The sequence below is a fragment of the Octodon degus genome, unplaced genomic scaffold (assembly GCF_000260255.1).
Source record: "Octodon degus isolate 3935 unplaced genomic scaffold, OctDeg1.0 scaffold00206, whole genome shotgun sequence".
NCBI classification, from domain to species: Eukaryota; Metazoa; Chordata; class Mammalia; order Rodentia; family Octodontidae; genus Octodon; species Octodon degus.
In genome coordinates, this window is record NW_004524782.1 from 3,271,632 (window position 1) to 3,343,720 (window position 72,089).

The 72,089-nt window shown below is 39.6% G+C and overlaps 1 protein-coding gene and 1 pseudogene across 6 annotated transcripts; one reads left to right on the forward strand and one right to left on the reverse strand.

The window, feature by feature from the left end:
* Positions 1–13,778: 13,778 nt before the first annotated feature.
* On the reverse strand, positions 13,779–17,479 carry LOC101583864 (annotated as a pseudogene).
* Positions 17,480–18,383: 904 nt separating this feature from the next.
* On the forward strand, positions 18,384–55,310 carry LOC101584240 (zinc finger protein 83). Of its 6 annotated transcripts, XR_002818825.1 has the most exons (7): positions 18,384–18,727; positions 19,547–19,690; positions 27,021–27,228; positions 35,643–35,769; positions 36,189–36,317; positions 46,794–49,696; positions 55,193–55,310. XR_002818825.1 is itself a non-coding variant. In XM_023704851.1 (6 exons), the coding sequence occupies exons 3-6, from the start codon at positions 27,214–27,216 to the stop codon at positions 48,983–48,985; spliced, it is 2,463 nt and encodes an 820-aa protein (XP_023560619.1). In that variant the 5' UTR covers positions 18,384–18,727; positions 19,547–19,690; positions 27,021–27,213; the 3' UTR covers positions 48,986–50,568. The 6 variants fall into 6 exon arrangements, 5 of the variants coding, with proteins under 5 accessions (XP_023560619.1, XP_023560621.1, XP_023560624.1 ...); XM_023704851.1 differs by lacking the exon at positions 55,193–55,310 and having other exon boundaries at positions 46,794–50,568; XM_023704853.1 differs by lacking the exon at positions 55,193–55,310 and having other exon boundaries at positions 18,384–18,712; positions 46,794–50,568.
* The last annotated feature ends 16,779 nt before the right edge of the window (positions 55,311–72,089 follow it).

The window sequence follows — 72,089 nt, forward strand, 5'->3', positions numbered from 1 at the left end:
CATGGTGTCTCAAAAGCATCAGTAAAATGAAAGGCCTTACCTTTCATGACTGAACACTTCTGTCCATGTTACTTTAGAACAAGGACATTGCCTTTCAAAACTAAGAGTTCACATTGAAGAGTAACTTAGGGTCAGGAATATAGTTCCCCAGTCCAGTGCATGCCTGCTAAGTGCAGCATCTTGAGTTTGAGTCCCAATACAAAAAAAAAAAAAAAAAAAAAAAAAAAAAAAGTATGGCGTTGTACTCAATGATAAGGATAAACTTGAGGCTTTTATAGGTAAATGAATGCAACTTGAGACCATGCTCATAAATCAGACACATGTAAACCTTATAGCTCTCTAGTGTGAGAAATTATAAGAGTAAAGTCTAAAATGTACAATAAGTATTGTGAGAAGGGGAGAAATTGTTAAAAAGTAAAAAGAAACTAGAATGGAAAAAAAGGGAAAGGAAGGAAGGGAAATGGGTAAAAAATCAAGTTAGTCATACCGTCCGTGTCTCTCAGTTCACAGTAAAGGAAAGTTTGCACTAATACCAATTGGAGAAATTTTCCTGCCCATCTGATTACTTCAAAGATAATAACTTGCAGTATATTAGCTATTATTGTCCTATCATCTTGTTAGAAAATTTTGTTTTATATTTTTTCATAAAATTTTTAAGAAGCCCTTAGTTGTTTAACCAGGAGCTGTTTATTTTTATGGCCCAAACTACTTGAGAAACCTGAAAATCTACAATAATCACAGCTCAGAATACCTGAGTCACCTACCACACCGACTGGACAGAAGCTGGCTAGACAGACAGCAATGTGGAGTGTCTGACAAACTCCAGGAGAGGTTTACACAGCAGAGCGTTCCGGATGTGTTGGGGACAGGGAGAGGCACAGCAGTCAGCAGTTCCACCTGCCACGTTGAGAGACGGCACCCTTGCTGGCAGGTCACAGAGGGCTTCACCTGAAAACACTGGGAATGAGGCTAAGAAATCGTTCAGCCCGTGACTTCTCTGCCACCACAGAACTTCATTTGATTTCTCCCCACCATGTCCCAAGGCTGCCTTTGTTCAGAGACAGGCTGAGGCTTGGGCCTTCGCTGCACTCGTGCAGATTAGAACCCTCCAGGCTGAGCATAGGCCCACCTGCCACAGCCCACACACTGCTGAATTTGGGCCACTGACAAGGGCTGGCTTCACTTTGGCCACTGACAAAGGCTGGCTTCACTTTGGTTTTTGTTTTTTGTTTTTTTGTTTTGTTTGTTTGTTTTTCACTTTGACCACAACTTTAGTGCCAGAGAGTGAAAATTTAGAAGTGCTATCCACCAATACATTGCAGTCCACAATCTGCGAGTTCTCAGGCAGCCAGAGGGTTGGCCACAGCGTTGACTATCACCATGTCCCCAGATGTCTACAGAGCTCGAGAGAGAATACAGCCCTAGTAACATCAACACACCCTTAACCTTCCCGTAACATATCTGGAGTGAAATGCAGGCTACAGCCTTCTTTACACTCCAGTCTTTTTTTTTTTTTTTCGCCTTGAGCATCATGGGATCGCTACAAGCTGTGCCGCACATTGCCCTTGCCCGTCAAAGATTCAGAAGATACACATGATATACATAGCTAAGTTTAGCATTTTTAAAAGTATTTTTCACACAAATTGGAGCCTGGAAACTAGTCTCTGGAGTTCCTGGCTAGACTTCTAGGGCTGCAGCAGAGGGGACACTATTATAGTCAGTGCCTCTTCAGAGGACAAAACATGGTACCTTCGTAACTTGGAGGACAGAGATCATGCTTTGGTCCGCGGTTGGCCAGCTCCGCCTCCTCCAAGCAGGTCCAGGTCCTCCCCCAGGGAGTGCAGGTTCCCGCCCCGTCCCGCCCAGGCCATGCCCCCCCCCCCACGCATTGCCCCGCCCGCGCCTGGGCTGCTCCTAGTTTCCCACAAACGTGGAAGTGCATCTCTTGCAGTGACCATTACAGCGCCACGTGTGAATTTTTTTGTCCTGGTTATCTGCCTTGTGCTCCGCCATCCAGCACCTCCCTTCCTGACCAGGGTCCTTAGGGACTTTCAGGGCCCCACCCTACCCGCTCTCTCTACGCCCCCTGCACCACTGCACCCCTGCAAACTGTATAGCACTGTGAGAGCCCCTTGGGCCCTGTGGGGCAGAGGCGCTGGAGGCCGGTAAGCAGTCCTCACCCGTGGGCCTCTCCGTACCAGGTGCTGTCCTCCCAGGGTAGGGACCCAGCCTCGACCTACGCCTCCCCTCCGGGGCCAGCGGCCCACCTCGCAGTCTCCTCGCAGTGTCCAGGAAGATGACCCGGCCCTGTACTGTGACTTCAGGGTTCTAGTGTCCCTAATTCCTTCCAGGGAGAAATGTGCTCTTCCGGAGGCACCTTCACCTCCATCCCTGTGAGCGATGGGCAAAGGGGTTAGGGGATAAACACCCATAAACAGATGGAAAAGTAGAGGATGGGCAAAGCAGAGCCAGAGGGTAGGAGGGGGCTGGACTTGCACACAGGGTGGCTATACTGGTTGATACATTCTGTCAATCTGAGAAGTTTAAAAGTTTAAGTAACTCAGTAGAGTCAGGATTCTTAGTGTCTAAACATCCTCCTCCTGTGCGAGAGGAGGGCATGGACATCGAGTGAGCTCTACACCCCAGCTCCAGGATAGCTTGTTTATAGTATAAGGGGGGAGGGGCTGGCTAGAAGGCGCAGCTGCTGCCCTTCCCCTTGCTCTTCACTGCTTTCTGCGGCCATAAACTGCTCTCTGCCATGTGCCACTCTGCCTGGGAGCAGCCCAGTATAGACTAAAACCTTCACAAACTGAGCTAAATAAACCTTTCCTTCCTCAATTTTGAGTGTCGGGTATTTTGTCTCATCAAGGAGTGAAAAGGAACGGAGACAGCCCCAATTACTGTGCAGAGGTGTTGCGCACCTAAGTTTCCTGAGGCCCCTGAGCAGCGAGGCCCCTTCTGGGGTTAGGTCAGCCTTGGCTATTAAAGTTGAGGCTGCTCAGTGTGCAGCGCTGGGCACTGAGATAGCAGCCAGCATTTCTGAGGGCCGAGATCGGCTTTGACTGCAGGAATGAGGGCAATGTGCTGTCCTGGGTTTGGTCCTGACTTGGGTTATGTCCTGGAGGAGAACTCGGCACAGCTCAGCCTCCCACTGCTGTGGGCTGTCTGGGGTTCACCAGGAGGGGAGCACACACTGAAGAAGTACCAAGGAGCTCTCTCGTTGGGCTTCCTAGGGAAGTTTCATCACCGCATCCCCACCCTCATCGCAGTCAGCATTCAGCAAAGGATTTATCTTTCCTTCTGGGGAAGTTCATTTGTGTGCCTGTGCTACCAGGAAGGGCCGTGTTCATTCTAAACATTAAACAGCATGTTTTGACATTTGAGATTAACTTTTTTTTTTTTTTTTACTTGAAACAGTGTTTCACTGTATAGTACAGGCCCACGTTGAATTTACTATGTAGTCTTGGCCAGCCTGGTTCTGGTAGTGATCCTTCTTCCACTGCCTACTGAATGCTGGGGTTACAGCCCTGCAAAACAAACACCATGTTTTGCTAGGATTAAATTTTAAAGATTCATGTAAGGAAGAAGCCTGGAAGAGGAGGAAGAGGAAATAAAAGGAGTCAAAAATGAAGGCTGGTGAGATAGCTCAATGGACTAGGCACCTGCTTAGGCAAGTGCAGGGACCAGGGTTCAATCCCTGACACATGCTGTGCTGGCCCTGTCCCAGGTGGTGAGACCTGGTATGGTGGCACATGCCCATAATCCTAGTGCTGGAGAGGCTGAAAACAGGAGGATCACTCTGAGTCTGAGACCCTGTATGAAATACATTTTTTTTAAAAAGCTGTTAATCAGGTAAAATGTTGTCACCTGATTGTACTATGTCTCCTTTATTGGTGACCCCTGTAGTAGATTCCAATCTCATGCCCATAATTATGGTGCATAATGAGAAGAGCGAGCAAGGGACAAGACTTGGGGTACAGCAGGGGTCTGGGATGACCAGCAGTTCTCAGGGAATAAAAAGCCATGAGGCACCCAGCACCTTGGCATTTATTCACTGAGGAAAATGGTGAGGGAATTGCAACTGAATGCACTACGTAAGTGGCGAGGCTGGCAAGGTTGTAGCAGAGGAAAACAGAGTTCTTGTGGATGGGCTAGGGGTTAACTAATAACCTGCTTTGTGGCCAATTCTGGGAAGGCATTTTCCTCGGCAGTCGTGCAGGCCTCACTGGCGACATTATCTCACATCTTAGCCCTGTGGTGTCACAGCTCATCATCTGAGCTCTACCATGGCCAGTGACAACAAACATACTGGTCCATCATCAGCCACCTGCCTTCAAGAAGATAAGTACTCACTAATTAAACTGAACACCTATGGAGGGAAGGCACTTCTGTACAGCCTGCAGGGCTCACAAGCACACACTTGGGTCTGGGCGAGGGCAGCATGCCAGTCCTTTACATGCCTTCTTTGTGAAGTGCTGGCTGCTGGAGTGCTAACCTCTTGCAATCCTACAGCCTATTGCTTTGTTGTTTGAGTGCCTCTGTGTGTGTGTGTGTGTGTGTGTGTGTGTGTGTGTGTTTCTTTTATTTAATTTTTTATTCATTTTAATGAGAGAAAAATATCAATGAAACAGTTTCAAAGCAAGTTAGTAGGACAGTTACAATAATTAATACATTGCATATGGTTGCCTTCACAGTAGTCAGAGGACAAGATGCAGACATGATATCTTGTCTAAACAATATTAGTACAAACTTTTCTCATTGAAGTAAGAGAAAGTAGCTGTATATCTATCCTATTTTGTGTATAGGATTTTTTTTTTCACTACAAAATGGTCCTTTAGAGGGCCAGGAATATAGCTCACTGGCATAAGCACGTGCCTGGCAAGCACAAGGTCCTGAGTTCAATCCCTGGTACCGCCAAAAAAATAATAACAAAATGGTCCTTTATTTATAGCCCCCTGTTTTGTTTTCTTTTGTCAGAGATGGGTGTTCCATTGCTGTTAGAGAAGCTATATTTAGAGAAGTCTTTAAAGGACCTTTTCACTGGCTTCTGTGAAGTCTCTACTCCCTGACTGTGCTGCATGGGGAAGTCTCTTTCATGTCTGCCATTGACTGTCCCATTCTTTTTTATTTTCTGTATTTTAAGGAAGGGTCTATAGGGTGTTCAGGGTCTTACTACTAGATCAGACTCATAGTAATTCTCCTGTTTACAGCCTCCCAAGTGCTGGGATTATAGGCACGTACCATCACACCCAGTCTCAATCGCCATCTCAGTGCACTCCAGGGGTGGGGCTGACACAGCAGGCCCAGGGATCAAACCCCTGGCCCCTGTGCTTGCTTGCAGTCACTTAAATCCACTGAGCTATTTGGCCGGTCCCTGACTATCTCATTCTTGATTTCATGTGATTCTCAGTTCTCTTGGGGTTTGTGGACAGAACAGATTTCAGTTTGATGTGCCCCTAAATCCTTCTGGTCTACATGTTAGGAGTTTTTTTCTCTATCACTACTGTTACTAGTGACTGTACAGAAATCTGGGCTTCTCCTGACTTTGGATTTGTTACTGTTTTTAGTGTTTTGCCATTGATATTTACCTTTAATTTTTTTTCCTTGGGCTGGCCAAATAGCTCAGCAGATTAAAGTGCCTGCTTAGGCAAATGCAGCAGCCAGGGTTCGATCCCCCAGCCTGCCATGGGATGAACCCTGCCCCCAGGGTACACTGAGATGGCAACTGAGACTGCGCATGGTGGCCTGTAATCCCAGCTTTTGGGAGGTTGAACACAAGAGGATCACTACAAGTCCAGTCTACATAGTGAGACCCTGTAGGGCCTGTACTAAAATACAAAAAAATAATAACTAAAATATTTTTTTTTCTTGGTGATACTAGGGGTGCATCCTAGGGTTATCATGGGCTACAACCATAACCATTTTTATTTTTAATCTCAGAGAAGATCTAAGTTAATGAGCCTGCCATGGAACTTGTAATCTTCCTGCCTCAACTTCCCAAATATCTGAAACACAGCAAAAATTTGCTTTTGATATACAAATTCCTAGGGTCTGACATGTCATCTGCTGTGGTAACCCATTTGCAAGTTACTTATATTTTCCTGTGGAATATTCCATGGGATGTATTTATATAAAAACTCATGAAAGAAAGTAGCTTGCCTAGTGTGTTTCCTGCCACATGCCAAGTTTCCTTGGAAACCCTCACTGAGGTTCTTGGGATGTCTCATGGTACTCGAGACCCTAGAATTTACACAGAGCTGCTACAACAGACACAAATAGCAGTAGTGCTTCACTGAGCCTTGTTTCCGGCTGTCTTCTAATTTTTGAGGACTGTCACAGAATCAACTTTGTGTAGCATTGTGACATTGTCAGACATACGCCATTACAAGTTAAACTATGTTGAAATTCATGATGTATGTCAAACACACAAGGACATTTGTAAATGAACAAAATATTTCAGGTTATACAATTTCTATTCATTGAGATTTTGGGAGGTAGCTTCGTTGGCTTGTATCTAGATATAACCCAAAGCCTTATGATGGCATAGTTGCAGTTTGGAGGTAGTTTGATACATGGTATGTAATGCTGGGATTAAGTGTGATGCAAGGGTTGATTCATGCAGGATTAAGGGTGCTTTACTGTGAGTGTGATTACTGCCCACTTTGAGGGCTTCTACCTTGGATAGAACATAAGGGATAGAAAGAGGGCTCCCGTTACTGCTTGCAGATGCAGTTTGGAAGGCAGCTATGCTCATCTCTGTACCACCGACGACACACTATGTACCTGCTTTTTCTTTGATTGCAGCTACTGGTTTGCTCCCTTGCTGACTTCTCTGTGCTCTGGGATGCCTCTCTGCCATGCTACTTTGCCTTGGAGCCAGCCAGCTGCGCATTGAATCCTCTACGTACTTGGAGCCAAAATAAACCATTCCTCCTTTAATTTTGGGTATTGGGTCCATTTCTCAGCAATGATAAAAGTAACCAAGATAGTTTTGAGTACCAGAACTAGGCTCATTGCTGCAACACTACCTGGTTATATAGCACCAAGACTTTTTGACCTGGCTTGGGGGAAGTGTCTGGAATGCTTAGAGGTGCTGGCTGAAGTGCCCCTGAAAACACGTTTTAAGACATACTTAACGGGAGATTCTGGTCAGTGTTTAGAAGACCAGAATGACAGAAATACCTCCAGTAAAGACCAGGCTCAGAAGGTTTCTTCTGGAAATAAGGATGGCACCGAATGTTTGCTTCCAGATCATGTGCATTGTGATTTGGCAGCAACTTTACATTTTGCTCATGTCTGCAGATGAGGTTAAGGGTGTCAAACTAATCATGCACCACCATCCCTGGCAAGAGTGAAGTCTCTAACTTCTCTGTACTTTTCTGCTTTCACTCCACATAAATGCTTTTATAGCAAAATAAGCATTTGACAAAAGAATAATTCATTCCATCTTTAATGTTGCCCCACAGTTCAACTATTCTAATGTTAAGATGGTGTCGTGTAAAAGTGGTAGAACGGCTACTCTTGGTAGATTTTTGCTAAATCTGTGTTGAGAATCAAGAGCAGTGAGCCTCAAAGGATTATTTAAAACATTTTAAGTTTGCTTGAAAGGGAGCCCCAATAAAGCTTCAGATTGCAAGATAGCACAGAGGACAAGCTGGTTGCTTACATGGAACAGGATAATAGAAAAGAGGCACTACAAGAGTGCGTAGCACTGCACCATTTGCAGTCCGAAAATGACAAAGGTGAAAGACTGCTTTCTGAAGAGGGCCCCCAAGCACCACCTTCCAGAAAGGCAGTGATGAGAAAATTGTTTCTGTAGGGTTTTGTTCATACCACTCAGCAAACCTGGCACTTGATCCCTAAGGCCCACAGGGAACCCTGCCTACTTTCTGTTCAGGCTTGCAGCAGATTTTGACATCAATCACGTGGTGGTGTTTCTAGGTACATGCAGAATGCAAGAGTTATAGGATCAGAAGTGATTTCACCCAGATTTCAGAAGAAACTCTGGCAGGATAAGGCGTGTGCTCCAGAGAGGGCAGTGTACGAGATTGTGAATGTAAAGCTGAAGGTGCAGAGGAGACCCCAGAATGTTGAAGAAGCCAGGAACATGCATTGCCTGAGGAAAGCCACAAGGGAGCATAGCCAGCCGGAGGGAGAAACTGGATACTAAAACTACTAGCAGTGTCAGAGGGCAGCACCCCCCCCAGGTCACCTGAAGCTCATATCTTGCCACAGATTGCAACTACTGCTGGACAAGGAATTGCAGGACATACTATTTGCTCAGATGGATTCTAGGCTTACTTTGATCTTGTTCTTTTGTATCCCCCTATTTGTAGAGTACAACTGTTTATCCTACGCCGTTGTATATTGGAAGTATGTAACTTTCTTTTCATATGCACGGGCAATCTCAGCTAAGAGGTTGATTTAAATCTCCAAGGTGACTTTGGAGTTGGAGCCTGTACTTGGCATGGTGCTTCTGCTACTGCTGCCCTGAGGATTCCTCATTCGGCTGCTATGGTCCTGCACATTCATCTCATTTCTGTGGTTTTTCTGTACTGAAGCATGAGCACTGCAGATAGGATTTGCCAAGCTGGTTACAATTTTTTCAGGTTTTCCTCAAGGATATATTTGAGGTGTACTGAGGCTTGAGTTCCTACTTGCGCATTTGCCATTCTCATTCCATTTATGAAGATTCCTTCTAGTTTGGATTTCTATGTTGAGTAGACTCAGAAGGAATTCCTTACAGTCATCTCCAGCGGGCATTAAATGATGCCATCTGATGAGGGTAGACATAACACACTTTTAAGTTGACAGTTAAAAAATATTAACTTTTTGAGATTTAAAAAAAAAATCTGTCTTAATTTAAAAATCTTTCATTCGGATTTGAAATTTGATGTTATGCCTTCATGACATCTTTGTTACGTAACACAAAATTAGTATCGGGAGGCTATCAGAGGAAAGGACTCAGCTCTCCAGAGGGGAACCGTGCCCAGGCCTACGCTCGTGTTTCCTAGAGGAAAAAGTCTTCAGTCAGTGTTCCAACCTTAGAAAACATGAGCTAGTCCTCCTGCAAAGATACGTTTCTTGTGTCATAAGTAAGGCAAACCTTGAGTTATCATTTAAGGCTTGGGATCCATAAACTAATCTACTAATCTATAGTGGGAAAAAGCATTACCAGTGTATTGGGTGTAGCAGTGCCTTAAGTTGAAAAATCTCACATTAGGTTCACTAGATATTCAAACTGGAAAGAAATACGTTTGAATCTGATTTGTTTCACATACGAGTATGGTCTCTACTTGCATTCTTTTACCTATAAAATCTCAAGTTTATCCTTTATGGCTGAGAAACAGTACATTTTTCCAGGGGTGGTAGAACATGCCTGTAGTTGGAGCTCTTGGGAGGTTAAAGCAAGAAGATGACCGTAAGTTTGGGGCCTGTCTGGGCTAATTCTTAAAGACAGCCTGAACTGAACTTGTCCCAAACAAAAAAAAAGTTTCACTTCAAAGATGTGTCCTCGGGATCAACCAAAGAATTACCACTGTAAAGCAGTCTTATAAATCTAATGCTGTGGTAAATTAACTCACTCTGACAATGTACTCCATATCATAGAATTTATATAGAGAATAAGTCTCTATCCAAAGTTAAATTTCTTGGATACTGCAGAGAACTACATTAACATTCAGAATTATCTCAAAGGTGCAAAGACCAATAATTTCAGGTTATAAATGTAGGGATTTGTTGGTCTCAGTGGCTCTCAGGACAAAATGACAAGAGAATTTAGAATATAAAGGTGAGATATTAGCTGAGGTCAGGTGGTGGCCAATGCCTGATTGGCAAAGTAACACAAGAACAACAGTAGAGGTGTTTATACCTTTGCAAAGTTAGTATCAGGAGACAGAAGACTGCCTAGCTATTAGTAGCTGAAACTGACCAGGAAAGATGTTTTTCTCAAGACTGAGGTAGCTTGACTGTTGTAGACAAAGAAGACTTATCCCGCCTTCCAACCTATAATCAATTTCCAGCTTTAGTGGCTCCCAAAAGGCCTTTTCATGGTGATGGCTAAAAATGTGTCAGTAAAATGAAAGGCCTTAGCTCATAAAGTGTGGAACACTCCTGTCCATGTTCCTTTGGAACAAGGGCACTGCCTCTTAAACATACTGTTTGCATTACTTTGGGTCTAATGTCATCATGCATGCCTATATTCCTAGCCACATGGTTGAATGAGGCAAGAGGAGCACATTTAATGCCAGCTAGGCAACTAGTGAAATCCGGTAAAACAAAAATGCCTCTGTGTGACACAAATGTTTTTAATGAACCAGTTGTTCTGTTGGATGTCCTTCCACAGTAGCATTTATAAAATTTGTTATCACAAATTATAAAAACACTCACAAAAGAGGACTTCTAGCATGGCTTTAAAAATGTCAAAAAAAAAAAACCCCAAACAACCCAGTGGAATGGGTGTGTTTGAAACTCAGGGTAAGATTTCAAGAGAGTTAATGGCAATATGTCTTTCACTGTAATAAATATTTTAATTTAAGCATTCACTATAAACATGGTTCTGTGTAAAATAAACTACGACAAACAACTGGGCATATTGCTTAGTGATAAAACATTTCTGTAGCATAGTCAAGGCCCTATGTTCAATCTCTACAATCAAAAAAATAGCTAAGAGTGATTCAAAATTATCATATCAGTCTTCTGTTGCTCCATTAATTGGCCAGAATGGCATAAATGAAGCATCTGCCTCCAAATTCAGAGGGTAGAAAGCACGACTCAGAGAACTGTAGGTTGTCAACTAAGTAGCTATACCGGGGGTGATATATCTGGTGAAGGACAGCTTGAAAGATGTAGTACTCCTGTAATTTCCAATTACCTTTGCTAAGGTATTGAACTTAAAAGGCTCTATTGTAATCAGCAAAAGCCAAGAGAAAAAGACTAGAACCATTAGGATTAATGCTGTATACTCCCTGTTGAAACATTCTGAGAAACCCTGTCAATATCCAGACAGATACGGACAGCGCACAACCCATCTTTACATACAGAAAGCATAGAGGCCATACTCTGATATGTCTCCTACCTCTTCTTTCGGCCCCTGAGTCGTGTGAAGATCTGTAAAACTGCTCCTTCCAAGGCTGACATTTTTTATTTGAGACACAGTGGGCTGTTGGATTCCCTTCTGGCTTCAAATCACAGCAGACCTCCCACAGAGGCAACAACTATCCTCTTCTCTGTCATTTTATCTGAGGAAAAGAGAAAAAAAATGGAGATACAGTTTGAGCGCTGTTAGAGGAAAGAGGACTTGAGATAAGATAAATGGATTCACAAACTCTTGAACTATGTAATGCCACAGAAGTCAAGAATTTCTCTGCTTCACTGCCCACAAAGCATCTGCCGATGACCTCCAAGTGTTGCAAATGGACAACAGTGAATAGAGAGCAAGGAGAATGCTGTGCCCCCCGGAAAACAGAGAACGCTATTTCCATTGCATTTGGGCTTTCCCATGCTGATGGGCACCATTTTAACTGGTCAGCACCCATGTATTAAGGTGGCATTAAGTACTCTCCTAGCTGAGGAAGGAGAAACTGCCACCGCATTAACCCTAGCTTTATTCTATTTCCTTAGCCCTTCAACTCCACCTTTATACATCATTGTGGGTCTCGTGTTGCTTCAAGAACCGCCTCCCTATTCCACAGAGCGTTTCCTGCATCTCTGTTCTTCCCATCCAAGGTGTTGTGATTTCCTTGCATATGGCTGAAATCTCCCATACGCAGTTGTAGGGGGCTCCAGTGTTCCTCTGCACCCATCATCTGACCGAGCCCCTCTTCAAAATATTTTATTCAGAGAGGGTCTCGCTCCATAGTCCGTGTTCACCTTGAACTCACTGTATAGCCCAGCCTGGCCTCAAACTCATGGTGATCTTCCTGCCTGAACCTCCTGAGTGCTGCATCCCCATGCCCAGCCCCAAACTTTTAATGAAAATTTGGTGTAGCTATCTACCAATGTTGGTACCACTGTGAATGAAAACTAAGGCCTTAAATCAAAACTCCAACTATTTTACTACAGTACACCTGACACAGCTGATATACAAGGAATGTGGATTACTTGGTGAGAGGCCTTCTTGATATCCCATTAATAAATTTAAAAACTTGATCATGTACAATGTAAGATCCACTATTATGATAAAAGTGAGCTCTATAAAGAAATGCATTAGTGTACTTAAGGGAAAAATAAACTTTATAAATTTCTGGCTTCGCACCTGGGTGAAAACCACCATCTTGTCCACCAGGTGACTGATTTGCATTCCAAACCCTACCAGGTCAAATCCTGAAGACAGTCAGCTGAGCATCTGGTCCCAGCCACTGACATCTGAGCTGTTTCCCATCTTACCTCCACTGTGCTAATAATGTTTGACAAAGTCCACATACATAGCTTTGTCTACATAGTATACAAGCCCCTTCTTCTTGTCTCAGGGTCTAGGAATCTTGTATTGCCATTGGCCAAGATAGGCATTTGTCCTGTCTTTCCTGTTGAGTTCTTAATAAATTGCATTATTTTTAAAATAATTAGAAAAATAAAACAATATATAAATTGACTCAAATTTACTATGTGTGACTTAATGATTGTTCAACTTTACATTGATGCAAATGTGTCACACAGATAAAAGAAAACCTAGATGAATTTAAAATGTTCCAGCTGGGAAATTAAAATTTTCCAACTGAGATTACCGGCATGGTAGTATGCCTATAATCCCAGTATTTGAGTGGTCGAGAAAAGATGATTGCTGAGTTTGAGGGCAGCATAGACTCCACAATGAGGTTGAAGCTCGCCTTGATTGCAGAGCAAGACACTGTCAAAATACAATACAGTACAATACAATACAACACAACACAACTTCCCTCTCTCCAAGCTAATCATATGTGCTATGATAGCCTCTTGAGATGTTGGATGGGGCAGCAAAGCCACAGTTCTCTGTTTGTCACCATAGACCATGAGAGTAAATAACCCACACACCACAGTGCATCATGTTTTACCCACCAGAGTCTGGTGGGTAAAAATATTGAGTAAATTATCTGGTGAGAGTTTTACCACCTTTTTGCAAACTAAGCTTTGTACCTCCCTAGCTTAATATACAGTTCTGTCTACTTTAAAGCAGACTGAGCCAGGCCACTGTGTTCAGTGGGTTAGGTGTATCAAATGAATTTCTGATTTTCAATGCTTTCAACTTACAGTAGGTTTGTCAGAATGTAACCACATCATATGTCAAAGAGCGTCCGTATGAGACAGCTGGATATTTTAAGCCTATAGTTTTTCTTCACTTGATAAAATTAGCTATAGCTGTGTCTGTAAGTTCTTTATACATTTAAACATGCTTTCAAATACCTTTCATGATATCCTTTTTTAAAAAGAAAGATTATAAACTTAAACAATGATACTGACAAGGCAGGATAGAGCCAGGGACTTTCTGCAGAGGCTTTCTGCAGCAGTCAGTTTTCATGAGAGAACTTTCTGTGACTGGCTTTCCACCGTGCACACCGTGTTGAGGGAACAGGGACAAGTCTTGTTTTATTGTCTTCAAGAGCTATCTTTATTGTAGGGAGCATGCACAACTTTAAAAGTGAAGACTATTCTTTCAAAATACTACAACATGACAGATTTACTTCATGAAGAACAGAGTTAGTCATTTTGTTTTCCTTTTGCTTTAGTGGACCAAAGTTCTGTTAACTCCCTCAGGTGAGAAGCTATAATTTTGTTTAGTATTTGGGACTACAGAAGTCATTCTATGGAAGTATGTTTATGTTTTTCTTATGGAACTGGGAGGAATGGTGACCAGGCCTGGTGACATCTCTCCTGGGAGTAGGTGCCTGGAATGTGATGGCCTTTGTGGAGCTCTCAGCCTTCCACTTGGCTCTCATGGCCAACAACCAGTTTTTACTCTCTGGGGAGTTGTTCTCTTTCCCCACCACTCCAGACCTCTCTTCATGTGGACTCAGAGGGAGAGGCAGCATTGCACAGCTCTCTGAAGCATAAGGACTGCCTTGATGAGGTGCCCTGGAGACACTTGTGGCAGTTCCTTCAATCTTGGTTGGTTTCAAATGACCTAGAGAGTCTTTACTAAGGTCTTCTTAGTTACCAGCAAAGCAGCCCAGTTCCAAGAAAAGTTTTTCAATTTGGTCATCAAGCTCAGTCACACAGTTGCAACCCTTCACACATTTTTGCTTCACACTCCCCAGACAGCTTTAGTTTAGTGGCCTCTTCATTTTATTTCTATACTCAGAGCAAAAGTCTGCTGCGGATGACTTCTGGCTCACAGGAGTTATGGCTTTTCTTGCACACACAATCGCTGTCTCAGAAGCAGGTGCTATGATGAGTGGTAAGTTATTCGGGTGACACAGTTTCTAAGTGACATCTTGAAAGATGAGACTGGCTTCAGAGAGACAGAGGAGACTGTGCCTCTTCTGTGGATGAAAGAGTGAACTATTCCTTGGTGGGAAGAGTTTTAGCAGAGGTGTGGGAATATTTGAAGGACGCAGGAGGTCTCCAGCACAGCTTGGTACACAAGACTTGAACTCACATAAAAGGTAGAGTTCTCATGTTCACTGAAAAGAGCTACTGCAGAGGTTTTTAATCAAGTCATGTTGAACTTGTAGATGTGGCCATCAGTACAGTTAGAAAATAAAGTTGAGTCAGTAGAATCCAAAATCAGACTGGAGTACCCAGGAGGTGCTACCTGGGTACAAGAAAGGCTTGGATGTTCTGGGTTCTTGTCAATAAGTGGTATAATACTTACATAAGCCCCACACCTTGATTATCCCATCCATAGCCGCTCCTGTAACTAATACATTCTCCTCTTGAAAAAGGACCACGGGGCTGGGGAGATAGCTTGGCAGTCTAAGTGCCTGCCTGGCAAGTGCAAGGACCCAAATTTGATCCCTGGCACTACATGCTGGCCCCAGAATCGCAGGTGTGCTGTGCCCATCCCGAAACTGGGTGTGATGGTGAAAGCCTGTAATCCCTGGTGCTGGGGAGGATAGAACAGGAGGATAACTACAAGTACAAACTGCAAAGCAACAACAAATATTAAAAAAAAAAAAAAGAAGGCAGTGGGGACGGGAGGCCACATTAACTTTCTGGTGGAAATCCACAGAAAAGAGTTCTTTTGAATTCTGTTTCTTCTTGAGGTTTGAGTTTGTTGATTTCAGGTGTTGAGAGCCACTGATTTGATTCACTTGCCTATAAAACCCATCTTCGTTGTTGCATCTGGTTCCCAGACCATAATGTTGCTGAACACAGCTTTCTCAGACTTGGAAAAGGCAATGGACTGGAGGCTGCCCTGGTGACTCTCACTTGTTTCAGTCAAGTCACCAGTTTTTACATCCTAAAATTTGGCTGTTTGATTACTCCCTGCTGTAGTAAGTCTATGTTCACCAGGGACCCAGCCAGGTCAAAGACAGCACTTAAATGAGCCCTACTTTCTTTGATCATTTATTTGGTGTAGTCTCAACACATAGCTCAGATTCATCCCCTGGTCTCAGCGTCCCCAGCACTGGGGTTATAGGCATACACCACTGGGCCGTTTCCATGGCCAGCATGCCATCCATGCCCAGGGTTCTGGGGGCTTGCACGGCATGCAGTATCGGGGTCAATCCTGGGTCCTTGTGCTTGCCAGGCAGGCGCTTAGACCGTGAAGCTATCTCCCCAGTCCTAACCCTCCATTCCTTGAAGCACTTCTTTCTATTAGTCTGTGATCTAAGCTAACAAAGCCTTCTTCACTGGCAACTGCTAATGTATGCTTCACACTGAGAGCAGAAGAGAAAGTGCATCTGAAAGGAGGAACTGGGAGTCCTGTTTCCCCAGAAGAAGCGTGATCATCTTGACAGCTGCCCTGACAATCAGTGAGAAGGGACTGTAGGGGGTAATGTGAACCCATTTCTCAGAACACCATGTTGGGACTGATGGAACACCAAATTAAAGAGTATCTGGGCCAAGCATAAAAGCTATGAAAATTCCCTGTAAACTCAGCAGAAATTGATAACTTGAGTTCTCATACCATGACCCGTTTTTGCCTTTAGCTCTTGCCACTCCATTTCATGATATTCCTAAAAAGGATTTTCTTGAAATAAAAAGATTCCAATAGAAATAACTAAGTGTTAAGAAAATAAAAGATAAAAGCATTTTTTAAATAATGTATTTGGTTTATTAAAAAAAACACTCTGAAGCTTGGCCTCGTGGTGATCCTCCTGCTTCCAGCCTCCCCAGGGCTGGGATTAAAAGGTGTGTGCCACTACCTGTGAACTCTGCCTGGCTCAGAGTGGGTGCCAGGGATTGAACAGCAGCCCCTGCACTTGCCTAAGCTTGCCTGAGTAGGTACTTTAGTCCACTGAGTTATCTCACTGGCCCCAACATCTCATATTCTAACTTACAAATAAAGCAAACTCTGTGGGGAAATTCTGATTCTAAACAACTATGTTACTGAAAAAACAGAAAACGTACAGGAATTTGTGGGATTGAGGCCAACATGTGATCAGTTCTGGCACACATAGTGTGAAGAATGAAGAATCAGAACTGAGATAAGTGTCTGTGAATCCGTGACCTCACCTTACTAAACACAATTATCACTCCACCAGTACACTTACAGTGTAGTCTTTGGGGAAGTCAAGTTTCATTCAAAAACCTTTTCTCGCTCACTAATTACAAAAGCCAATTACTTGTTTCTGGTTAGTAATCTTTTATGAAGCAGTAGAGTCTTTAGGAAAGATATCCATTTTCCTGACCCCTTGAATCAAAACAGGTCCCACTAGCAGAGAATAGGAAAGAGAAGTCTGACACGACAAACTGTCAAAAAAAAAGCATTATTGCCTCACAAGATTCTCTTTGAAGAGCAGCTAGGTCAAGTGTACAGAGCTAAAACCAATTCACAATTGACTCATTTTAAAGTTTACTGCAAGGTCTTCTAGTTACTCAACTTCTGGAAGAAACACTAGTGTGAAGTAGTAGTCACATCAACTGCAGAAAGGGAAGGTTAAAATCTAGATGCTTCTATTATAAAACTTAATTTGGAGTGAAGTTCAATCACATGAAATGCAGGAAATCCCAAGAGACGCACTAGAGCAGATCTTTACTGTTGGAGAGAAGTCATCACAAAGGGAGAACAGGTTGTCTCAAAGCTGCACCACCACTGATGGATGAAAGAACCACTGTGACACCTGTCACTCACGTGACATGTGACAACTGGTGGTAAAGAAAACCCAACTCTGTGTGCTCACCGGAAGTAAACTTCCTTTGCCTCTCTTCCTACTGGAGTGTTCCCACCACTATATAATGCAGCTTTCTCTCTGTCAGGGGCAAAGGATTTAGCTGAGTGTTCTATACTCTTATTTGTGCTCAGGCCGTTGACACGATCCCATCCGTTGAAGACTTTCACCTGGTCATCCAAAATCCAGCGTTCTCCCCCTTGTTCCAACATGGAGGCAACACTCATGTCATAAGGAGAGATTTCCTGGCCCTTGGAAGAGAGGTAGCTATCTTCATAGAACAGTGAAATACCTGTGTAGACCACTATGTAATCTCTTTCTCAAGTAAACAGGGCTGGAGTCTGGCAAAGCCACCGCACAACACATGGCAGTCCTTTTAATAGAGGAAATCTCTCCCTTTGACAGAGTGTTGTCTCCGTGTAGACACACTGGCACTCTGCATTTCACATTTTTGTGGACAACAAAATATGCAAATGAGAAACAAAGTCATACATATACCACTGCTACATGATGCTGTACACATCAGATAGTCTACGCTTTAACTAGCCAGCATAAGTCGTGTTTTCAGGCCTGACAAATTCACAGGCATGCAAAGTGTATCCATTTAAAACGGTGTAACCATTAACAAAAGAGAATTCACTGTATTATATAGGCCAGCCTGGTACCAGCCTCAGTACTACTTTGCGGGGGTGGGGCTGACGGACACAGGTGGATCACACATTTAGGTCCAGACTGGGCAAGTTTGTGATACTTCAAGAAACTATCAAAAAAAAAAAAAAAAAAAAATTAACCAAGAATTGGGTAAAAAAAAAAAAGAATTGGGTTGGTTACGTTGGTTAAACGCAGTCCTATGTACTGAGTAAATTCGAAGTCCTTTCTGACCCTATGTCTCCTGCTGCGGGTCTGCCCGCTCTCCCCGGCCCCCGCCCTGGCCCCCTTCTCCTCCTGCCTGTGGCTCTTCCTTCCCCGCCGCGGGAGCTCCCAGCTGCTGCAATACACTTTCCTCTCTCCGCGGAAAGCGCTCCCGGGCGCGCCGCACCGTCCACCCCGCGGGATCGCGCGACGCCGGTCACCGAGGTGCCCGCGGGAAAGCGCACGCGCGGCCGGGCACGGTTCCCAGCTCGTCTACTTTGCAGTCAGCCGGGCAGTGCGGGGCATTTTAAATGCAATCGCCCCAAGTAATTTTAATAGCAAGAGCCCGCGGGCACAGAGGCCGTGCGGCCCCCTTCCAGGAGATCCCAGAGCCGCGCCGCGGCGTGTAACTGCGTCCCCGAGAAGTCCGACTCGGGAGGGCACGACCGACTCCGCGCGACCCCGTCCCCAGAAGCGCAGGCCCCGCCCACGCTGGGCTTCTGGGCTGCGCGCGCAGCTTCCGGCAGACCCGGAAGTGGGTCCGTGGAGGGGAGGGTCGCTGCGCGCGCAGCTTCCGGCAGACCCGGAAGTGGGTCCGTGGAGGGAAGGTCGCAACGCCGCGCGTGAGTTTCCCTCTGTTCTGGTTGTCTGCGCTCTGCTCCGCGGTTCCAGCGTCTCGTGGTCCGGATCCGGGCCTTAGGGACCGCCAATGCCGCGCCCCGCCCCCTTCATCCCGGAAAATTGGACTGCGCTGTGCGAGCCCGGTGGCCCTGCGGGGCGGAGGCGCGGGAGGCGGGTCCTGCCTGGGCCGCGGCGACGGCCGCCTCCCCCTGCCGGGTCCTCTCCGGGCCGGGCGCTGTCCTCCTCCCCGCCAGGGTAGCCGGCCTCTCCCGGCGCCAACCCCCCATACCGGCGACCCCCGCCCTCTTCGCAGTCTCCCAGCTAAGACGGGGGGGTGACCTGGACCTGTCCTGTCATTTCATGGTTCTTGATTCCCAAATGCCACCGAGGGGAAAATAACGTTCCTCCCAAAGAAGCGCCTTCTCCATCTCCTCTCAGGCAGAAATGGGCGAAGGTGTCAGGAGAAATTGACCTACAAAGAGATGGCAAGTAGAGGGATTCCAAAGAGATCTTAAGAATGGAAGGAGCTAAGAAGGTAGCAGGGGAGAAAAATCAAATATATACAAAATGTAGATCCCGATGGAGGTGAGGACCGCCTACAGGAGAGGAGCAGGAAAAGGGAAGAGCTTAAGTTGGAGGAAAAGAGAGGTCATTTGTAACAAAGGTGGACGGCTCTGTGGCGTCCTCTGCTGGTGTCTCCTGACCCTGTCCTGTGAATGTGCTGCCCCATGCTTTAACCTTGAAGCACTTAACAATACCACCGCCTTTATCCCCTCCACCGCGGCCTTTACACCATACCTATATCTCTCTCTACCCTGCAGACCTCTCCCAGCAGCCCTAGAATCCTGTGTCTGTATATCTCCTCAACTCTGCTGGGGCAACAGACAGGTAGCTCTACATTCATAGTCCCCATGTGACTTCCTGAGCCCTGGAAATGGCTTCCTGTACAGCCCACAGAATCTCAGGTAGGGATGACCTTGTCCTCCCTGAGGCTTAGCCAAACACTTGGTGAATATTTTAAATATAGGCTATATTGTATTTGTAGGTATTTTAACTGAAAAATGAAAATCACATTTCTACATTAGCTAGTCGACAGTGTCCATCATTTCCAAATTTTATTTCAAATGTGATTGAGCAGTATTAGGACATCTCAGTCACATTTGCTCTGCTTCAGTTGCAGGTGGCAAACCCCTTCCTTCCCAGGTCTTGGAGACGGCTGTGACCGGTCCTCCTTCCACTGACATCCTAGCTGCACCCTCACTCCCACCACTGGTCCCTTTTACCTGCTCTGCAAGTTTCTTTCTGATCCTTCCCAGTCCAATGCCTGGATCCTAGGGACAAGAAAGCTCCAGAAGGAAAGCAGATCCTGAAGGTGGGAAGTGGGTTTGCTTTGCCCTCCTAGATGTTGCTCAGCATGCCATGGTGTTTTGCAAATAAGTCTTTTTCAAAATTTTATTTTGTTTTGAAGAGTAAAAACAAAAGAACAGAAATCACAAAGATGGAAACAGGATAACATACAACAATATATATGTTACAGGTTTTCAAAACAAGAATAGCTGATTAACAGTGGTTGATATATATTTTTGTCAAATCTGTTGCTCATATTACTGTATATAGTCATGTATGATTGGACATATGATTGAATATTACCACTTGCTTTCAAGAAACCTTAAGTTTTTGTTACTGTCTCTTTGTCTTCTCCTACCTTTTTTTAAAAATATATTTTAAAGACAATATAGTAATAATTCATACAACATTAGAAATGGAACACTATTAGAAGACCAAGATAATAGGCATTCAAGCATGGCTTTTGTATTACACATTTGATGTAGTTGCTTAGATTTAGATATCAGCATACAGAGTAAGTCAAGATGAAAATTCTACGCATGAACTGCTGTTTTGCTATTTTCAAAAAGCTAATGGAAATTCTTAATACATATCACCTCAGCTATTGTATATATACTTACCTGTTTTTCCCCCTTTTTTCCTATATCTCCTCTTAATTGTTTAATCCTTAAGTTCCCTTTCTTTGTGTTTTACTATATCTCTTAAACCTTTCAGGTTTTATTTGTTCCTTTGGGTTCTTACAGTAAGGAGATGATGTGATATTTACACATTGGGGTCTTTTTTTTCCCCACTTATGAGTATAGCCTCTAGTTGCATCCATTTTCCCATGAAAGCTTTTAGTTTGTTTTTCTTTATAGATGAGTGGTACCCTATAGTATAAAAATACCACATCCTTTTCATCCATTCTCAGGTGAAGAACATTTTGGTTGCTTCCAAGATTTGTCTATGACAAAGTATGCTGCTATAAACATGGGTGCACATATGTCACTATGGTATGATGCTTTCAGTTCTTTTGGGAAAATACCAAGAAGGGGAATACCTGCAATGAATGGGATATCCAATCCTAGTTTTTTGAGGAGCCTCCACATTGATTTCCATAGTGGGTGTACTAGTGTACATTCCCACTAGCAGTGGAGAAGGATTCCTTTTCCCCGGCAGCCTCTCCAACATTTGTTACTAGTTGACTTCTTTATGCTAGCCATTCTTTCTGGGGTGAGATGGCATCTCATTGTTATTTTAATTTGCATTTCTGGAATGGCCAGTGATGTTGAGCATTGTTTTTTTATGTATTTATTTGCCTGTTGTATTTCTTTCTCTGAGAAGTATGTATTCATCTTGGATGCCCATTTTTGGATTGGGTCTTTAAATTTTGGGGACCGAATTTTTTGTAGTTCTTTATATATTCTAGATAGAAGATCTTTGTCTGAGTGATTATTAGTTAAGATTTTTTCAAAATTTGTGATTGTCTTTTCACTGTGTTGGTGATTTCTTTTGACATGCAGAAACTACTCAATAAGAGGAAGTCCCAATTGTTGATTCTTTGAAGTATTTCCCATTCAATTTGATTTTTGCTCATGAACTGTTTGTCTACAGCTATATCTTCAAGATTTTCACCTACTTTCGCTTCCAGGAGATTTAGTGTTTCTGTTTTAATGTTTAGATCTTTAATCCATTTTGACTTTAGTTTAGTGCATGGGGATAGACCCAAGTCTAATTTTAGTTTTCAGCATGTGGAGATCCAGTTTTTTCCAGCACCATTTGTTAAAGAGGCTATCCTTCCAGTGCACGTGTTTGACTCTTTTGTCAAAGATAAGATAGCTGAGTGTGTCTGTAGTTGTATCTGCATCTTCTTATCTGTTCCATTGATCCACATGTCTTTTTTTTTTCCAGTACCATGTTGATTTTATCACTGTAGCTTTGTAGTATAATTTCAAGTCAAAGATTTTAATGCCTTCTGCCTTTCTTTCCTTTGTTGCCCAAGACTGTCTTTGCTATTCTAGGTCTTTTCTGTTTCCAAATAAATTTTAGGAATGTTTTCTGTAGATCTGTGAGGTATATTGGTGGTATTTTAATAGGGATTTCATTAATCTGTATAGCAATTTTGGGAGTATGGCCGCTTTCACAATGTTGGTTATCCTATCCAGAAGCAAGGAATATCTTTCCATTTTCTGAAATCCATTTTGATCTCTTTTTCAGAGTACTGTAATTTTCATTGTAAAAATCTTTACTTCCTTTAATTCCTAGGTATTTCATTTTTTTGGATGCTATTGTGAAGTATACTTTTCTCTAATTTCCCTCTCACTGTGTTTGCTATCTGTGTAGTATGATGCTGTTGATTTCTAGGTACTGACTTTAACCTGCTATGCTACTGAATTTGTTTATTAATTGTAGGGGCTTCTTGGTGGAGATTTTCTTGGGTCTTCCAAGTCGTGTATCATGTCATTTGCAAATAATGTTAGTTTAACTTCTTCATCTGTTCTTATTCCCTTTATTTCTCTCTCCTCTCTAATGGATCTAGCTAGTGATTTTAGTACTATATTGAATAGTGGTGATAGAAGACATGTATGTAATGTCTTTGTCATGTAACATAAGAGGCTTCAGTTTTTCCTGATTTAGAATTTTGTTTTTGTTGGTTTTTTTTCCCATAATTTTATTGAGAGACAAATAGCAATGAGACAGTTTCACATCAAATTGGTATGACAGTTTCAATAATTAACACATTGCATACTCTTTTCCTAGTGGTTATTTGCTGTACACGATACAGACAAGAGATCCTATTTACAAACAGTATTAGAACAAATCCCTCTATTCATTAAGAGAATGTAACTATATATCTATCCTAACCACTTTGAATACACAGATACAAAATGGACATTCATCTGTATCCCCTTTTTTGTTTAGTTCCATCCTTTGAATATTATAGATGTGATAACTCAGCAAAATATTCTAAAAGAGTCCAGTAGTCCATAATAGTATTGGGTCTTCTTCTTTACTGGCAGTGTTAGAAATTGTTGACCTGAGTCCCCTACAGCTCAACATAACAGCATGGTTTACCTCTTATACTTCTTTTTTATAGTTTTCTGCTGGATGGTTAGGACCAAGATAAAGCAAGACTTATGCAACAAGAGTTGTAGCTTTTGAATCTGATGAGGTCAGTCAAATAGAATTTTGTTTGCAGTTGGATTGTCATAGACAGCTTTTTAATCAGATTGAGGTACAGGCCATCTATTCCAATTTTCTGTAGAGCTTTGATCATGAATGAGTGTTGGACTTTGTTGAAAGCCTTTTCTGAATCAATTAAGATGATCATGTGGATTTTGGTTTTGGATCTACTGTAATAGTGTACTACATTTATAGATTTGCATATGTGGAATCCTACCTGGTCCTAGTATATAATCTTCTTGATGATTTGAAGTATTCTATTTGCTAGGCATTTATTGAGGATTTTTGCATCTATGTTCATGAGGGAGATTGGCCTGTAGTTCTCTGTTTCGGTTGAATCTTTCTCTGATTTTGGTATCATATTATACTTGCCTCCAAGAATGGTTTTTGGATTATTGCTTGCTTTTCAGTTTCATTGAAGAGTTTGAAGAGTGTTGGGATTAAATCTTCTCTAAATTTGTTGTGGAATTTAGCTATGAATCCCCCAGGACCTGGGCTTTTGTCAGTAAGTTTTTATTACATTTTCAATTTCATTGGCTGGTTTTGGGTTATTCAGAGTTTTTATGTCTTCTTGATTGAGTTTTGGTAATTTGTGCCTGTCTAGAAACTTGTCCATTTCTTCTTTCTTCAATTCTGTGAGAGTAAACATTTTCAGAGTAGATATTGATGATCTGAATTTCCACAGGGTCTGTGGTAATTTTGCCCTTTTCATTCCTTACTACTTGAATTTGAGTTTTTTTTCTTTCCTCTTTTTCTCCTTTTTTTTTTTTTTTTTTGGCAGAACTGGGGATTGAACTCAGGCCCTTGCGCTTGCCAAGGAAGCGCTTATTCCACTGAGCCATCTCCCCAGCTCCTTCTTTCCTCTTTTTGATGAGGTTAACTAGGTGCTTATCAATTTTATTTAATCTTTGAAAGAACCAGCATTTTCGTTTGTTAATTCTTTGTATTGTTTTCTTCATCTCAATTGCATCAGTTTCTGCTCTAATATTTGTAATTTCCTCCCTTGTTTGGGCTTTGAGTTTGGTTTGCTCTTCCTTTTCTAGTTGTCAAAGGTGCAGCATTAGGGAATTTATGTGTTCCCATTCTGCTTTCCTAATGTGTGAGTTTACCACTGTAAATATCCCTCTAAGAACTGCTTTCATTGCATTCCATAAATTCTGATAAGTTTTGCTTGAATTTTCATTGAATTGTACATATTGTTTAATTTCATCTGGAACCCATTGATTGCTGAGGAGGGTGTTGTTTAAGTTCTGTACATTTATAGGGTTTTAGTAGTTTCTTTTGTCATTAATTTCCAGTTTCATTGCACTGTGGTCAGATAATATGCATGGGATAATTTCTGTTCTTGTATATACTTAAGCATGACCTATGGAGTACTATGTATGTGATCCATTCGATTCCATGTGCAGCTGAAAAGAATGTGTATTCAGATGTTGTTGGGTGGAACACTGTATGTGTTCACTAAGTCCTTTTGTTCAAAGTTCTGGTTCCGTTTTTCTGCCTGTTTGGTAATTTTTTGTCTGCTCCACCTATCTTTTTGAGATAAGGGGATGTTAAGGTTCCCTGTTAAGTTGTGGTTTTGTATATTAGATTTTTCATGTCCATTAAAGTTTGTCTTACATAGTTGGGTGCTTCTGTATTTGGTGCATACATATTTATGACTCTGTTCTCTTCCTGTGGTGTTTTTCCTCTAACTGGTATATGGTGGCCATCTTTATTTCCTTTGATCATTCTTGTTTTGAAGTTCAGATTGTCTGCAAACAGGATTGTTACCCCTGCTTTTTTTCTGAGGTCCTGGGTCATATAGTATTGTCTTCTATCCTTTGACTTTCAGCTTATAAATTTCTTTATGAGTTAAGTGTGTTTCTTGTATACAGCATAATGTTGGATTTTGCTTCTTAATCAACTATGCCAGTCTGTTTCTTTTAATTGGTGAATTGAGACCATTTACATTGATGATTACAATTGACTTATGTTTGTCCTGTTATTTTGCTGTTGTTGGTTTCCTAATTTTCTCCTCTGTGTAATTGTTTGCCCTATTTGGTGGATTCTTTCCATTCTCATTCTTGGAATTATCATTTTGATCCCCTTCTAGAATATCTTTTAGTACTCCATGTAGGGTTGGCTTTGTCATCATGAAATTCTTTAGTTCTTTGTTGTGAAAGTATTTCACTTCTCCATTTAACTTGAAAGAGAGTTTTGCAGGGTACATCAGTCTGGGTTGAAATTTTTCTTGTAAGACTTGAAATACTTCTCTGCATGATTTTCTCCACTTGATGGTTTGTGAGGAAAATCAGCCATTATTCTAATAGGTTTTCCTTTAAATGTGATCTGTTTCTTTTCTCTAGTGGCTTTAGTATGCTGGTCTTGTTGAATTTCTGGGATCTTGATTTATGCCTGGGTATGGTTTCAATTGGGTTAATATTTGGAGTTCTGTATGGCTCAACTACTTGAATGTCAGATTGGTTCTCCACCCCATATTTGAGAAGTTGTCTGTCTGTCTGTCTGTCTTTCTTTCTTTCTTTCTTTCTTTCTTTCTTTCTTTCTTTCTTTCTTTTTCTTCTTCTTCTTCTTCTTCTTCTTCTTCTTCTTCTTCTTCTTCTTCTTCTTCCTTCTTCCTTCTTCCTTCTTCCTTCTTCTTTCTTCTTCTTTCTTCTTCTTTCTTCTTCTTTCTTCTTCTTTCTTCTTCTTTCTTCTTTCTTCTTCTTCTTTTTTGTGTATTTTTGGGGGAAGGGTCTATGGATGCTCAGGGTCTGACTACTAGATCAGACTCATAGTGATCCACCTGTTTACAGCCTCCCAAGAACTGGGATTACAGATGTGCATCACCATGCCCAGTCTGAATTGCCATCTCAGCAGGCCCAGGGATCAAACTCCCGGCCCCTGTGCCTGCTTATAGGTGCTTTAATCCACTGAGCTATTTGGCCAGCCCTCTTTATGTTATTTCTGCCCATAATCTTTTCATATCATTTGTGTTGGCTCCTTCTATCTCATTGATGACTATTCTTACATTGTTCATCTTTATATCATCTTGCAGCTGTTGAATTAGTATTTCCTGGATCTTAGATGTTTTTAAGAGATCTTTCCTTACCTTTTCATTAGGTGCAGCAGTGTCTTCAAGATCTGAAAATCTATCTTCACTTTCATTCAGATGGTTTTGCCAACTTTTAATTGAGTTTTTAATCACCTGAATCTCTCTTTGAATCTGCTTCATGCATTCTGTTTCTTTTCTATATTGCTCATTGAAAGTTTCCATCATTTTCTGTTTTCCTCCATTTTTTTTTCAATGTCTTCTTTAGAAATGCTTAGTAATTTTTTTTTTTTTTTTTTTTTTTTGCTTGGGAGATTATTTCTGATCAGCTTTCCTCTGTGCCCTTCTGCAGTTGTTTCTTTACTTTAGATGCTATTATTTTAGAGATGTCAGATGTGTGACTTCCAGTTTCTTCTATGCTAGTATCTCGTGTGTTTGTTGTGGTATGGGTTTGGTCCAGGCTTGGACTATGTCCTGAAGGAGAACTCTCTGCTGCCTTCCACTGCTGGGTATTGGGGCATCACCAGGAGAGGCGCATTCTGAAGGAGTTGAGGAAGTCTCTGGACTTCTTGTAGAAGTTTCATATCACCGTATCTCTTCCTCAGTGTAGTGGGCATGAGTGAACCCATCTTTGTACAGATGGGGCTCTCCTTTGGGTGTCTGTTAGGATGAGATATGTTCAGTTTTAGAGTTGATCAGTATATTTTTGACATTGTGTATTAACTTTTTTTTTTTTTTTTTTTTTTTTGAGACAGGTTCTCATTATGCTGTTGATGATGACCTTGAACTGACTGTGTATTCAGGCTGGTCTTGATGCATTTGCCTCAGGCTCCCACATGCTGACATTACAGGGAGAGACCTCCACCCCTTGCTAGGACTATCTTTTAAAAACTGTTACAGAAGGAAGAAGTGTGGAAGAGGAAAAAAAGGAAAGAAAAGGAGCCCAAAATGGCTGTTATTCAGGTAATAATTTAGTGATCTCATTTCCTTGTTCTGTGTCTCCCTCCTTTGTGAAGTACTGGACACAGGACTGCTGAGTTCCTGTAACCCTGAACCTACACGCTCAAGTGGGCTGCACTCAGCCTTGCTTATCTCCCCTAAGGTTCCACCTCACTGTACCAGTGACAAGAATGGTGAGGAGGTGCCATTGCTCATGATGCTAGGAGGTACCTGTCATTTTTTGTAATAGTTCCAAAAGGTTCATATTTTATGGTTTGAAGTGACCACTGTGTCATTTATCTCTGCTCTGATACTTTCCTTCCTTTTTCTTAGGGTATTTTAGTGTATTTTATTTTTGATTGAGGTGCAGATAGTGGCTTGAGTTTGCCCTTTGTTCTGGACATAAGGCTTACCACTTTAGAATTGTTACTTTTGCTTTTACTTCATTCCATGAGTTTTGGCATATTTGCTTTCATTTTTCCTTTGCTACAGATGATTTCTGAAATCATTTTCTATTTTTTTTACCTTTTTGTTATTTGAAATTTTCATGTATTTGTGGGTTTTGTATCTCCTCAGCTATTAAGTTTTATTCATTTCAACTTAGTAAGTATTCGTTTTAGCTTAATGTATGGTGTAAGAAATAGCTATGTTTTAGAGGTAGTAATTTCTACTGCCATTGGGTACAGGTGTTCGAGGTACATATGTTGTGTAGTATTGTTGAAGCCCCCTGTTTATGCTGTCTGGTTTTTCTGTCCATAAGTTATATGGAGCATGAAGTATCCCCCAAGTATTGTGCCAATTCTGTCAGTGTTTACTTCATATATGGGAAAGGATTAATGTTGGGTTCATGTTTATAATTAGCATATCTCCTGGGGAACTACTCTGTTAATAGTGATATAATGTCCTCCTTTTTCTCACAGTTTGTACTTTAAAGGCTGTGTTTTAAAACAGGAATAAAAAATAGATAAGTTAAAATTAAAATAAATAAATAAAAAATAGAGGAGTTGCCACCCCTGTCCTCTTTGAGTTTCATTTCCTTTTCCATCTTTTCCCTATTTGCTCATGTGAGTCGTTTGAACAAAAGTGAAGCTTGTTTACAGCATGTAGCTGATCCCTTAGTTTCCTTTTGTCCTCTCTTCAGTCATTGTAGTCTTTTTAGTTCAGTTAATTCATTCAAATTGGACATCATTATAGTGGAGAGCTTATGTGATGTACCTGCAGTTTTGTATGCTTTGTTGTTTTTCTGTTCTTCTTTCATTTAAACTTCATGATTTCTCTTTATCGTGTTGTTATTAAATCCTAGTTCCCACAAGAGAGAAAACACCAGGGGCTTCTTGCTCCTCTGTCTTGCTGACATCAGTCCTTCACAACAGTGGCCTAATTTCTTTTCATGGATTGGCAGTGTCTTTTACTTATGCACTCTGGCATATTTGCTAGTGGAAATGTAAGATGTTTCATGCTCGTGTGCACCTGTACATGTGTGTCTAATGAAAACTACCAAGAAAGGAAGATTATTTTCATTGATTTTTTGCTTCCTATATGGAAGTAATATTCTTTTCCTAGGTTGTAGTCATCCTATCTTTTAATTTTTAACAAACTCAGCTCTTTTCTGTCTTCCCTTCCTTCTTACTTTGCATCCTTTTGCTCTTTAATGATTCCCACTCAGAGGTCTTGCACAATTGGATTTCTTTTGTTTGTTTGTCAGAACATGGGATTGAACTCAGGCCCTTACGCTTGCTGGGGAAGTGTTTATTCAACTGAGCTATCTCCCCAGCCCCAGTCTTGCACAATTATGATGGGCTGAAGCCCCACTAAGTCCCCCTCTCTCCTTTACTTGTAGGAAGTGCAGCCAGCATTTACTCCTAATTGTGGTGTTTAGTGAAATGTGTTTGTTAAATATCAGGCTCGCTGGCTTGTTGGTTTTCAAATTACAATTTGGGGCTGCTTTTTACTTTTACAATATAATATACTTCTTTGAAGTTGCAGTTCAGAGTTTGCAACTTGAGTTATTCACAGATTTTTCCTTAGAACCTGACTAGCAAATGTTCCAGAAACCCACAATTTCAGGGAAATTGGAAGTAGCCCCTGAGTATTTTTTTAAATGGGAGATTTACAAGTAGCCAATCCAAGAGAGTTATTCAGTTCTCCTTGCGCTTGATTGGCTTCTGCCCTGTAACCAGTCTCTTGAAGATGCACCCGCATTTGTGTCGTAACAGGCTGCTGTACCACATGTAGCTATCTTGAGTGTTCTGACTTGTTCTTTTTCTTTTTTTAAGATACTTCAACCTAAAAGTTTTATTTAAAATCCCAATTGTATCTTATACACAGTAACTATCAACTGAATTGAAAATGCTCTGTAAAATGTGCTTGCAAAATGTATGCTGTAGTAGTAGAGTACAACTTTCAAATACAAAATTTTATCTGTCAGATTGTTTAAAAGCCTTTAAAAATATGATATGCAGAAGATTGCTGGGAGGGAAAAGTAAGATGGATAATAGGTTACAAAATCTTAATTTCCACAATAGCCTTTTGAAACTGGAAAAGAACAAATAGTTGTTAAGAAAACCAGAATGAACATATTACTAAAAATTCAGTGCATTCACAACTACCTGATGGAAAACCTGAAACATCTTTTCCCTCGCCTTCTTATATCATATATGAAATTATGAATTATATAGGCCTCAGTCTTCAGAAATTTAAGAAAACTTCAAGCTATAAGCCAAAATGTTACCATAAAAGGAAAAACTTGGTATAAAAATTACTACTGTAAGGCCACTGTTTGAAGTTCTCTCATGTACAGACAATACAATTCAGATACTTTTGATTTTATTATACAAGCAAAACTTTGAACATGTAAACTTCTGCATGTAATTTGGTTAAGCTCTATGGATGAAACCATGCTCAGTGATGGCAGGATAGCTCAGCGGGGACAGGGTGTGATTCTCAGCACTACATACATTGCCAACCCCCACCCATCCACCCCAAATCACAAGCCAGCCAACTAGGCAAGGCATGGTGGTGCATGCCTGTAATCCCAGTGCCGGGGAGGCTGAAAATAGGATCACTACGAGTCTGAACAAGCTGCATAGTGAGACCCTGTACCAAATGAATAAAAGAGAGAGAGAAAAAAGAACATGCTCAGAGAAAAATGCATCAAATAATGCCCATCAAGTGAGTCTACTAAAACGTATTGGAAAAGAAATTGCAGTAAATAAAACTTTCAAACTGAATACTATAATTTAAAAGCAATTGTTAAGTGTAAAAACTTGGCAGTATTTTACTACTCAAAAATTCTTTTATTAAGAATGTTGCATAATTAGTGCCTTAGTGCCAGTTCTGAAGACTGACGAAAAGAGATGCTCCCAAGTGTCCTCTTGTGGTGGCATTTTCACTTGCAACAATTCCAGATTAGCTTTCTGTGGCTGTGTTTGTATATTCCTGTTCTTTCTTTGGTGCCCTGTTTCTAAATTTATTAGTGATAAATTCCCTTGGACCAGCAAACTGCAGATGCTGGCATTTAGCCTGAATCCACATGCTCTTTTGTACCAGGTCTGATTTATGTTGGTGCTGAAAACTGCCACTTCTAAAGTAACCCTCAAAAGGTCTTCTACAGGCATGATGGTTTCTTTCAACTCCAAATAATTTTTGAGTAGTATTTTTTTTTCTGCATAGTATAATTAATGTAAGGTTTTTGAATAAATTTTCTAAAATTTGGTTTGATAAAATGTGTAGGTTTCTAGAATCCATCAATGTAAATATTCTTCATCTTCAAAAAACTGGAATGTTGATTGATTCTCTCTGTAGCACAAGTTGGGTGAAAAATATGCTCATCTTCATTCTGTAACCATTCTTTTCTCCTCCTTTCATTATTATGGTGGAGGTCATTTGAATCTGTTACTTTGAGGAGAATCTGATGTGATTCATATATCATAGTTTGTTTATTTTGAAGCTCAGCCAAAGATGTGTCTATTCTTCTGTGAAGTCCTGAATCTGAATTCGATTTACGTTCTTGTACATCTGTGTCATTTATGCCTTGCATTTTTGAGAAACGCTCATGTAGAGTAATGTTAGGTGACTGAAAATAATTTGCTTTAACTTGATGAATGATTGTTACAATTTCCTGAGCAAATTCTCTTGAGGATTTCTTTTCAGTATTCTGAGGTGAATGCAGATGTTCAAACACTGGATGGAATATCTCATTTTTCCTGCCACTAGCAACCAAATCATGTGCCATTTGTCTCTCTGTGGAATAGCTAGAAGCAACCCTCTTCTGAAAAGAGCTCCTTGTGGCAAAGTCTTCTGAGCCTCTTCTAGATGCCTGGTAATATTTTTCAGTTTGTATCCTGTGGTGCCTGAATTTGTCTTCATGCCACTCTCCTTCAAACATAAAGGAATCTGACATTAACCTCTGAGGTGGTTTCCTTCTTCTCTCATTGTAGTTATAAGGAATATACCTCCCTTGCATTTTCTGGGGAGTAGGGCTCCTCTCATGCTGTAGGTAGGATACACCCTCTGAATAGGTGGGCATATACTGCGGTCTACTGTTACCCTTCCCTTTTTTAGGCACATATACTTGGTAAGGCTTATATGTGTAAACACTGTTCGGGGAAGGCGATCTGTGTTCGTAAGACCTATGATAGAAATTTCCATGAGGGAAGATCTTTGGTTTATATTGTCCATGTTTCTCATCTTCCACTCTCCAAGCAATGGGCCTTCTCAGATCCTTTCTATATTCAAAGCCATAATGCCCAGAAGATCTTTCTTTGTAGTATTCAAAAGTGCTAGATATTGGTGATAAAGACCTTTTGCATCTGGAAGGTGGAGATAGTGAACATGCCATCCTTTAACACATGAGCCACTATGCAAGTTTAGTTATACTAGCGTGTCCAGGTCCTTCTATTCATGGGTTTGAATGTCCTCACCACTGCCACTGCCGACCTTCTATCCTTGTCTCTCTCTTGGTGGCTGCCTGCCACAGCAACGAGAACATAACTACCCCAGCCAAGCTGTGAGCCCCGGAACCAGTTCCTTCCGGAACCAATTCCTTCTGGAACCCTCTATTGTTCTTGAAGCCCTAAGATTCCTAAAATGCTGCCAAAGCATCTGAAACCTAAGGTTTTACTCATACAGTATTTTATTAAGTTTAATTGCATAACTGTGGGAGATATAGTAGGATTTAAATGCTAAAAATAGTGACTTAGGCATTTTTCTGATGATATCTGAAATTCATAATTTTTCACAATGTATGAGTGCTCCAGGAATGTAACATCCTCAAATTTCAGGGGTACACTAATTCTTCTCATTACATATTTTTGAAATATGTAATCAATTTCTCTTAATCTATTTAATTATATTAAACAATTTTTGCACTGGGGATTTAACTCAGAGATACAGTGTTCCTTTGGCATGTGTGAAGCCTTGCTTTTGATCCTGGCACCACATACTTTCCAAAATTTCCAATCTTACAGTTTTACTAAGCTAGTAAATCCTGTTTGAGTTTTGGTAATGCATAAATATCTGAATTTAAATGGTTCAATTGTAAATATATTTCGATGTGAATATTTACTAGACATTGAAGTGCAAGTTTCTTCATAGAAGTTTTCCTGTTGTACCATTTTTAAACTTCCTAGTAAATACTAGTGCTTTATAGTCTGAGGTATGTTTCTTTTCATTTTCATTATCCATACATGCTAAAATAAGCACTGGGTATAAGTCCAGTGATAAAAAATAATTACTGAAAAGAATCATTGAGAGAGACTTCTTTTAAATCTGTTGATTTAAAGGGCTGGCCAGATAGCTCAGCAGATTAAAGCACCTGCTTAGGCAGACACAGGGGCCAGTGTTTAATCCTCAGCCTGCTGTGCTGGTCCCGCCCCAGAGCATGCTGAGCCGGCACCTGAGACTGGGTGTGGTGGCACATGTCTATAATGCCAGCACTTGGGAGGCTGAAAACAAGAGGATCACTATGAGTCCTGTGTAGTGAGACCCTGTACTAAAAAAAAAAAAAAATAAATAAAATAAATAAATAAATAAATCTGTTGATTTAAATATAATGTGTGTGCATGACTATGTGAATATGCAATTCCATGCCTTTATCAAGGTCACATAATCATTGTACATAGTTCATTTATTAATTTTTTTTTACAGTGTCAGATTTCAGGCCTAGGTCCTTGAGCATGTTACACAAGCACTGTATCAGTAAGCTACATTCCAGTCCCCAGATTCTTGCTCTCTGCTTGCTTGCTTGCTTGCTTGCTTTTTTTGAGACGAGGTCTTGCTATGTGGTTTAGGCTGGCCTTGAACTCATTGTGTATGTAGCCCAGGGTGGGCTCAAATTCATGGCAGTCCTCCTGCTCCAGCCTCTCAAATGCTGGAATTTGACATGTGTCCCCATGCCTCGCTCCCTCAAGATTTTCTTTTTAAGTGGTAGACAATATATTTTCATAGTTTCTTTTGTCTTAAATTTGTACTACACCATCCTGTTCATCCATTCGTGGCAGTGACAGTATGTGTATATGTGTGTGTGCATGAATAATGATCCTGCATACAGATTCGTAATGCCTTCTGAGGGACTCATTGAAATCTTGACGTACCCTGAGTGTGAACCACAGTGAGACTGAAGAAATGACAGGCAGGAGACACTAGCTGGGTCAGTTGGAGATCCTCTGTCTCCCGAGCCTAGGAGTGAAACTGCCCAAGAAGGCTAGAGCATTTACTTACAGCGTCTAGAGATTGGTATCATTTTTCAGCCTCTCTACCCAGCAGCCAGTTAACAAGCTGCAGTAGCATGTTTACATGCTTTGAGGAGCTCTTACATTCTCAGACTGGTTTTGTTCTGCACATGTAATTACTTCTCAGCCACTCCCAAGTTACCCTGATCTTGGTTCCAGTTTTCATATTTTGGAAACTTAGTATTAATCTATTTTTGATGCTGTATCTATTGCTTAGTAGTTTGACTCTTTAGTTTTTATTCTGATGCCCTGGCCCCTCGTTTCAGATGTGTGCTCTGACAATTTTAGCTTTTTGGCCTGAGGTAGGTGCCATAGTATGTGTGATACAGTTTTCTCCATAGTAACAGGGAAAATATTTCTCTTGTGTGCTGTTATGGTTTGCTGTGAATTATACATATAAAGCAATTAGAATAATAAGTAGTACCAGAAGTGTCCAGAAGTGTTAGCCTGTGCTACTGCTATAATTGTCATGCTTTTATTAGGTCTTTATATTTCTTTAAAGCTATTGTGAACTCTGTTATTTCTCAACACACAACTCTTCCTTCTGACTGCTGTTTAGTGTATTGGCATAATATCTACCATAGATAAAAGTATGTTTCTGCATTGTTATTTGTGTATTTCTTGTATTGCCCACAAAATGGATAATCTATCCTTGAGTTAGAGAGTATTATAATCTCTTATAAAATATAATAAAACACACTTATACAGGTATAACATGTTCTAAACTACCTTACTTTGTATGAATGTATAGTAAAGATAAACTCATTTTCTCCTTGAACACTCACTACACAGAAAGCTGTCATTCTGGATGTGTGAATATTTTTCTCCACACACCAAGCAAGCATTCTCGTGGGGGATGGTCTTTAATTCAGTGTAATTCTGGTACTGTCTATGTAAAATTAGTCTAGACTACACTGTTGTGGGCTCAGACCCACAGAAGTGTCCTCATATTAGATTAAAGTAATGTCTTCTTTGAATCTGAGTGGTTTCTCCATGTTGGAGCAAGGGGCAGAACTCTGAAGTGTGGATAGCCAAGTGTAAGTATCAACCAGGGGCTGCAGCCTGTGGTCCCGCATGATCACCTATACTTGGGGATTCTCATTCCTACAGTTCTATTATTGAGTTCAAATAATTTGCCTCAGCAGCTCGCAAAAACCAAGAAAACACTTAACATTAGCATTTCTTCTAAAGCTTGTTAAAAAGATGAACACCCATGTAGAAAAAGATGTACAGGGCAAGCTGTCATATAAGGAACATGGTGTGTCCATGCCTTCTATGGTTGATTTACATCTAGACATTAACCATCTGACTGCTGCTTTGAACCCCAAACTCTAGAGTTTTTGTAGAGGTTTCATCCCTAGGTGTGATTGGTTATATCATTGGCATTGCTAGTAAATTCAAACCTTAACCTCTTTCCTTCCCTGGAGTTGGGAGTAAGAGGGAGTGTCATAACCATCTAATCCTGCCTAGGTCTTTGTGATAAGCATCTCTTGTCTCAAAACTACCTGGGAATCGCCTGGCATTAGTTACTTCATTAACATTTAAAACCATCTTTGTCATTCCAGACATGCAAAGTGGGATCCATTCTCAGCATGGGTCTAGCTCAGTCACTTCAGTTGAATTGAGCTTTACATTTCCCTTTTCATTCTATGTGGAAATTATAATTCTTGTCCATGTTCCCATGGTGATGTATGTGTTTTATTTTAGGGTCTGTTGACATTCAAGGATGTGGCCATAGAATTCTCCCAAGAGGAATGGACAGACCTGGACCCTGCTCAGAGGACTTTGTACAGGGAGGTGATGTTGGAGAACTATAGGAACCTGGTCTCCTTGGGTGAGGATAACTTCCTTCCAGAAGTCAGATCTACTCTCATTTTTCATTTTCCTTTGTGTCTTCGTGGAATTGCATTGTTTGACTGAGACAGATGTCCAGGTGTCTCTTAAATTTAGTTTCACAATGTAACATCTGGACTTTAATTGTCCTCTTTCTGCAGGTGTTCTCTCACTGTTGTGATAGATATGTCAGTAGTGATTTCTAAGTGGAGATATGCGTGAAGTCTTACAGCAGACTTAAGATATCCACTTCTGTTTTTATCCCTATGCTTTGAATCACTGGCCCTTGGGAGAGAGCTAGATGTCTTCATAGAACAGTGAAATATTTGTATAGGTTACTCTTTAATCTCTTTCTCAAGTTAACAGGGTTGGAATGTAGACAATCCACTGGCACATCACATGCCTATCTTTTTACAACAGGCATCCATCGTTTTGACCTGGGTGTTGTTTCTATGTTGGAGCAAGGGACAGAGCCTTGGAGTGTGGATGGCCGAGTGAAAGTAGCGAGAAACCTGGATGAGTGGGAATCTGTCAGAGATGTGAACACAGGTAAGAGCTCAGCTGGGCAGAGTAGAAGCTGCACCATTAAACAGTGTTTGGAAAACCTTAGTGAGAGAGGTCTGTGGAAAAGAAAGTTACTTCCTGTGAGTTCACAGATAGGGTCTCCTTTACTGTCAGCTTTCATTTGTTGCCTGAGTGACATGGTCATAGTTCTTTCTATCTGCCATTGTTGCTGCTGCTCATAAAGAAAGGCAGACTGTTGGTCATGATGGATGATAGTGTGTTATGGGCTGCTGTGAAGTCTTTGGTTCTCACCTCTGTTGTGTGAGAAGGATCTTTTCCTGTCCCACCTTGACTCTCAGGTTCGATCGATCGATCTATCTACTCTCTCTCTCTCTCTCTCTCTCTCTCTCTCTCTCTCTCTCTCTCTCTCTCCCCCTCCCCTCCCTCTATCTATCTATCTATCTATCTATCTGGTGCAGGACCTTGCTATACAGCTTAGACTTGTAGTGATCCTCCAGTCTCAGCCTCCCCAGTGCTGGGATTACAGGCATGAACCACCATTCCTGGTCTCAATGTGAGGCTGGTGCAGCATGCAGTATTGGGGATCAAATCCTGGTCCTTGCACTTGCCAGGCGAATGCTTAGACTGCCGAGCTGTTTCCCCAGCCCTGACTCTCAGGTTCGTGAGTCCATCTGTTGGTCAGTCCGCTCCATACATTTCAGAGCAGAGTCTCCATCATCCTGATCTCTACACCATGGTCTGTGTCCATGTTTGACCCCATTTCCTGTGTTTGGAAGATCTAGTCAGGAGATGAGGAACCATGGTTGCTTGTCTTTACATGTGTGTGTCCACAAACCACTCTGAGCTGACCCTGCTGTTTCTCTCTGCTATGGTGATTCAGCCATTTCTTGCATTCTGCTTTTAATACTTCTCAGCTATGTATGGTGGGAGTGTGTTAGGTCTTCTGAGATTGTTGTTCTTCAGACCTGAGAAATTGGTCCAGAGACTGGAGCTCTTTTTTTTTTTTTTTTTTTTTGGTGGAACCAGGGGTTGAGCTCAGGCCTATGTGCTTGCAAGGCAAGCACTTATTCTACTGAGTCATCTCTCTGGCCTCCAAGGCACTCTCTTTGATCAGCAGTCCTCTATGGGAAGCACATAAATAGCCTTTTAGGATGGTAGGATGGGGTGTGTGGACAGTACAGTTTTCCATCTCAAGGTTTCCTAAAATCCTTCTGCTCTAATGTATTAATTTTTTTCTCTCTTCCACTGCTTTAAGGTTAAAAAAAAAGTATAGGAAATCCTTGCTCTTCTTGATTTTCCTTTTTTTTAAAAAAACTGTTTCATTATTTTGCCTGCAAAGTTTGTAGTACTTCATGTCGGATCCTGGGAATGAAACCTAGGTTTAACCTATAACAGAACCACATTCCTAACCCTTTTCATTTTTCTTTTTTTTTTTTTTTTTTTTTTTGGCAGAACCGGGGATTGAACTCAGGCCCTCGAGCTTGCCAGGTAAGTGCTTACTCCACTGAGCTATCTCCCCAGCCCTCCCCTTTTCATTTTTATCCTCTGCCTGTGTCTAACTAAATTGTTCAGGCTGGTACTGGACATACAGTCCTCCTCCCTCAACTTCCCAAGTAGCTGACACAGTAAAGGTTACCTTTGACATACAGGTTCCTAGGATCTGACATGTTATCTTTTTATGCTGTGATAATCCACTTTGAGGTTACATGTAGCTTCTTGTGGACTATTCCATGGAGTATGTTTACATAAAAACTCCTGAAGGAGAATTGTTTGTATAGTATATTTGAGTATCATTCTGGTTCTGTCAGGTGTCCCTGTACTGTTCATGAATATGTCTTGTTCTCTCACAATTAAAACATTGAGCATTCGCTTTTTTGTTTTTCTTTGTAAAAGTTAACATAGCTTGAGCTAACATTGAATTAGTATTGTTACTGCTGTTGACCTTTTAAAATTTTAAGAATCTTTTTTTTTTTTTTTTTTTTTTTTAGCTCTGACTACTTGCTTTCAAACTTTATTTGTATTTTTAAAGGCCAGTTATAACACATGGTCATAGCTGTTTGTGAATGAGAAATCTGTCTGTGGACTGTGTCTTATAATCTAACAAAGATTTAAGTATAAAGTTTGTTAGAGCCTTTTATGTACGTAAGAACGACTGAACCAGAGTGCCTTCTTTATGGATAGTAGCCCATGTCTGTTTTATTAACAAACTTATCTGGTTGTATGCTTCAGTGGGATATACCAGTTGTTGTTCTAGGTCTGTGAAAGATCGTGTACCTAACAGCATATCTTTTGTAATATTTGGCCTGTCAGCTGCTCTAGTTATGTCTGTCTGTTTCATAGTGAGCTCTTGTAGTTGTACAATAAAATGAAGATATTGGCCTGGCAATAAACAGGAAAGGGGGAGATGCTTAATGTCTTACAGAGTCATGTGCAGAACTCTCTAAATGGACTCTTAAGAGTCCCATTGTTAAAAACCCTTTTGCCCTGTTATTTATTACACACTGGAAAGCTTGAGTGGGCTTCTCAGCATGTCTCATGACACTTGAGACCTTAGAAACAGCACCGAGCTGTCACAACAGATAAAAGTATCAGTAGCATTTCACTGAGCCTTGTTTCCAGCTGAGTTCTAGTTTTTGAGGACTGTCTCAGAATTGTCTTTCTGTGGCAGTGACCATGTTTGTCACATATAGGCACACTCATCTCCTTTGAGCTATCAATCAGTGACACAGAAAAATCTCTTAGTGTCATGTTTCTCAAGTGCATGAGTTCATACGCATGAGGCTTGGCAGTAAACAGCCCTTTATCCCCCATGGGTACCAGTGTCCATTTTCAGCAACAGTGTCCAGTGTGGTGTGAGTTCAGGCTTAATGCATGGTTTTTGTGCATCTTACTGAGACACCTTATGAAGTGGAGTGATGCTTTAGATTTGAAAGGCTGCCGTCCTTTGCTTAAGACAGTGTTCTTTCACCCTGTGGTACAGAAGAACCTTTTTATGTTTATAATAAGCACCTCCATACTTTTAATACTTATAGTGTTCTTTGTCTTATAGCTGATTGTTGCGAATGATCTACAGGTGTATGTATTTGCAAGAGTTTCTTCTTCACTGCACGAGTGACATATACACAGGTGTAAAATTTTTAAAATGGTCTTATATCCTTTAGTTTTCTTTCGTCTAACTTAGAACATACTGATAAGGTACACTTTTGTGTAATAAATTTGTTTTGAAATTTGGGACATTTGATATCTTGACCATATCATTGTTTGGTTTATTAATTCCTGTCTAGTACATCTTTGGATAGGTATTTCTTTTTTGTTATTTAATACTTTTTCTCTTTGTGGTATGTTCTCTCTTTTTTTTCTTTTTAATGTATTTCGTACAGGGCCTCACTAAGAGCTCAGACTCTGGTGATCCTCCTGTTTCCAGTGCTGGGATTACAGGTGTGTGCCATCATGCCCAGTCTCAGTGGCCAGCTCAGCGTGCCTAGGGGTTCAGCTGGCACAGCATGTGGTGCTACAGATCAAACGCTGGTTCCTGTGCTTGTCTAAGCAGGCACTTAGTCTGCTGAGCTATCTCGCTGACACTGTAGTCATTTTTATAAACTTAACTGTCATGTTTTATTTACATTTCAGTGATTTATCATCTTTTGGAGCAAAGGCTTTGCTCTAATCATTGTTTTCTCCATATAAATTTGTTGTGTCCATTTTATTATACAGTTATTCCCTATTTGTGAACTCAGCTTGTTACAAATTCATGTTTTAACACCAAAATTCAAGAACTTAATGTAAGTTTCCCATAAACATAATGGAAAACCAAATAATTGGTTTTGAGGTTGAAAAATCACACTAAATTCATTTTTCTGGGTCTAACAAATTTTTCAATGATTTTATTGTGGTTCTCACAGTTTTTATGTTACCTTTAATGCTAACTTTTTTTAGAACCATGGCTATAAAATTTTACACAAAGCACAAAGAAAAAGAACAATGATGAATATTTAAGCACTAATAAAACTATCTGTGGTCTGGGTGAAAACAGTGCTTACACTGAAGTGTCACCTCTTTATGTGCCCTGCTAAGAAGCCCCCTGTGACTCACTATTGGCTGGGTTTCTTCACATTGAATTTTTGGTTCAACTATGGAGCAAAGTTATGTGCAAATTGTTCTTAAACTTTGCTGTTTGAGTACTGAACAGTTTTAGCTTAAAGGATTGACAACTGAGGTATCACTGTACTAGATTAATGTTTAAACATCATAGTATTGTATAGTAAACTAAGCCTATATCTGGCACTTAATAGAATTCTCCACTATTGTATCACTTTCATTATTTATTTTAAAGAAATAAAACAATTGTACAAAATTTCAAACCAAGATAGGATAGTAAAAATGGTTAGTGCATTGCTTATTATTGTCTTCAAAGCAGTTGCTGAGATTACAAGGCATGAAAAGCTGATCAAATGATAAAGCACAAAGCTTTCTTTCCAATAACCTAATAGAAATTAGTAGCATAGCTCTCTTGACTATCTTGTATGTATATACTTTTCCTATATATTTAATGTGTATATCATGTGTGTAATATATAAAATATATATACTTTTTAAACTTTTTTTTTCTCCTTTGCCCATCCTGGTTTCTCCTTCCTTTTGAGCAGTTTCTTCCCATTTACCAATGTCTGTTGTACATTTTGGCCTTTACTCTTTTGACTTCTTACATTAGGGAGACAATACAATGCTTATACATATAAGACTAACTCATTTCACATATGAGTATGGTCTCTAGTTGCCTCCATATACCTATAAAAGCCTCAAGTTTTTCTTTAGAGCTGAATAGTACTCCACTGTATAAAAATATTACATCTTCTTTATTCATTTCTTGGTTGATGGACTTTTAGGTTGTTTCCAAGATTTAGTTATGATAAATTGTCCAGCTATAAGCATGGGTACACATATGTCATTGTGGTATGATGTTTTTCGTCCTTTTGTGAAGACAGAAAAAAGAAAAATAACTGGGTCAAATGGAATCTCTAATCCTAGTTTTTTGAGGAGTTTCTACACTGATTACCATAGTGGTTGCACCAGACAACACTCCCGCCAGCAGTGGAGAAGGGTTCATTTCTCCCCACAACCATGCCCGCATTTGTTATTGGTTGATTTCTTGATGACCTTCCTGGAGTGAGATGGAATTTATAGTTTTAATTTTGTCTCTCTCAAATAACCAATGATGTTGAATATTTTTTCATATATTTATTTTCTATCTGTCTTTATCTGAGAAGTGCATATTCATCTCAAATGCTCATTTATGGATTAGGTCTTTAAATTTGGAGGGAGATTTGACTTTTTAAAAATTCCTTACATGTTTCAGATATAAGTTCTTTGGAGGACAGTTGGCTAAAATTTTCTCCCACTCCTGTCTTCACTGTTAGTGATTTGTTTTGGTATGCAGAAGCTTTTTAATAAGACGAGATCTCAGCTATTGATTCTGTGGAGTATTTCCATGTAGTTTGGGTTTTGTTCGTGGAATCTCTGCCTACACCTGTGTCTTCATGTGCTGGAAGTGGCTGAAGATGGAAATTGGTCATATGTATGAGGACAAGGTCACAGTGCTTAAAACAGTTAAGCTACCTCAGTCTTGAGAAAAGCATCCCACCTGGACAATTTTAATCATTAGTAGGTAGGCAACCTTGTGTCTTATAATACTAACTTTGTCCCTACTGTTGTTGTTCAGGCAGATAGGCCTCCATCTGAACCCAGTTTTTGTCCCTTGTCTATATTTTCCTCAATCCTGCCACTGTTTCTCCCTACAGTGTACTGAGAGACCAACAAATCCCTACATTCAAGATTTCTTCTTGATTTCTCTTCCAGTAGATTCAGTGTTTCTGTTTTAACACTTAAATCTCTGACCTGTTTGACTTCAGTTTAGTGCATGGGGATAGACGTAGGTTTAGTTTTAGTCTTCAGCATGTAGAGAGCCAGTTTTTCCAACACGATTTATTAAAGAGGTTGTCTTTCTTCTAGTGAACATATTTAGACCCTTTGTCAAAGATAAGGTGGCTGAGTGTATTTGTAGTTTTGTTTGCACCTTCTCGTCTGTTCCATTGTTCCTCAGGTCTGTCTTTATGCCAGTACCATGCTGATTTTATCACAGTAGCTTTGCAGTGCAATTTCAGGTCAGGGATTGTGATACTTCCTGCTTTTCCACTGTTGCCCAGGATTGCTTTGCTAGATTTCTTCTGGTTCCAAATGAATTTTAGAAATGTTTTTTCAAGTTCCTTGATTTATGCTAATGCTATTTTGACTGTGATTGTATTAAATCTGTATAATTAGGGGAGTGTGGCCATTTTCATAATGTTGGTTCTTATCTAAGAGCAAGGGATGTCTTTCCATTTTCTGATCCCCTTCAATCTCCTTTTGGAAATTGCATTTACATGCTGAGCTCAGCATGTAAAAAGTGTTGCATTCCTCATCTTTCTTTCCACCTGAATTTCCTGTGATATTCTCTTGGTCCCTGTGGACCCATCTCTAGTACTACCCTCCTCTCATGCTCTTATTTACTACTCGTGTTGTTGATGACTTCTCTGCTCATTTTGCTATTGCTAAGTGATGGTCGATAAACCCATCTCCATTATGAGTCATTTATTTATTTCATCCTTTAGGTTATTTGTGTTTTGGTGATATTTATGAAGGCAAATATATTAATAGTGAATTAGCTCATGTTTATATTCATTCATATTGACAACTATATGCTAATAGATACATTAGAAGTACCGGTAATACATATATTTAAAAATTTGTCCAGTGAATTTTATATTACACTAATACCATGGTACACAAGTCCTATTCTCAAACAAAAGCATGTGAAGAAATTTTGCTTTTATTCATGAACTCCAGCTGACAAATTCAACCAAACACATCTTCCACAAAATCATAAAACAATTTAAGTTTGTGAAACCAGGGACTGTTGTATATTGTATGAGCTTGAGAGAATTAGAATATATCATATTTCTTATTCTTTGAATTTAATGCAGTTCACTTGGATGAATATTTAATTCCACTGGTAACTGCCATTCTTTTTCCTCCCATGAACTTGACTGTCTTAGCTGTTATATATATATGTGGATTTATTCAGTGTTTGTGTTTTCATAACTATTTTTGTATTCATTTGGTGCATTCATTTTGTATTTATTTGTCCTCCAGATTTATCTTATTTCATGTAATGGGATTTCTGTCTTTGTAATGGCTAAATAACATCCCGTTGTATGTGGGCTTTTTCTGATTTTTGCTGCTATAATGAAATCACTGAGTCTGAATAATGTATAAAGGAAAGGTTTTTTAGCTCACAATTTTGGCATCTGAAAGACCAGGATAGATGTTCTATCTGATGTCCTCTGGGGAGGACATTTTAGCAGTATCATTTGCAGCAGAAATCATATGATGAGACAGGACATCTGCATTAGGGGTCAGGAGTGTATTTTATAATGGCACACTCCTCTGAGAACTCACTCATTCTCCCCATTCTGCCAGACCTGCATTAATCCCTTTTGCAGGCAGCAGCTGTAGTGAGCTAGTTGTTGTTTCACTCTGCGCTTTACATGTTTTGGTCCTTCACTTCCAAAGTAACCACACTAAGGGCCACACTTCTGAAATATAAACCCTTGGGAACAAACCACAACAAATCTACAACCAGATTTTGTTAACACTCTTGGGGTGCTTCTACTCCTTTTCTACTGTGAATCATAATAGTATGAACATGGGTTTACAAAAACCTCTTCTGGGACAAAAGGGGGAATGGGGGAAAGAGATATATGTATGTATATAAGCAGGATGGTTTGGACAACTGTATTGTGGATTTCTGCTTGCCTATGGAAAGGAGCAGGAAATGCTTAATTTGTTTTATCTCCTTTTTTCAATTGTTTCTCCTTTTTCTCTTAATTTCTTATATGTTTCTTTTTTTCTTCCAATTTTTCAGGTATTTATCTGGTAATATGAATAACTGGTTGGAAGACAGCACTATGCAATATAACATACTGTGAAATTTATATTATTTTGTTAAGTGAAATTCTGTATCCCTTGTAATTTTTCTGTTTTAACACTATTTTGCACTGTTTAAAAAATTAAAAAAAAAAAAACATCAAATTAAACAAAAGCAACCAAATACCTCTTCTGGAATATCTATTCAATTATGGCATACATACCACCAGAATTGGGGTTTATATAGCCTGGGGCTCACAAGATTATCCTGCCACAGCCTCTCAGATGCTGGATTTACATGTGTGCACCACAACAGCCAACTGGAATTAACTTCTTGAAATAATTTTTGATATCACCTACAATAATCATGTGACTTTTTCTTTTATTTTGCTCTTTTATTGTGGTGTGCATGAACTGATGTTATCTTTATATTCCAGAAATAAATCTCATATGATTATGGTTAATGATCAATTTTAATGTGTTTTTGATAGTATTTTGTTGAGGATTTTATACCAAATCCATTAGAGATTGGCTTTCTCATGAAGGTAATCCTCCCTCATAGAACAAGTGTTCAATATTGTAGATGATTCAGAGTATGTTTGCTTTAGTTCTTTAAATGTGTGGTAGCACTCTCCCCCAAGATAGGTAGAGTAGTCTCTTCCTTTGTTTCTCAAAACATTTTTTATACTGATCTCACTCATCTTACTCTGATAAATGCCTGTCTGCTGTGAATAACATGAGCATTGTGAAATAAAGTCACCCATTACTGGTCTTCTGGCAACAAGTGATAAGACAGATCATCTGCTTTGGGTTGTTCTTGATCAGTGAACCATCTCATGGTTTGTGCTTGGGGACCCTTAAGAGTTGGTATCTATTTTCATTTTTCTTTTTTATTTCTGGTTTATTTTTCAGTTTCAGAGATTTGATTAATGTTAGACTTGTTTCTTCAAAGCTATTTCTATTTCCTTAGCCAAATAATCATCACTTTGGGCCCATTGTTTTTCCTAGGTTGCTATACTTTTTTTTGTTGTTGTTGTTGTTGCTATACTTTTGATAAAAGCTAAATTGACTTTCTGTGTGGGAACAGAATTAATACATCGTCTCGGTTATTTCAAGTTTTTTGTTTTCAGTTCCTACTTAGAACATTCCTACACATACTCTCTTATAATATATCTATATAATATATAAATAGATTTTGTTAAATATACATAAAATTTATAGGTTCTCAATTTGATATATTTCATTAAAGATACTTTAGCAGATGTGAATCTGCACTATCACACTGCTACCCTATTAATGCTGTTCCACCTTCTCCCCCAGCATACATATCTGAACATTCATTCCCATAGTTAAAAATGGGACAGTTTTCTCCCATTTGCTACGTATGTTTCTCTTTTACAAAGGTAGCTATATTAATGGACCCTGTCGCTTACAATTCCAGAGAGTTACCAGGACCAACCTTGGCTTTCTCCTGCCCCTTATTCCTTGCCCTACATATTTCTTTTCTTGTATGCTGGCTGTTTCTCATGCACTTCATTGATCTGGATGCAATGCACTGTTACTTCTTCTTTTTTTTTTTTTTTTTTTTTGCGGAACCGAGGATTGAACTCAGGCCCTTGCACTTGCCAGGGAAGCGCTTATTCCACTGAGCCATCTCCCCGGCCCTGTTACTTCTTAATATATATCTGTTATTTGGCACACTGCAGTAAGCACAGAGGATTCCTACACTAACATCACAGTATAAATAAAGACACCTATTCCCCCTTTAGCTGTTCTCAGAACACTAAATATGTCCAGTGTTGATGACTCAGGTAACATTTTCTATAAGGAGTGCCTGATTGGCACTGTTACAACACAGCTCTTCTCTTTTGAAATATTACTTTCCATGCTTCTTGTATTTGCTGACTTGTTATATAATATTATGTACTGTCTTTGTATCTTTGAGAACATTGTTGAGCCTTCAGTATATGAATCCTTTTTCGCTCACTTATACTCTATAAATTAGGCTCTAAAAACATAATTCTTACCTCTATCCTAAATTACAAAGTAATGATAGTTTTTCTTGAGGTTTTTAAAAAATAATGTGAAATGAATAAAAGTAACTATAGTAAATATTTCAAGGTCCTTTTGTTTAATAAGACTGAGTGAGCTCTCTTCTGTACTTTCTATGCTGAGAGGATCCTTTTATGTCTCATTTACCCCCATCTTCCACTAAAAATACCATAGGGTAGTATGTGTAAACCACAAAAGATGTATTTCTCACCACTTGGGGACTGATAATTACAATAGCAAGATAACCATTGAATAAGTATATGCAATGTGAGTGTTTTGGTCATACTTTGTTGCACACTGAGCATTTCTGCAGTTGATGTGAATTACATATAATCAGACTTATTCTTTGTTTTCTTAAAATGTAAAAATCGTTTTATAACTATTTAGTTACCATTATTTCTTTTGGTTTAGTGTCATGTGTTTCAGTAACACAATTTATTTACCATCTGTAATTAAATAAAACCCAATTATTTTATGTATTTCCTAGATACTTCTCTTCAATCTGTCATCAAGGAATTTCCTCCAAAGAGGAAAAGTGATACAGGAGAAATGTTCCAGTCAGTAATGTTGGAAAGACATAAACTCCATTGTACTGAAGAATTTTACTTCAACAAAATCCAGAAAAATATATGTGATTTTGAGATTCATTGGAGAGAGGATAAAAGATCTAACACAGGATTATGTGGGAATCAAAAGGAAAATTTCACTGATACAAAGGATGAATATAGTAGAAGGGGTACAGAACAGAAACATACTAAAAGTTGGTTTGGAGTAAGCTTTCAGTCATGTCTACCTGAACAACAGCTATTTGAAATAGAAAGGAATATTAGTCAGCGGAACTACACTGAAGAGTCTATCAGCAGTGATTCCTCAGTTTCATCTCACCAAAGAAATCCTTCTAGTGTCAAAACAAACATTTTTCATGATGATAAAAATGATTATCTTGATTCTTTATTTTTCACACAAGAATCGGTTATGTCCATTGATACAGAACCATACAAATGGAATGAGTGTGACAAATCTTTGAATCAAAGAGCATGCTTTGCTATGCATCAGGTAGTCCATGCTGGAGAAAAACAATTTCTATGTGAGATGTGTGGAAAGGTCTTCAGTCAGACATCACAACTGGTAAGTCATTGGAGAATGCATTCAGGAGAAAAACATTTCAAATGTAATGAATATGACAAAGATTTTACTCAGACTTCACACCTACCAGATCATCAGAGAATACATTCTGGAGAGAAACCTTTCCAGTGCAATAAATGTGGCAAGGTCTTTGGTCACAGTCGCTACCTTGCACAGCATCTGATAATTCACACTGGAGAAAAATCTTACAAATGTAATGAGTGTGACAGGGTATTTACCCGCAAGTCCCACCTAGCAAATCACCAGGGAATTCATTCTGGAGAGAAACCTTTCCAGTGCAATAAATGTGACAAGGTCTTTAGTCATAGTCGCTACCTTGCACAGCACCTGATAATTCATACTGGGGAAAAATCTTACAAATGTAATGAATGTGACAGGGTCTTTAGTCATAGGTCATACCTGGCAAATCATCAGAGAACCCATACTGGAGAGAAACCTTATGAATGTAGTCAGTGTGGTAAACTGTTCAGTCATAGGACATCCCTAGCAAGACATCAAAGAGTCCATACTGGAGAGAAACCTTATGAATGTAACCAATGTGGTAAAGTGTTCAGCTGCAATTCACACCTTGCAGAACATCAGATAATTCACACTGGACAGAAACCTTTCAAATGCAGTGAATGTGGCAAGGTGTTCAGTCGTAGTTCCCACCTTGCACGTCATCATCGCATTCATACTGGAGAGAAACCCTATAAGTGTAATGAATGTGGAAAGGTGTTTAATCAGAATTCATACCTTATATGTCATCGAAGAATTCATACTGGAGAAAAACCTTACAAGTGTAATGAATGTAGCAAAGTATTCAGTCTAAACTCATCTCTGGCCCGTCATTGGAGAATTCATACTAAAGAGAGAGCTTATAAATGTAATGAATGTGGCAAAGTCTTCAATCAGATATCACACCTTGCAAATCATTGTACAATTCACAATGGAGAGAAACAGTACAAATGCAATGAATGTGGAAAAGTGTTCCATCAAATTTCACACCTTGACCAACATCATACAATTCACAGTGGAGACAAACCTTTCAAATGTAATGAATGTGGCAAGGTGTTTAGTCGAAATTGCTACCTTGCGCAACATAGGCGAATTCATACTGGAGAAAAACCTTTTAAATGTAATGAATGTAGCAAGGTCTTCAGTCACAAGTCATACCTAGCAAAGCACCAGAGAATCCACACTGGAGAGAAACCTTACAATTGTAATCATTGTGGGAAAGTATTTGATGAAACTTCACACTTTGCCCAACATCAAACAATTCACAGTGGAGAGAAACCTTTCAAATGTAATGAATGCGGCAAGGTATTTAGTCACAATTGCTACCTTTCAAGACATCTGATAATCCATACTGGAGAGAAACCTTTCCAATGTAATGAGTGTGGTAAGGTTTTCAGGCACAAATCATACCTAGCAAGTCATCAGAGAATCCACACTGGAGAGAAACCTTACAAATGCAATGAATGTGCTAATGTTTTCAGGTATAGGTCATCCCTAGCAAAGCACCAAAGTATTCATACTGGAGAGAAACCTTAAGTATAATGAATGAGTTAAGATCTTTACTCAAGGAGGAGAAAAATAGTTAATAAATTCAGTGGTATAGCAGTGCTGTTAGTGTGTGTTGAAGCCTAACTAAGCATGTCATCCATACTGGAAAGTGTCAGGCATGGTCTGTGAAAATTCTGAATTTGGAATTCATTGGATATTAAATCCTGAAAACAACTGAGAAATGTCGCAAAAAGTCTTCAGTTTTTGAGCCTTGGAAAACACTGGACAGTTTCTGTCGGAAAAATAATTTTCATGTGTTTAATAAGGCAAACCTTGAGTTACCTGTTAACCATAAACTAATCCACAGTGAAGAGAAACCATACCAATGTGTTGAGTAAAATAATGGCTTAAGGTGAAAATCTGACATTACTATGCACCAGAAAATTCAAACTGGAGAGAAATCTAACAAATAGAATGAAGGTAGCAAGTCTTCAGTATGCACTCAATCCTCTGTACACATCAGAAAATACATCAACAAAAACGTTAGAAGAATGGAATCATTTTGGAAAATCTGAGTTCAGACTCAATTCTGTACACATCAGATAACACATACTGCAGTATTATCATGGAAATTAATAATTATGGATATTCATGTAAGTCTCCAAGCGTGTTGTCTCAGCCACCAGCCTGCTTGCCAGTGGAAGCGTTTCTCTTCAGGGAACTCAGTTCAGGATCTCAGGCTGTCATCCACAAGCACAGGTAAGGAGATAGGTCAAGGAATTTTGCAGGTCTTGGGGATATCTGGAGACACCTATAAATTTACTTGGGACACTTCAAAGAATTCTGCTCATTGAGGTGCAAGCTTGCCAGAGAACTATAACCACAGGTGCTCATTGAGAACTTGCACCTGTCCTCTGCCTTCAGTCCATCCCTATGAAAGGGACACACTTCTCTTTGGGCCAAAGGTCTTATTGCACTCTGCTTAAAGCCAGGCACAATAAATTCTATGCCATGTTGCTTTTGAACAAACCTGGTGGTCTCTGCTGCTTACATATGTTACATTTGGAAGCCAATACCCCGGAAGGGAGACAAGCTGTTCTTTGAAAGGCTTTAAGTTCTCTTGGTCCTCTCTACCTGCTAAGACCACCTGGCAGTGTCCTCAGATCAAGGGGCCTGTAGCTGTTCAGCGTCTGACAGATCGTGCTGGGCATTTCAGATTGGGTAAGCCCTCAATATGCTTTTTTTTTTCTGGCTGCTAAGAAACCCAGGCAGCTCCCCACTTCCTGTTACTCTGTGCCTTTAAAGCCCCCTTCCTCTTATTGTGTGGGCAGCTGTTTCTGCTGCTGAAGTTGCTGTCTCTCTTAAACTGAGCCCCCTCTTCAATGAAACTCCTTCCTTCCTTTTTGTGGTGGACTGCCTCACAGTTCTGCTGTCTTTTATCCCCTGAGACAGAAAACCTGTCTTCACCTTCCAGGCCCATGTAACCTAGTGTTAGTCATGGATAGACCTTCCCCAGGGAGACTGGCTCCCATCACTGATTGACTAAGAAGTATGACAACTGCCTACTATCATTCCTTTGTTTGCTTATGGCCTTGACTTTAACTGAAGACATTCATTTCTTTCTTTTTTTCTTTTTTTTTTTTTTTTTTTGTGGAACCAGGGATTGAACTCAGACCCTTGCGCTTGCTAGGGAAGTACTTATTCCACTGAGCCATTTCTCCGGCCCCCAACTGAAGACATTCAGTATAGGCTGTGCTGCCTCTCATTTTCCCTTACGAGGTGTGACTATTACATTTTTCTGCTCTCAGAAATTCTTACTCTCCCACACTTCTCTGTACTCAAATAGAAAACTGTCCACCTCTCCCTACCTCTGCTGGCCTGCCTTCTGCAGATTCCCGAACTTCTCTTCCCTCTTGATCTGAAACTCAAATGACTATTGGTGGCCAGAACATATTGCTTTTAATTTTTCATAGCAATTAACAGGAGATAAGAGTTCACTTTTATTTCTTAATTTCTAAATTAGGTAATCATGTCATTCTTGTTTGTCATCATTTGAGCCAGTTATGAGTCACTTGATGTTTCCTTAAAGGATGTTTTGCTCTTGTAGATAAGGTATTATATTTGTGTTATTATATATTACATTTAGACTTGATTAAAGTGTTTTGACTTGTAACTGCTGTGGGTTTAATCTTATCATAGACAGCTATATATACTGTGGGACTCCTACCAGTTAAATGACACTAGTTTGGTGCCCATTCTTAAGTCTTGGATGACAGGTTACACTGAAACAAACTGGCTTGGCTCCCCTACACAGTACAGGAAATGTGAAGTCTGTCTTGCCTTAGTTTTCTTTCTGGTCTGGTCTCTTGATCTTTTTCCACTGTTTATGTTTTCTCTTTTCAGAGGCATGTGAGTTATAAAAAAAAAAAAAAAAAAAAAAATCATCTGTCTATATGCCATCCAATATAGCAGCTCTTCACTATAAAAAGATAACATGACTGTTCTCTGTCCTAAATGTACTCCAAGATGTACTCCAAAATCAAAAGGTATTAGACATTCTAACAACAAAAGATTACTTGTGCCATTATGAAAGCTAAATGCTAGCTATACAGTCCTGATCCTTCCAATGTCTATGGCTATTCAAGGTACTAAAATGACAAGTTAGGACCATATAAGATTCTAAAATTCCCTAGAGCTCTCTATGCTCTTTATAATAGACCATTGATTATACATTTTCTGTAGAAATTATTCTCAAATTTTACTACAATTTCAATTGTCTTTTACCTCAGGGCCAAAATACTTTCCCTTCTGCTTGTGTTTACCATAGCTCTAATTAAACTCCCTTTCCCTCTACTCCAACCTTTAGCCAAATTCTTGTGACTGGCAGTTTCACTCAGTCCAGATCACCTTTACAAAACCTTAATGTTAATTCATTTTTTTTACTAAACTACCATAAGTCCACCCTACCTGAAGATTGGCTCTTCGTTTCCATGTCCACAGCAACCTATGTATAACCATTCTAGTCCCTGCTCAGGTCAAAATTTCCATGTCTTCTCAAACGTTTCTCGTTTTTTGTTTTTTGTTTTTGTTTTTTTTTTTTCCAAACCAGGGCTTGAACTCAGGCCCTTGCACTTGCCAGGGAAGCGCTTATTCCACTGAGCCATCTCCCCAGCCCTAGTTTTCTCAGTTTTTAACAATCATATGCAAGCAATTACCAGCAGACAGATACTGATGTTGATTTCTCTGTGATAACAACCCTGTTGAAGATTTCTCTCCATAGGTTGTCCACTCAGCCCATGTGACCTGCGAGAGCTGACACTCATTTCCTTTTTTCTTTTAAAATAGCTAGAAAGTGGGAGTGTAAATCTCTAGCTGGAATTGACTCTTCTAGGTGTCAGTCTGCTTGCCAACAGAAGCACTACTCTGCAGGGAACTCAGTTCATCGTCTCAGGCTGTCATCCACAAGCACAAGAAAGGAGATAGGACAAGGAATTTTACAGGTCTTGGGGACATCTGGAGACACCTGAAAATTTACATGAGACACTTCAAAAGACTGTGCTTACTGACATGCAAGATGGTAATTTGTAATAGTAGTTTCATGCTTGGAGTGCCTGTCATTCTGGTCTTCTGAATATGGGCTGCTTGTCATGACATGCCAGTTGCTGCTGTGTTGTCTCTCAGGTAGATGATTGTTCAAAAAGAAGGGGGTGGTGAATGAAAGCAAGAGACAGGAAAAGAAATATTGTGGGACTGTCCTTCAAGGTTGTATATGGTGAGATTTTTAGACTTATGTGTAAACATAAGAAGTGTATAATTCTGTATGCCTATTTTCAAAATATATTCTAATTTTTAAATGTTTTTTTTATCATATTCTGTAGGGACTTAAAGTTCAACTTATAAATACCTGATGAAAAATACCTGTTCCATATTATGCCTAAGATGTTTGATATGCAGACAGATAGTGAGGCTAAGCTTAACAGCCTAAGTTGTATGGTAATAACAATAAGCTTGTCTTCTGGATGGTTAACAACCTAAGTTTGCAGACCAAAATTAGAGAAAAAGGAGGGCTGCAAGGAAAGCCAACATTTTGGCCCTAGCCTTCCAAGGTCACTTAAGACTCAGGACATATGAGAACTTGTACTGTAATGTCATGTAAATCGGTAGTGTCCCAAATTTTCTGATCAAGGAGATTATGGGGCCAAAGAGGAAAGTGATCGATGATGTAGAGTGTGCCTAAGGAGAGTCACATGGAGAGAAAAATTGTCTTAGGCTTCTACAGAGAGCACATTGGCCAAACAATGGCTGTGACTCATCCACATGGCTGACACTGACAAAGGATCTACAATCTGAGGTACAGGATCTCAGGATAAATCCTGAGGGGATTTGACTGACCATATCAGACCCAAAAGCCACAACTCTTGTTGCATAGGTTCTGCTTTACCTTGGTCTTAACCATCCAGTAGAAAAGTATGAAGATGAAATATAGGAAGGAAAGTCACGCTGTTATGCTGAGCTGTGGGGGACTCATGTCAATAATTTCTGACATTGCCAGTCAAGCGGAAGACCCAATACTATTATGGGCTACTGGAGTCTTTTAGAATATTTTGCTGAGTTTACACACCTATAATATTCAAATAACGGAACTTAAAAAACCATATACAGATGAATGTCCGTTTTGTATCTGTATTCAAAGCAGTTAGGATAGATATATAGTTACATTCTCTTAATGAATAGAGTGATTTGTTCTAATGGTGTTTGTAAATAGGATATCATGCCTGCATCTTGTACAGCAATTGACCACTAGGAAGAATGTATGCAATGTGTTAATTATTGAAACTGACCTATCAATTTGATTTAAAACTATCTCATTGCTACTTGTTTATCAATAAAATTATAGGAAAAAAATAAATTCTAGAAAGCAAAAAAAAAAGATTATCAGAGAACTTTAACCACAGATGTTCATTGGCTTCTTCCTGCCTAATATGCCCTGCCTTTTCTTGGTTCCTATAAAAGAACACACTTCTCTTTATTCAAGGCAAGTGTGATCATGTTCTACATAATGTGATCTCTGCTGCTTATGTATGTTTCAGTTTACACCTTGCATAACACTCAAATTTGTATATGAGTGATACTTTACAAATACAGTGAGGGCCAAAACTTTATGATGAATTCTAGCAATATTCAGCATCCCCATTCCTACTAAAGAGTAGCAGTTATTTAAAAACACAATTATATGTACAGTGGATTTCCCAGCTTTAAAATTCACTAGGCATTAAATGATGTATCTTTGAGGAAGCTATAGAAAGGGAATAGGCAGGTGGTTATTCACCAAGCATCAAATCTGTTGGACATAATGGCAGAACTGGGGAGCAAATTTACAGATATATTCAGTATTCTGAATCTATCAAATGTTCATTTTGTTATAAAACGTTTGTTCTGTAGTGAAGCCAGACAAATACAGTGTACATAGTTAAGTTCACTTTTGCTACCTGTGGTGGTATATGCGTGTAAGCCCAGAACTTGGGAAGCTAGGGCAGGACTTCTACAAATTTGAGGCCAGCCTGGGGTACATAGGCCACTCTGAACTGACCCTTTCTCTAATACAAAAGAGTTAAATCTTTGAAGATGAGTCCTGGGGAGTCTTTAAAAAATTTATACTGCAAAGAACTCTTACAAACAATGCTATCATAAATTATTTAACCAGTTCTCACAGCATACTCCATATGATAGAATTAATTTGAGGAATGTCTAAGGATAAATTTTCATTTTGCATACTGCAGAATAATGACAAGTTAACTGTCATGGTATTTGTCAAAGGTGCAAGGATATCTGTAAATTGCCATCTACTTTCAGGTTATGAAATGGTCCATTCTTTGAGAATTTTTTGGAAAGCCACACTATATTTGAATTTTAACATGAACTTTCCAAGCTGTTGATGTGATTTTCTTACTAGATATTTACAGTTGCAAAAAGGCTTCAGTAAAATGAAAGCTCTTACCTCATGAAGTGAGTATTCCATGTTCCTTTGGAACAAGGTTACTGAATTAAAATTTAATGCTGTTTCCACTAAAGTGTTTTGGGGCCTGATGTCATGGTGCTTGTCTGTAATTCCAGTCACTTTATAGAATGAAGAGGATCACATTTAGTGCCACTTGGGTAACGAGACTATGTGTGTGTGACTGTATCTATGTATATGTACCTAACAGTGATTTGAAGTTATAAAACCAGTCATTTGATGTCCTTTTAATTTTCCAGAAAGATGCAAAGTAACATCTGCCTCCAAATTGAGAGAGTACTTATTACTCAAACAAGTGCAGCTTGGCAACTAACTGAATTTATAAGGGCTTACTTACTCAGCAGAGGACAGCTTGTATGCTACTATACAGATTTCTTACCCCTTTTAGTAAGCCACTGAATTTATAGGCTTTGTGGTAATTGAAAAAATAGAGCCTGACCTAGTCCTAGCCCAGGCCCGGTGAATGTGTGGGAAAGCTTCCGGCTACCCTGTGCTGGCAGGGCCTACTGGTTCCAGCCCAGGTGCAGTGTGGGTGGCACCCTCTTCCACCCCCTTAGGACTCCCCCCACCACTCCACAGCACCTCCCCTATCCTGACCACCGAGTAGGAATTTCTGCTGCGTTCCGGGAACCCCCAGACCCAGTCCTAGCCCAGGCCCAGTGAGTGTGTGGGAGAGGTTCCAGCTACCCTGCGCCTGCAGGACCTACGGGTCCAGGCCAGGTGCAGCGTGAGTGACACCCTCTTTCACCCTCTTGGGATGGCCCCCATCACTCCATAGTACCCCCCATGCCCCGCCCACAGAGTAGGAATTTCTGTCATGTTCTGGGAACCCCCAGATCAAAACATAATAAAGGTGTGCCACAGTGGGCTCCTTAGCCCTTCCCATGTTCACAAGAATGTCCATTTGTCCTCTGCTAAAATCTGGAGATGAAGTCAATCCCAGTTTTGCTACTTATGGGGACCCAGAGCAGGTTCCAAGAGTTACTCCTCTTACCTGACATGTAGCTTTGTGGCCTGACTTGTTTCTTGTGCCAATTAAGGTTTGAACTCCATCTTGAGCTCATGGTGGCACAGAGGCTCCATATCCACCTTCCTACTGGTGTCCTTCTGCAGCACTGGCACAGTTCTATTTATTTTATACATACTTGGCTAATAGTTTACCCTCTGCTGCTTTCACCACAGGAAAGATTCATTTCATGGCTTCTGTGAATGGAGATCCCTTTTGCTCTAAAATCGAATTGCTTTTTAGCAAATGAAAGTACTTCCCCTGATCTTCAGAATTTGAACTAGTAAGTACTTGTAATATTTCATGAGACCCCTGTAGCCACATGCCAAGTACCACACAAGACACAAAACCACACCAGATCAAACCACCTGAAGGGTGCATGTGGAGCCAGAGTATGTAAAAGCAGCATGAGCCATCTTAGTGTAAAAGGCTGTTTCAAAGTGAGAAATAGAGAATACCTCCAGCCATGTTCAAACTGAAATCTACAGCTATGTTAAACCTGCAGAAAAGATGCAGGTCATGTGTTGCAAACTGGTGTGGCTCTTGAAGTTCCTGGGGGGAAGAATAGCAAGAGGATGGGAAGAATACACATAAGGGAGGAAAAGAAACTACTCAACCACCGTAGGAGCATTTATTGACATTTGACAATGCCAGTACCAGGTGACAGCATTACCTAGCAACAACCAATAACTTGCCCCAGGTGTTCTTTGTTCTTAGACCGGTCTTGCTTTGCCCCCACATGTGTGACAAATGACCAGCTTCAGCAACTCACTACAGCCATACACCCATTATTTCATGATATTTATCCTACCTCTCCTTTTGGTCTCCAAGGGTTCAGGAGAGCATGTGAAGCTGCTCCACTAGAGGTTGGCATTTTAGAATTTGGGGCATGGTGCACTGCTGGATCATCTTCCGGCATCAGAGGAAGAAACAAAACTTCCATAAAAGAAACAAAAATCCATTTCTCTTATCATTTTACCTATCTGAGAAAAAGAAAAGAATGGAGATAGAGTTTGAACGTTGCCATTTAAAAGAGGTCTTAAGAAAAGATAAGTGGATTCCTGAACTCTTGAATACCATAGTAATCAGTGATTTCTCTGCTTCACAGCCTACAAAGCATCTATCTGCATATGACCTCTGGTGCAAATGGAGAAAGATGAAAATGGTGATGAGAATGCTGTGCTTCCAGGAGGGAGAGGGAACTATTGCTATTGCATTTGGCTTTTCCAATTCTGATGGATATCTTGCCCATTTTCACGGGTCAGTGTCCATTCCATAAGGTTTGATTAAGTATGCTTCTAGTTGAGGGTGGAGAACCTGCCATTGAATTGACCACACGTTGATTGCTACCTCCTTCCTCCTGCATTACACACATGTATCTCATTGTAGGGTGCTATATTGCCTATTCCATTCAGAAAGTGTTGGGCTTCATTGATGTTGGCCCTGTACAAGAAATTCTGTTTCCCTAAAGAAAAAAATGACTCCACTGTATAGTCCATGTGGTTGGAATATCCCATACAAAGTGTGTAGTCAGACCCATCACTCCTTATGCAGACAGTGTGACCTAGTAACTTTTTTGTTGTTTTGGGCGATTTTTTTTGAGATAGGGTCTGTCTCTGTATTCAACTTTGACTTCAGTGCACTGTGTAACGCAAGGTGGCCTCAAACACAACAATCCTTCTTCCTCAGTCTACAAAGTGCTGGGATTTCAGGCATATGCTACCACAGTCAGTCCTAATAACTTTAATGATAACTAAATGTGGCTATCTTTTCTGTAATAATAAAATTAACCGTTTGCTGTCTATCAAGGTCAGTTAAGTCTCCTCAGGATTTACCATGGAACCACGTGTAGAGCCTGTCAGTTCTGTCATTGTCGGCAGTCAGGATTATGCATGGTCTTTGCTTGACCAGTTTCTCTCTAGGAATGCATGGTAGACTTTTTCCTGTAGTGATCCTCCTTCGGCACACTGTTAAATGTGTTCCATCCTCTGAGGCACAGACGTCTCCTGGGTCAGGAGGTTGTGCAACTCACCAGAGTTGTAGGCTGGTACAGAAAATATTTTCATGTCCTGGGTCCTCGTTAGCCTGGAGGCATGTGGCCAGAATATTGGGTGACCTCTTAGCTCAGTCATCTTTCTAGCCTTGGTCTCCAAACTTCAGTCTTTGAGCACCCAGAAGAGAAGATCAGTGACATTCACAGTGTAGTGGGAATAGTAAGCTTAATTATTATTTTTTTCTGGATATCAAGCATTTTGAAATATAAAATATAACCAAAAGACTTTTACAGACAGATGTTTTAAAAATACAAAATTTCAAAAAAGAAAAAATTGAGTTCAAACAAAAATACTTATAGATTAGACCAAGTCCATTTGTTTATAAAATCAGAGAGCACTCAAATATATTTTACCAACTTGAATTATAACTATCATAGTTTTAAAGTTTGTAACTATAGACTAGTAAGGGCTTTTTGTAGTTTAATTAACAGAAATCTCTTGTAAAAAAAATCAGAAGGAATAAATCTTTTACTTTGTAAAATCAAAGATAGCTTTTAAGATGGGCCCTCGGCTGAAAGTTTATCTGATTGGAATATCCAGCTATACAAGTTACTCATTACTTTGATAGCCATAGTAGTTGGGTAGTCACAGCTGATAACCCAAAATTCTGTTTTGATAATCACATATAACTTTTCTCTAATGGGACAGGTTGACAAGATAATTTTAACTATTTCTAGTGGAGTGAACAAGACAGGTTTGGGTATAGAAAAAGATTATATCTGAAAATAATTGTTAACCTCCAAAATGTTCTGGAGAGAAACCATGATGAGAGGCAGTCCTCTGGCAACTGGGTTTGTGCCTATGTTTTAATGTTTGTTCTCATTGAAAACGTATTAGACTCACAAATTTCCAAAGGAATGTTTTGTTCATTTTACCCTGCTCTATGAAAACCGGTCAGCGTCATTGTTGAGGGGAGAGAGAAGTTAATTTCCAGTTTTGCCTAAGGACTAAAAGACAGATAAACTTGGACTAAAATTTGTATATCTATTTTTTCAGAATTTTAAGATTAAATCTAGACCATTTTTTTTAAATGCAACCCAGACATAAGTGAAAAGCCATTTCATTTTGGAAGGGTCCCAGGAAGGAGAATCTTACCATTCTGGAAAGTTAGTTCTGTTTCACAAGCCTCAGAGGAAAGAATTGACTGGGATCAAACACTGTTGTGAGCTGTGTTTTTTTCTCAAGGGTGAGGCAGTTAAGAAGGGACAGAAGAGTGACTCCCAATTGTGGCACAAGAACTAAATTCTAACCTTCTCAGTTGTAGGAAGACAAGATCAGAAGCTTTCCCAAGGTGTATCTTATAATCCTTAGCAAAGAATGTTTCTAGACACAGAAGTTATGTTTGACTCCAACAGAACAGAAAGTGAATCCAGTAGTTAATAGACCTGAATGGTTGTGGGAGTCAGCACTAAAAATGTATATATGGGGCTGGAGAGATGGCTCAGTGGTCTAAAGCACCTACTTAGAACAAGCTTAGCAAAAAGCATCAGGGACCGCGGTTCAATCCCCCAGCACCACATGCCAGCCAGCCCGCCCCCTGGTGGGTGAGCTGGCCTCTCTCTCTCTCTCTCTCTCTCTCTCTCTCTCTCTCTCTCTCTAATAAATAAATAAATAAAATTTAAAAAAATAAATAAATAAATAAATAAAAATGTATATATGGAGCTGTTTTCATCTAGGCTGTAGATGTGGCTATTGTCACAGGTCATCTAAGGACTCTGCACAGTGTGACATGGCTTAGAAAATGGCCATAACCTTGCAGCCTAGATGCAAAGCACTGCGTGTGGCCAGCCTGACAGGTCAGCTGAGGCCTCTACAGATGGAGTGTGGTGTAACTTGGAGGGACACCATAGCATTGCAACCTAGGATGAACCCAAATTTTCTGTGCTGCTCCTAACTATTCCTAAATGTATCTATTTTAGCCTATCCAGTTCCCTGTCCTATCAGCTCATGTTAAATGTACTTTTCTTAGCCTATCTTTCAGATTTCTTTAAGAACCTCTGCTCTCTTCCTGTTCCTAAAACAGGCTATCCCTTGCATAAACCAAGTGGTTATGAGCCCTCTCCTCATGTCGCATGCTTCCCTTTCTTCATGTGAAAAAAGTCAGGGATTAGCCTCCATAGTAGTAATTAGGGAACTATAGTGGCTATTTTTTTAACCTTTTGAAAGAGAATGAGTGAGAGGATAAGAGTGTTCTAATTATATTGTTAGGTACTACTTTTTGGTATATAACTTTGAATCAAAGTTTCTAAATTCCAGCCTGCAAAACAGATCTATTACCCCTGGGGACAGAAAAAGGCAGTTAACAGTTCAGAAGAAATCTTGGTATTGGGGCAAAGGTATCTAAGATAGTTTGAGTTCTATAGCTAGTCATCACTATAGCAGTATTGCCTAGGCTCCATTTAAATCCACACTGAAAATGTGCATCCCCAGGAATCTGTAATACACTTAAGCTCATAGATTAAAGTCTGTACCCATTGTCAGTGTTTGTGGTAGGCATAACATACATCTCTCTAATCTAGTTTATAAATCTGAGTAACTCCTTTAAAGACCTCAACATACTTATTAGGAATATATAAAAACTGAAAAGACATAAAAACGTGGATAGTTTTAAATTTCTCATTTATGTCCTATAAGGGATATCGTCCTTGAGGAGCTTGAATAAACTCAGTTAGGAGTAGAGAAAACCCTATGGAGGCCTCACCCACTGAGGCTGAAGGTGGAGGCTGGCCTGAAGGTCCGCTCTCAGATGTAGTAGTTGAGACTTTGATTACAGTTGTCTTGGAAACTTTGTCTTCAAGTTCTAATGCTGGAGAAGGAGCAGCTCCAGGCTGTGACAGTGAATGCCTTAAGAGCCAGAAGTGTCTGATTTTCCTGTAGCTCACATTTATACACAATGCAAGATTATTTCTTTAGTGCAAAGAAAGTCTCAAGGCAATTTTGACCATTTTTTTTCTCACAGTACAATTCTAGTTGTAAAATAGCATCACGGAGAATATTTTCCTTCGGCCAGGAGCATTGATTATTAGCAGTAAATCATTGCACTCTGGTTCTTTGAAAGAGGCTTCTAAATGTCCCTTTTTATTTGTTTTGGCATTAATGATTTTAATATTAGTAACTTTTCTTATCTCTGGGCCACAGATTAACCCAAACTGGCTCAGTAATTATCCATTGTGTTTTATTTTGCTTGCTATATCTTGTTCTCTCTAACAGTCCCTGCAAAACTAGACATTTCTCCTCATCCTCTCCCATAGGTGGGACTACAACCACGTGTTACCATGCGCAACCCTTCCAAGGGAAATAAGGAAGGGGCAGCCACGTTTCTGTTACATAGCTGTTGCTGGCCTTCTGAGTCCACCTTACTCTCTCTGAACAGTCCTGCACTAACATTGCCACCTCTGTCACCATAACCCCCAAAGATGACCATACTGGCATTTTGGTATACTTTATCAGCTTTCAAAAATTGTGGAGGTCTGGGCTAAGAGAGTCTTTTCACGAGTTTCATTAGTATATTATATTTTCTATGCTATATCTGTAAATGACTCTGCCAAAAGAGTTTTGGTTATGTTGGCTCTATTTCAATTAACCTGATCCATTTCAACTCTTGTAGATTAACATTAAAATGTAAATATTTACCAGGTAACAATGGGTATTGTCATCTGGAGAGAGCCAAAGGTCTCACATCATCAGAAGATAGATGATACATTTAATCACTGAATCTAAAATTCTGAGAGTAAGTGACCCCTAGAATCCATTATTTAACAATTCTATTTCAGTTCTTTAGTTTAAAATCAAATGCTATGTTTAGGGATGAACTCGTTTTGACAGTTAGGATCATTTTAAACCACTTTCAGAAAACAATAAAGTCCAAGAACATCTCCTTACATGGTGGCTTTTTAAACAGCCTGTTGGTATTTAGACATATAAACTTGAGATATTTTATCATTAAATAGTCTGGAGGCTCAGGATAAGTTTCTTTAAAAGCATCACTCAGCTCTGGGTCTCCCCCAGAAAATGGATGTTTTTTCTTCACTTGTCCTTTTCTAAAACAAACTTTGTGGGGTACTAGAATTTAACAGTCCTAAAGCATATTATACCAAGGTCCAAGTCCAGGAGGTCTTAGAAGAGTTTTTCCTGTACCATGAGCTCTCTTCAGCTTTTCTTGTTTACTTTGTCCCAATTTTTAGTATCCAAAGTTCCCAGTTGAGGAAACCACAGATTGTATTTAATTATTTCCTGGAGTATTTTGATGATACTGCTAGCTGAATGTGTGTAGTTTACATTGTTTAAAAGAGATTTTAAAGAAATAGATTTAAAGAAAGAGAGTACCTTTTGTTTTAATCCCAGTGAAATAATTACATTGAAAGCATTTATCACAGCTCCGTGTTAGATGTCTCTGGAATTGTCATGCATGATCCAAATGCATTTCAAACATCCTTAGTGAAACCACCAGGCAGGCAAAAATGTTGTGGGTTCAGGTCACATTTAGAGCCAGTTACAGAGACCTTTTTCCATGGCACTAGTTATCAAGGACCTCTTCAGCAAGTCACCGATCTCATCCCTGAAGTTAGAGTGCACAGTGGACAGAAGAGAAAGAGAGAGAGAGAGAGAGAGAGAGAGAGAGAGAGAGAGAGAGAGAGAGAGAGAGAGAGAACAATGGTAAGAAAGTAGAACTCTGGAATGATCAGTGTCTTCTGGGAACGAAGACCAAAAGTCAACTATCCACTATTTTATTTACCAGTGCAGGGGCAGAGGTAGGGTACTCTTCCTGGAACAGCACAGAAGTAGTGGTTGAATGGGAAATTTAACATCATAAAAGAAAAAAAGCTAAGATTCCAGTGTATTCTCCTGCTCTGTGAGTATTAGAGCCTCATGGAGAGGAAGTAGAATTTCTGCATTCCTAAAGCAGCAGACAAGGCAGGGCAAGGAGGGCCTTCAACAGACTGTATGTTAATTTATAGTGTGTGGTCCCCAGCAGATAGTCTGTCAAGAGTTTTGACACTTTTTTGTGAAATAGGCTTTGCCCATTCTCTAGGACAAATTAAGTCTTCTGTCCAATTTACCACAAACCAGGCTAAGCTATAGGTTAGGTGTGCTAAGTGAAGTTTTGATTTACATTGCTTTCAATTTCCAATCAGTTCTTCAGAATGTAACCATACTGTCAAGGAACATCTACTTGAGACAACTTGATATTTGGTGTTTGTATTTTTTCATAACTTCACAAAATTAGATACCGCTATGTCTGAAAACTTTATATAAATTTAAACATGTTTTAAATCCATTTTCATACTTCTAAAAACAAATTTCTTGAAAGTCAAAGAACATGCTAATAAAATTCAGTGTGTTAGGAAAATAAATATGAAGAATTGTATACCTAAAGTTATAAGAAAGCCAGGTCTGTGGGAAAACTCTGCTTCTACATAACCATAGTAGTGAAAAAAAAAATGTAGAGAACTTGCTCCACTTGAGTCTAATGTGTGTGCATGGTATGTGAGAGAAAGAATCAGAACTGAGATAAGTGTTTGTGAATGTGCAGTCTCACCTAGGCTCCAGACACAATTATCACTCCACTTGCACAATTGCAGTGTAGCCTGTGGGGGGAGTTGCATTCCCCTCACTCTTTTTTTTTTTTTTTTTTTGGCCTAGTTTCTAATTACCAAAGCCAGTTCCAGTTTTTAGCTAGTATCTCTTAAGAGAGAAGAGACTTTTGGAAAGAATATATTTCCCCTGACCTACTGAGGCAGAACAGTTCCCACTAGCACAGAGCAGGAAAGATTAAGGTCTGACATGGGAAGATGAAAGAAAACCGCCCAAGACTCAACAGAATTCTCTCATTTTCTGATAAGTTCTCAGAACCCCAAATTGATTCTCTGTTGAACTTCAGGCCACTGGTCTATAACACCATTTAATGTGTGAGTGTATGTTGAATCAGACCAGTTAGTTGCCTGACCAGTAGTACACATCACTGCTATGTATGTGAAAAATCCTTAGAACTAAGTAATAAGTGAATTCCAAAGAATTTGTCAATGAAATTGACATGGAAATTTTGCAGGACTGTTTTTCCCGTGTTGACACCTTTAATAGTAAGCAGTTAAATGCAGTACCATCAGAGGTCCAGTTTATACAAACTTAAATCTGAGCAAAAGCAGTATTAAGTGTTGAGAGGGGGAGATACTGCTATTTACTTGGACAAGATTTTGGTAAGTCGCGAAGTGCATAAGCTGGATTCTACTCAGGATCCTCCTGCCTCAGCCTTTCAGCACCCTAAGATTCTAGCATTTTTAGTTAAGAGTCAGACTTCAGTCAGTCAGTACTGCTCTCTATGTAAACAATAAAATGTTGACTTCCACCCTTTGTACTTACAACTTGTCCACTATTTGTAACTGAAGGAGAAATATAAGATACTACCATACAAACAAAAACTTGATTGTTCAAGATATTAGTCCTTAATAAATTCTCTTCCATTAATTTGTATTTCCTCATAATCTGTCTTTAGACACACAGTGCCACTTTTTTAGGTCAGCTGGCAAACCAGGTACTTTTGTATAAGTCCTAGTCATTTGTCTTCCAAAATTCAAGAATAAATTTGAGGACAAAAGGAAGAATTTAAATGTTTATTTGAATTAATAACTTTTAAAAATCTCTTGATGAAATTTCAGATGGAAATAAATACTGTGCTTTCTTTGTCTTGACGCTAAACAGGTAAGCAGAGCGCAGGAAAATTTTTAAACAGGTGGCTTTATGGGTTTAGTGTTTAAAAGAAATTATTGTTTATCTGGCTCTCAGAAAACAGTTCAAAGGAAACTGATTACTCTGCATTTTTAAGTTTTACAAGGCTAGCCTGCAGATTAGGAAGAATTTGCAAAAAGCAGTTCAGCAAAGAATTAAAGTCTCTAAATTAGTACCAAGTAGTAGCGCAGGAAGTTAAAAACTGTTGAGATTGTGGGCAGCAGAAGCAACCATATCAGGACAGAAGTAATAACCAGAAGACAGGGAGGATCCCAGTGACTGTGTATTTAGAGATTACTGAAAAATCAGAAGATAACACAAATAAAATTTAAAAAAAGTCCTTTTGACAGAAATAATAGGAAACTTCCCAAATGTTGGGAAAAAATAAAAGTACAGGGAAGTGAGGTGCATAAACATCAAAATGTGTCTCTAACACATTCCGTTAACATCAGTTGACTCAAATATGCTGGTTTATATGAGTTTTCTTTTCTCTCTCACTTCTGCATCTCTGTGCTAGTGTCACACTGTTTTAAGGGTTATGTGCAGTATCTTTTAATGTCAGAAGAATGGTGTCTCCAGGTCACTTTGCTCAAAATTGTTATTGCCAGGCTTCTGTAGTTTTATATATATTTTTAAGATTGTGTTTGTCTAGTTCTACACAGAATGTCATAAGTTCTTTAATTGACATCACAGAGAACCTGTAGCATCATCTAAGTGTTAAGGATGTTTTAGCAATATTAACTCTTTTAAGCCATTAATCTGGGATAACTTTTAGCCTACTGTATTTGTGTTATAATCAATAGTGTACATATTTTTCTAATGGAATTTTAAATCTAAGTTTCACATACTCCAGCAGGATATGGAATCCTTGTTTACCACTTTCTCCCAACATGTGGAAATTTATCTACTATTCATGCCAGTCTGCTTGTTAGTGTCCTGGCCTTAGGTGGTGGTTTGATTTTTACTCCATTGATTAGTTTCTAATTTCTGTTTCTTTTAAAATACTTAATTGAACTCAGTACATTTTTTTACAGGACCACCAAAGTCCATGCTTATTATAACGGGGCCTGCGGTGCAGCACAGGGAGGCTCAGTACACAGGATAGGGGTCATCCTTGGCTAAAACCCTTCTATAGGAGCTTGAATACCTGTTTTAGTTAGGGTTAGGGCTGGAAGATTCCTGTAATTCCAGTGAGGCAAGCCAATCAGACATTGACTTTTAAGCTGCATGTCTTAGTTAAATGCAGGGTTGACTATCACTGTCACTAAAAACCAAGATATTTTGTCTTGTAGTCATACCCTTATTTCCTGTATTCCATTTTCCCTTCCATAAAATCAAGTGTTGATTACCCCATTACTTCCCAAAGCTGTCAAGAATTGTAGGAACTATTAGATCTATCCTATTTACAATGACCAAATTAGCATCTCAGTTGCATAGATGCCAAAGGAAAACACAGGATTTTTTTAGGTAAAGCAGGGCTTCTCTTTAATTGCTAGGCAGGAAAAGCTTCACATGTGCTTCCCTTTGCCTTTCTGTAATACAATTGGGTGAGAAGCAAGGAAGCCAGGTCACTGTCCTGCTCACCACAGATTTTTGTCACAGCTCAGGCTGTGAAAACTTAAGGTATTTTCATACTTAAATTTTAAAAAATATTTTAAAGTGAGCCACAAGTGAAGTTTATCCACTGCTGTGTCACAGGGAAACATTACCTATATTATACAGCTCAGTTAATATCTTTTTGCCCCTGGAAAAATGATAGCACTTTCTTCCAAGGGAAATAATTACACAAAATTTTAAAGTAATCTTTTAAACAGAAACTGACAAAATATACTTTTAAAAGTACCAGATTCATTGAGAAAATGCCTTTCAAAAATAAACTTCTCTTCAAAATATGATAATACTTGATCATCTAAGAAAAAAAAACATTCCAAAGGGGAGACACTCAGATTTGATTGCTAATGCAATTCCAGAAGGAATGAAGAAATGGAGACAATGGTCACTGGATTTTCTTAAAGTTTAAGCTACAAAGAGGGCATGTTAATTTTCAGTGCTTTGACAATAAATAGAAAATGCTTAGCTTAAAAAGAGGAAGATGGGGCCAGAGAGATGGCTTAGTAGAATAAACGCTTCCCTGGCAAGCGCAAGGACCTGAGTTCAATCCCCGGTTCTGGGGAAAAAAAAAAAAAAAAGAGGAAGATATCATTTGACACCACAATAAAATAAATTAATTTCAAATATACTTCAATCTAAATTTTAAAGATTAATAATAGAATTTACAGTGAAATCGGATGCCTATATGTTCTTAGAGTCCGGTGAGATTTCAGGCACAAAAGGTACAGTTATATCTGAAAGAAGAAATTATAAATTAACTTATTTTAAATTTAATACCTTGTCTGCACCAAAATCCAGGGTTAGGGAGGGTATTCACAAATGAAGTGTCATGTACAGTATACATAAAAGTTCTTACAAGTCAAAAAGACAAATATAATAAATAAAAATAATGACAAAGATAGTTTAGGTAAGACAGAACATAAGCAAAGGAAAAAAGCTCAAGAAAAATTTTATGCAAAATCTATATGTGAAAAGATGTTCAAGTATCTTAGCAACCAAGGAAATGCAAATATATAGCCACCATAAAAGAAAAGACAGGAAATTAGCACATAACATCAAGACAAAATTAAAAAGATACAAATGACCAAGTTTTCGGAATGTGGGTTGTCCAGGAATCTCATTGAATGTGAAATATTATGAAAATTATTTAAAATGTCTTTTAAGAGATAATTTACAATATGGAACAAAACTGAACTGATATTTAGCTGTGGTGTACTGAGCCCATTAATTTGAATAATCTTAAAAGATGTGTCAACATATCACCCAGAGTTCTACAGTTTTTTATAATAATACTGTTCCTATATAATAGTCCTTAAATAAAACCACATAAAGATTAGTGAACTGATGTTTTTATTTCTTTTGTATTTGCAAAATGGATTTTATATAGCAGTGTTACAGAGTAATCTACAGCACAATGTGAGAACACATCGACAATCAAATAAGGAAGAAATGTCCAAAACAAGTAAGCTTACAACATTTTATTTCATTGCATACTGACATATTCAAACAGTCTGAAAGTTATCATTTTCATATAATTTTTTGAAACTTGTACTTTTGAGAAGGGTTCACTGGTTTGACTCTTACATTTATTCATTGGGTTTTGCTTTAAATTTTTCTGGGTTCCTTATAGATTGCCACTGTTAATATTGGGATGAGAGCTGTCAAGATTTTTCCTATTCTATAGGATGTCCATTCACTGTGGTAATTATTTCCTTTGTTGAATGGAAGCTTTTTAATTAGATGCACTCTAACTGATGATTCTAGATATACTTTTCTTGCGCAGGAGAGTCTTGCACAGAACATCTTTGCCTGTGTTTATGACCACAACTGTTTCCCCTATGTTTTCTTCTAGTAGTCTCAACATATCAAGTGCTAATTTCACCTTTTGTAAAATAATTGTTGTAACAAGTTAAACTTTATGCAGTTTAAATTTTACACTCTAGAATATCCACCCAGAATTGTTCGTTAAAATTGTCTTTTTAACAGTGTATGTTTTTGCATCATATCGGGTAACGTTGGCTGTGTGTCTTCATTTCTCTACTCTTTTCCATTGGTTTACAGAGCTCTTCTGTCCGTAACATGCATTTTTGTTACAAAGGCTGTGTAGCATATATTGAAATGGGGTGCTGTTGTACCACGAGTATCACTCTTTCATCAAGATTGTTTGGCTCTTGTGGTTATTTTATGTTTCCATAAGAATTTTATGGTGTTTTTCTATTCTTTTCAGAGTCATTGATGTTATGATGGAGACTGCATTGAATCTGTAGGTTGCTTCTAATAATACAGTGATCTTAACAATATTATTCCTGCTGATGCATGAAAATGAGAGATCATTTTATTTTGTAGTGTCTTCTCCAATTTCTTTCTTATATATTGTGTAATTATGTTTTAGGCTCATATTTTCATTTTGTTGGTGCTCCTTAAATATTTAATTTTGAAGCTAATATAAATGGAATTGTTTTACTAATTTGCCAGTGAAGTTTTTAGTGATCTATACAAATATTATTGATCTTTTTGTGTTAAACTGCAGAACAAGTTAGTCTTCTGAAACCCCTGGGTGAGACCAACATTGCTTCAATTCCACCATTTCTTGCAGTTCAAGCTCTTGCACATGTATGCAAATTTGTAAATGTGTTTGTGTGCAACCAATTATTATGTCTTTAACTGTTGAGCAGAATATTTGGGGAGATGGTCATTAAAATACATAAAATTGTGTGTCTGTCTATTAAAAATATTTCAAGGCATGATTCCTCTTTCTAATGACAAAGACCTAAAGTACTCTTCATTGAAAATTGAGCATTAGAAACTTGTAGAGAGAACTATGATGACCATGGGAAACTCTTGAGTGAATTAGGCAGGTTTATTTGCCAGATAGAAAAGTATAAGTATCTGTCTGTCAAACTGTCTGATCCTGATGTTCTCATATGTAATGGAATTTTCAGAGACAACCAACAAAGGCAAAATGAACAACAGCCAAACACATGTCCTTTCATAAGGTTCATTCTCCACAGACTGTTGGGTACTTACTTTTACAGACTAATAAACCCCACTATAAACAACAATTAACTGACAAAATTTCAATACTTTATCTCTGTTTCTATCATGGGTTCCAGGATGTACAATCACCAGCATCCACAAAGTACCAATGCCTGCAACATGGTTGTTGATGGCCCCCTTCCAGCCCTTGGTCTCTCAGCCCATGATCTCTCAGTCACTGTCAAGTCACCTGAGGCTTGATGCTGAGACTTCCAACAGGTCAGGAGGTCTCACTCCAAGTCACTGATGCTGATGATGAGACCACAGGTCTTTAAACAGGACACACAGAACTTGGCCTTCGTTTAGTATGTGAGGACTCTGGTCAGCAGGCATACACTTCACAGTAAGATTGAGTCCTTAAATCATGCCAGCCTTTCTTCTTCAGCTTGACTTGACCTTGGATGCAAGGTGGATGCTAGAACGTGGTACAATCCTGGGTGTAGGGTTACGGGGAACTCAGGCAAGGTGAGTAGAGCAAAAGCTGTCTTCTTAGCTTCCACTGTCTCCACACTGAACTTCAAAGTTGGTGTCCTTTAGGCAGCTGGGGAAACTGCACATTCCGCTAAGCAGTTAACTATGTATTGTGGTTTGGGGTTTTTCAAGGGGAACAATATAATACCAGACTTGTATTTTTGTAATATTAGTTTACAAGAACTTACCCAAGAATCATAGACAACGAGTGCAGGATTTCTATCCACACACTAAATACCAAATACCAGCTGAGGGCCTGGACCCTGATACCCTGTTTGAGTGCTAATGAAAACCTAGAGCTCATAGCAATACTTTCCACAAGTGTAAATGGAGGGCTGGAGCCACAGCAAAGTCTCGTGAAGGCCTGCTCAATGATCTGTGCTCGGAAGGCCCAAAGATCAGTGGTGGAAGCTGGAAAGTCTGTGCTAGTAGGATGAAGGATTTGTGCTAGCATGCTGAAGGATCTGAACTGGAACTCGGAAGAAATGCTCAAGATAAAACCAGAGCTCCCCTAAAGGTACCACATCCGTCCTTAGCAACAGTGGGGTCCCGAACATCTCCGGTGATGAGGAATCTGAGTTCTCATCAGGAGTGCCAATGTGGCAAGCTTCCCTTGAGACTCACCAGTGCATCATCTTCCCCTCTGGAGCCAGGAAGCACTTCTCAGGATGAGCCTTCCACTAGCAGCATTCCATGATAGTCCACAGCCCCTGCTTTCCCCCTTGTGATTCTCAGCACCAAAATCAGAGAGCTGCTCTGAGGTCCAGCTGTTATCTGCTTCATGCAGTTGCCTTGCTGTGGCACTGACTTATATGCAGATGGAACAGAGGTGTAGGCACTGGCTCCTCAGATCCAGCACTCTTAACACCCTCTGCCTCTGTGTGGTCGTCACCTTGGATTTTGATTGTTCTGTCTGTTTTGCTTAGGTGCAGTAGTCTGAAGATGCTGGGCTTTCCTTGAATTGAGATTCTTCTTATTGAAGCCCAAAACCTGGAAAGGAAGCATCCTTGACCAGGTCTTCACTGGGTATCTTGTCTTGTTGCCAAGAGACCAAAGCACCACAATTTTTTTTAAATAAAAACAAAGCAAGAACAAAAATCAGAAACGAAGAAAAAACAGGGCAACATACAATACATACGTTACAAATTTTCAAACCAGGAATAGCTGGTTAAATAATGGACAATATAATCTCCTTGATCAGAAAATCTGGGACACTACTGAGTTACATGACATTACAGTACAAGTTCTCATATGTCCTGAGTCTTAATTGGCCTTGGAAGACTAGAGCCAAAATGTTGGCTTTCCTTGCAGCCCTCCTTTTCATCTAATTTTGGTCTGCAAACTTAGGTTGTTAACCACCCAGAAGACAAGCTTATTGTTATTACCATACAACTTAGGCTGCTAAACTTAACCTCACTATCTGTCTGCATATCAAACATCTTAGGCATAATATGGAACAGGTATTTTTCATCAGGTATTGATATGTTGAACTTTAAGTCCCTACAGAATATGATAAAAAACATTTAAAAATTAGAATATATTTTTAAAATAGGCATACAGAATTATATACTTCTTATGTTTACACATAAATCCAAAAATCTCACTGTATACAACCTTGAAACAGGACAGTCGCACAATATTCCTTTTCCTGTCTCTTGCTTTCATTCACCACCCCCTTATTTTTGAACAACCATCTCCCCGAGAGACAACATAGCAGCAACTGGCATGTCATGACAAGCAGCCTATATTCAGAAGACCAGAATGACAGGCACTCCAAGCATGAAACTACTATTACAAATTACCATCTGCAGTGCAGTAGCTTAGTTCACAGGTAATATATATATATTCAGGGTGAGAATCTTTCTAATTAACTGCTAGATTAAAAAATCTTCTGAAGATTCTCAGGATCATTGGCAAGGAGATTATGGGGCCAAAGAGGAAAGTGATCAATGATGTAGAGTGTGCCTAAGGAGAGTCACATGGAGAGAAAGCATTCTCTCAGGCTTTCACAGAGAGCACATTGGCCAAGCAATGGCCATTACTCATCCACATGGCTGACACTGACAAAGGTTCTACAATCTGAGGTACAGGATCTCAGGATAAATCCTGAGGGGATTTTACTGACCTTATCTGACCTAAAAGCTACAACTCTTTTTGCATAGGTCCTGCTTTATCTTGGTCTTAACCATCCAGCAGGAAAGTATAAAAATGAAATATAAGAAGTAAAGCCAT

Bases quoted from the DNA above. Each gene is read 5' to 3' on its own strand.
- LOC101584240 (XM_023704851.1), top strand. The intron at 35,770-36,188 runs GTGAGGATAACT...TTTTTACAACAG, and splicing joins TAGGAACCTGGTCTCCTTGG to GCATCCATCGTTTTGACCTG. The intron at 36,318-46,793 runs GTAAGAGCTCAG...TGTATTTCCTAG, and splicing joins TGTCAGAGATGTGAACACAG to ATACTTCTCTTCAATCTGTC.